The sequence below is a fragment of the Eleginops maclovinus genome, chromosome 11, assembly GCF_036324505.1.
Source record: "Eleginops maclovinus isolate JMC-PN-2008 ecotype Puerto Natales chromosome 11, JC_Emac_rtc_rv5, whole genome shotgun sequence".
Classification (NCBI taxonomy): Eukaryota; Metazoa; Chordata; class Actinopteri; order Perciformes; family Eleginopidae; genus Eleginops; species Eleginops maclovinus.
In genome coordinates, this window is record NC_086359.1 from 4,412,943 (window position 1) to 4,483,107 (window position 70,165).

Consider the following 70,165-nt stretch of genomic DNA (forward strand, 5'->3'; position numbering starts at 1 on the left):
ATACAATCTTAGTTATTTAGTTTTGGTCATTTGGAAACAATACAAGCCATGACAGACCCGTTGCTTCCCCCTACAAATTTAAGATTAAAACAGCCATTGCCATTCTGTAGATATTCCCCCCAATCCGCCACAAGGGGCATCACTTACTTTAAAGAGAAAGCGTCAAGGATGAGGACTCACTTGTTGATTTGACAAAAAAGCGTTTCCCGCCAACACACAGTCAACGTTTCAATGTTGAGCATCCTAGACTCTCTCCCAAAAACAGTGAGGAGAAATACACCAAAACCCTCGAGGTATTGAGTCAGGGATGAAATGTCTGTAGGTTTTGTTACAAAAAGCGACACCTATATTTATTTGTGCATCTTTTAAAATGTCTCATAAAAGTATAAACTGCTATTTATACAAATGACGGGCTACTTATTATCAAAAACTTGAACAAATAACAAGAAATTGTTACCATGATAAGTCCATGAGTGTTGGGTAACACCAGATGTGATTAGTAGCTTTTGTTATGTTTTGCAGTGTGCAGCCAAGCCACCTGTGCCTCCAAGTGAGAGGGGGTGGAGAGGTCTAGATGGAGGAGGAGGAGGAGGAGGAGGAGGAGGAGGAGGAGGAGGAGGAGGAGCAGGATGGTGGAGGCCTTGGCCTCTGGATGTCTCCATCTGAAGACAATGATCTCCCAGAAAGCTGTCACAGGTTTTGAAGTCTCAATAAAACTCTGCACTCTCCATAACTGTCTCTATGTCCATTGTTATTCTTTTGATCCTTTTCCATCTTTTCGTTGATGATTCAAGCCCCTTAAATCTGGAATTGTACCATCAACAAAGAGAAACAGTTCTTACTAAACATAGGAGGCAAAATAATTCAAGTACTGTACTTAAATGCCTTTTTAAGGTACGTGTTCTTTGCTTGAGTTTCCATTTTATGCTTTACTTCTCACTTCTGTTGTATTACGTTTATGCAGCACATATTGTACTTTTTACTCCATTACATTTTGTAGGTTTATATTTATAATACAAAATATAAACCAACTAAAGCATTAGGATGTAAATACTTTAAGTATACTTTGATGGTTATACTGTTTTAATTTTTCCTGAGTAACATTTTGAATGTCAGACTTGTAAGATAGTATTTGTCAGAGATGGAAGAAGCACTCAGATCTTGTACTTGAGTAAAAGTAGTAGTACCAGAGTACTTAAGTACAGTACTACAATACATGTACTTAGTTACTTCCCACCTCTGGTATTTTTACACTGTAGTTTTGCTACTTCTACTTAAGTAAAACATCTCATTACTTCTTCAACCACTGCCAGAATCAAACCAAACCAGCATTTATTATTATTCTTTAAATATTGAAGAAGAAGAACATCCTGCAGTTTACTTTCCTCTCCTCCTCACCTCTCAGCATGCAAACAATACACCACCTGCAAAATATGCAAAACATGACACCTCACCACATCATACAAACAAACAACATCAGCTGGAGGTAAACTCACAGAGACACATGCATGTTTCTCATTTAATCTAAACTCTGTATTTGTTTGGGTTAGGTGTAAAGACTAAACTGGTTGATTAAATGAAAGTTTAAGGGTCTTTTTGGGGAAATGAGATAATGTTATAAAACCAAATGTTCTGCTTCTACCTAAAATCCTCTCAAGTGCCCCTCAGCCTTTCTGTTGTTTAAAGTATCTTCAGTTACATTGAAGGTTTAGGTCTTTAACTTCTCCTTCCTGGGTGTTTTGTTCTGTGTGATTAAATACAGTCGGCCGCTGTGATGTTTTCTTTTAGATTTCAGATGTGAAACCTTTTTCCTGCACACAGATGAGACGAAGATCAGACGCCATAAAACCTTCAGCAACTTCATGGGATTGCTTTTTCTTTTGATCCTTTGAACATAAGCTATATAGTACAGGAAATGGAACAAGATACCAGAGAAAAGGAAAGTCCTAGACTGTACTGGGATTCCTCCTCATGAACTGCAGCAACAAGATATCTTACAAGTTACTGGATTATTTAAAATGAATTATCAGCTCTCAAACTGCCCAGCGGTAAAGGAAGTATTCAGGTACTTTTTACTAAGGGATCAAATAAAATAAATAAGGTTATTAAATCGACTCATCTTTTCAGCTATACTAAATAAAGTTGGGTTGTAATTCCCAGCAAAACAAAGTTCACTTCAGCTGTCAAAAAGATGCAATCAAAATTAAGTATGAAAAGTATTTGTATATTTTGTGCATCAGTACACCACTGAAGTTAGTGTAGTAGTTGTTTTGTATTGATAGATAAATCAACGACTGACGCTGTGGGTCACCAACTCCATAGCTGAGGGAGACAATTCAACAACATCACACTGACGCTTTTACCAGCTGTTGATCCATCGCGTCCTTTCTTTCTCCTTCTGAGTTTAAGCAAAGCAGAAAGAAAAGAACACCTGGATATTACATCTGCATTTATAATGCATATCATTACAGATTAGCCTACAGACAAAGAGAAATAAAAGGATCCATGACAGTTTAAGAGTCTCACAAACACCTGGCAACCAAAGCATTTTAACAGAGAATAAAAGACAATTTATTCAGGCCTGTCCTGCAGTGGATACAGTAAACTGATTATAATACGGACATGGCGATTTTAATGTAATTACAATAACGGTGGAGCCCATTCAGCCTGCAGGGGACCAAAACAAATTGACTTGTCTGGCTCTCAGAAGGTCCTGATGTCACCCAGCGCGCTCAAATACTGCACCGTACTGCACACTGTCATACGCACATTCCTGTTCTGACTTAAAGGATATTTGTATCAGTGTTGGAAAGTAATAAGGTACAAAAGTGAAACCTTCAAGTTTCCCTTTTGGGGGTTTTAATAGGTTTGTGTGCATGTCAATGATTTGCAAAGTTTCTCTGAGTTTTTTGTTCAACAAGTTTTTTTTCATTTTTGCCAACTTTCTAAAATAACTGTGAAAATAAGAACTCTAATTTAAAAAGTTTCTCATTTTTTGTTTTAAATAACTTCACACTTACTCCACAAAAACCGCTTTCACCTAATTTTTAGCACAATGTGTTTGTGGGGCTCAGTGCCTCCTTTCATTCAGGTAAAAAGAAAATCAGATTATAAAAGCCCTGATTCTGCTTTCCATCACAAGAATAAACTTAACACGGACAAAAAACTAATTTAACTTACACACATAAATGTTTTTGTAGTGCATAAACAGATTTATTTTAGGAAAGGAGCCTAGTTCGCTCGCTGTATGCCAGCACACACACACCTTTATTAACGGCTCACTGACCTCCACTTTAGAGATAAAGAGGGAACAGGCTCTCTTGGTGTCTCACAAATTACTTTCTGAATGTAACACACTCACAAAATAACATACTGTATTTATTGTTCACCCCTCAATCCTGTGAAAATGTACCCCCAACGCATTAATTCTGGGGGTTAACCTGAAAGATTTAAGGCTGTCTGGGGTCAAATGAGAAAAAAAACCCAGAAAGGAAATCCACGCCGACTGACTTGGACACTGTGTTGAGTTCAGCACAGTCTGCATGTGTTTTTATCTGCATTCATCTTTGTATAAGCTGCAGATAAACACTCACTGACACTAGTAGCTTTACCCTGCAGGGAACACTGTGTGAATGCTTCAGTATGTTTCAAAAGAAGTGCTTGTTCTCCACCTCCACAAGCTGAGGCTTTAAAAGCTGATCAATCAGAGCGGTGGGGTCTTAAATAAACAGACTGTCTGTTAAAGTTAGCACTGATTAAGTTAAGGCTTTTATTCTTTTTCCTGGACTGTGGAAAGGACTTTGAATTAGGCAGATTTCTTATAGGGGAACGTGAACATGCTACAGGGGAAGAGGCATTGTTTAACCTAGTCGACCCAAAGAGGCACCCACAGGCTGCCGGAAAGTCACATTGTGTACAGTAAGTACAATTATTCATGTACTTTTCTTGAGTTTCTGCTCTCCAGTCCTATTAGATCACCTACAACACAGTATCACAACATTTTATGATGTCTTCACCTTGTTATCCTGTTCCCTGAGCTCACTGGTGACAGCGCATAAAGGGTCGGGGCTTCTTCAGCCTGAAACCTTTTTTATCTCGAGCTGATCTGCCACTCAAAGAGTAAGTGCACCCCCATGTGGCCTGAGAATCACTTAGTGTTCATTATGAGGAATGTTCCTTCTCTTTTCAGAGTTAAAGCTTTGTTTGGTTTGACTATTTCAAGTTGAAAAGGCACACACTGTTTAGTTGGTGGACGAATGGGAAGAGATCAAATCATTGATCAGCGCAGTTACTCCACAGCTGCATATAATCAGCTCATCATGGGGTTCTCTCTTAACCAATCACATTTCACCACAATCTGCAGCAGCCAATCATCGTGCTGCAGCCAAGCTTCAAACTTGTTCTTCTCTCTTCTGCAGTCAGAGGTGATTTCAGGTGTGTATGCTGCAGCCCACCTCCACCCCATCTACCTCCAGTCATCATGTCCAGTGCCCAGGAGAGCTGATTCACAGACCTCATCACACCTCCTCGTCTTTCCTTCTCCTCATCAATCCAGATCTTCAACATCACCATCAGTGTCTAGACCGGTGCCTATTTCCTGTACGCTCACGGCTGCATTTCCCCGTTAAGAGATACACGACATCCGGATCAGGGTCTAATCACCAAAGTGGGTTACATTTATGCTTCTTATCCTTGAGGGAATGCAGATGCTGGCTTAGAAAAATATTGAGGTACAAGATGTTAGAGAAGATATTGTTCTGTTTTAATGGCAGCCACTCTGTTATCCTTTTCAAATTGTTTTATGTCACAAGAAATGTATAGAGAAAAGGGTTCATTTCATTTGCGGTATTAGAGCCTACTTTCATATATCCAATATAAAAAAAGGGTATTTCTTAAATGTTTTATTTTTAATGTATGAAGGATAATAAAAAGAACCAATCAAAGCAAGTCTCTTAAAACATTTCTTTGCTTTATGCACATCTTTGCTGCATGTGTCGCCTCAGTTATACACAACTTATATTGAACTCAAATGTTTGACCACAAAACATTTAAACAACACATAAACACGGGAAAACAGAAAAAGGCCATTTGTCTTTTACCATGTAGCTACTATACAGAATGTGTGACCCGCTCTGAAGAAAAATACGTCCAAAGAAAGATTCCCTTGAAGACATTCAATACTAAACTATTCAACCGATCATCTTGTATGAGAACAAAACAAATGTTATTCCTATGTTGACATCACTTTCTAAATTGACATCACTCTCGAAAATCTGAAGTATATCTCTGCTATTGACAGTAGTTACAGAGCTCTATCGGCCATCAGAAGGTATCTAAAAATCTGTCACCACACCAAAAGTCAACGGTACAAAATGTCATATTTTAGCTCACGGCTTTTAGAGATTCAGTTTAAATAACGAGGATAAATTCATGATCTTCAACAAAGTCCCTTTCATTTCTCTACTCCTTTAAACTCAAACTGTATAAAATGACATCAACCCCTATACAAAAGGCGTAAATTCTGGTAGGTTTGAAGCAGTAGAGGAACACATTTAGGAGAGAACAACGAGCCTTTTAGCAGCATTGATGATGAGCTTCCTGTACAGATTTACATTCTCACAATATCATTTAAAGTGTACGATAAAAAAAAAAATCCTTTCTTTAGCAAGGTATTCAACGCATGACAGGGAAATCAAAATATATCTTAATCAATTTGATAAGTTTGTCGGTTTTCTGTAAAAACTCAGCCAACACGAGGTAAACAAAAAGGGATTCTGGGCGGACATACCAACTTTGTCCAGAAAAATCAAAAACCACACTTCACAATCCGGTACTCGATGGTTTAAAACAGAACAGGCAGCAACATGTCAATGAAAGCTTATTTTGGCTTTGAACTTCAAAATAAACAGGATATAGATACCGAACTGTTATCATACAGTCCAACAAATATCAGTTTTTGACAAACTAGATCAAGTTTCTCAAGAGAAAGTTATTTAAAACTGGCTACAGTGACTCATCCTGCCGTGCAAACGTTTGAATAAACTTTCCCTTTTCCAATGTCTTCAAAACCTGCTTCAGAAATAATCAAACGTACAGAAAGCGGAGGAAAAAGGTGTTTGAATACATTCACTGGAGATGCAAACCAACTATATCCAGAAATAAATGAGATTTAGGAACCTGAAGCAGCTTGGCTTTAAATCATTGCTTACATGTGGCTCTGCTACTCGTTAGTACTGGTTAGATGTTAGTCAGGTTATTCCTTTGATGACACGTCTCCCACGTTGATCCTATAAATTGATTGTTATTTAAAACTAATGGATAATGGCGAGAAAAAAAGCCAATAACAATCTGATCATTTACATACCATGCTGCTGTTCATCACATCAATTTCAAGTCTCCTGTTATACTTTCATTTAAACAATACAAGTCAAAAAGCTAGCTCAAAATCAAATGTACCAGTCTACAGATGGTATTTTTAAGTGTCAGATTATAATTATATCATTCTATCAACATTTAGGTAAATATGAGTAATGAGAATATCCAATCTTTGATAACAAACATCCCTAATTTGTTCACTAAGGCTGGGTTTCACCCTTTTATTTAACCTCTATGTCACAGAGTATAACGCGCTGGCATTTCCTTACAATATTAAGTCATTTAAATTGGAATTTTCACGTTTTAAGAGTGTGTTTTGTTCTCTTGTCTTGTAATTTATTCATAATTACTCATTAAAAACATGTTTTTTGACGTGAATAAGGATAATTGTAGAAAGACATGTATTTTCTAAAGTTTCACAGGATACCAAGCCCTAGTGTACACTCACACAGAGGATGTTTTTCAGTCTGTTCTCGTCTGAAAGAGAAGAAGACAATCTTTATCGAGGTTCTGGGTACAAATGACGGCTGCTGGACCCACGATCACATGCTGAAGGGTTTAGCTGCTTACCATCCTTCCACCTTTCCACACATCGAAAGCTTTGATTAGAGAAGGAAACGCTTTTAGTCGGGAACCCAAAATGATAAAATACCATTTTCCAGGGCCGGGGTCACTCTGTTCCATGGAAATCAACTTAACGAGATGAGGATCTGGAAGAGAAACTCCATGGAGGTTGACGTTAATGTGTTAAAGGGGGCTGGTTGTTGTGTGTCATCAAGTCCTGACTGGATCCTCTCCAAAACTCAAGTAAACTGGCACTCCTCCGAGTACTCCGTGTCCTCGGGAGCGTACTGGGTGTCCTCCGCAGCATACTCTGTGTCTTCTGTGGGAGGGTACTGGTCGTCCGCCGCTGTGAACTGGGTTTCTCCGTCGGCGTACTGGACCTCGCCCTCAAATTGTTCTGCTGGCTCCTGGTTCTCTGCAGGGTTCAGGCCTGACTTCTTCACTCTGTTGATAGGAAAAATAACAGTAAATGGAGACACGTCAGGGATGTTTTGGTTGTCCTGAATTATTTTCAATATTCACAACTGCTTTCCAAAACAAGTCTCATTGTGAAGGAGTTTAGAGAAAAGCTCCCTCCTCCTTAATTGATTTACCAACTTGTTAAACATTTTCCTCATGAGTTGATTTTTACAAACATAAGCACAATGTCCAGCTGAGAAACAAAACAAACCCAATTCAATGCAATTATCAGGCAACAGTTATTTAACCTCCTTTAAATCAAACAACTATAAGGAGGGTGTACTTACTGGTTCTTATGTTTGGCGCCACTGATGTGAGACTGGTACTGCGCCACAGAGTTCAGCTCAATGCTGCACACTGTGCATGGGTAGCCCTTTAGCGTGGAAGCTGTTGACACACAGAAGATAGTTTTCAGAATGATTGAAAGTCACATTTTATTTCCCCCATTCACAATATCTTTCACAAAACTGCTCACCTTAAACAACTCCTGATGGCAGACAGGAGATCTCGCACATATTAGGGATTTACTAACAACTTAATTTGCAACCCAACACAGTTTACAAATAGCAGGAAGCTAAGTATGTGTAAAAAAAACACACACCATGATCATTTCAATATATGTTTCCCTGATAATGACAATAAAACGGCAGAAGTGGTCAATCCCTTCTATATGGTAATCGCAATATCAATCAAAATCAGTGCAGATATTCCAAATCGTGCAGCCTTAGACTTAATGATTTCTCCTCTTCGACACAACTCCATGAAGTCCTGATTCTTCTCACCTGGTGCCGTGGAGGGCCCGTACGTCTCCATCAGTTTCAGCTTGGTCATCTGTTTCCTGTGCTTCTTGCCAACGTAGTGCTGCTGGGCCATGAGCGGGTTGTTGAAGGAGGCCTGGCAGATGGAGCAGAAGCGGTCTGGGTTGTTGTTGTCATTGTTGTTGTTGTTATTGTTACCGACACCCGTCACCGGCACGCTGCTCGAATCTTCTGCAGGTTTCTTCTTCGGCTGGACTGTTGCTGGTGTTAGGGAGGGGACTGCGGAAAAAGGAGATACGATAAAAAAATGTACAGAGTTGTATTTATGCTTTCTATAGCATCTTTAAAGTAAATGTTTGTTGGTGAAAGGATAAAAGCCAGACTAGAAAAGGGAATGAAAGGTAAAGAGATGCACTCGCAGTCCTTTTCATCTCTGCAGTTATCAACACTGTCCAGTCTCTCCAAATGAAAGCAACCTCTACAGAATGCTGGATGTTATGAATAAAATAAAACAAATGAACGTAAATACCTGGGTTCTGGGGGCCGATGGTTTTCAGCCTCAGGTTCTTGGTGTGAACTTTGCCATTGTAGTGCGACTCGGCCTCCACTGGAGAGGAGAAGGTCATGTTACATACATGACACACCTTCGACCGGTCTGTGTCTCCATTGTTACAGTCCTGCTGAAGACACACACACACACACAAATCATTAACGGCTTCAAGATGTCCCGTTATATGAGCCTGACTCATCCCAACTTCTGTTGCGCGATAAATAATCTCAAGTCAAAACGACCAACAGGCTGCATCTGGGGTAAAATGCTTCTTCTAAAGTAAGACTCACAGGCTTAATCGTCATATGCACAATATGTACAGCGTAGTTTGGCAACAACGATATTCATATCAAGGCTCCTCTAAGAGTGCAACACAGACATAAAAACAAGTAAAGAAACGCAAGAAGAAAAAAAGAAACAAAAGAGCAAAAGAACGACAATGTTGAAACTTAATCCATGTGAAGAACAGAACGCAAAATGAAATACTGTTTATTGTAATTATAGTTCAATATATAGAGGCAGGTATGTGATGCAACATTTATCTTTACAGTAATGTTTAAATTAAAAACACCTTTAATGTACACCCGACAGCCTGTTAGATTCATTTACGTACATTTATTCTTTTCAGAACCAGAATGCCTTTAGTAAAGTGGCAAGCACACAATAATGAAGATTTAAATCCAGTAATTATTACACATTTCAAGAACCAAAAGGTAAGTACAAACATAAAATCAATTAAGTGTAACAACTACAAAGTAATGAAGTAGCAGCCAGATGCCGTTAGTAAATAAATGTATATGTCACCTTTAGAATTAATAAAGCCATTATTACAACCCCTTGCTGTCCCAGAATGCACTGCAAAGCAAGGTCTCTTTTGCTCTGCGGCAAATATAAACTCAATCTGATTGGACGAAGCGTAAAGCAAACAAGGCAGTAAATGCATCCCGGGCTCATTCCTCATAGAAATGAACGGGTAGTGAAATCTAGTGTGAAGACCGCCACAGTTTATTTAGGGATATGTGGCTATGTGGGTTGGTTTGAAATGAATGACATGTTACTCAACAAGATGAAAGCACTAACTGGTACACAGAGTCAACTGCAGGCAGACAGAAAGCTCAGAGGCAAATGTGATGCAAAAGCTCCAGGAACATTCAGGGTTGGACATAAAATATCCAGGGAAATCCAAATGCTCTGTTCGCTACGGATCTAAAAGACTTTATAAAGTACGGAGGGGTTTATTTAGCACGTTTTACTCACAGTGTCAGATGCTGACGACTTGAATATTTTCAGCGCTGGCTCCTTATCGTTTTGGATGGAAAGATAACGGCGCACTTTGTTGGCATGTTTCTTGCTCTGAAAAGACAACAAAAAAAACTTAGCACACTTACCTGATTGATTCAAATGAGTTCCCAAGTTGTTTTCTATTCAGGAAGTATGATTAGTGTGCTGCTTTTAAAGGACTTCGGGAAGAGGAGGACACATTTGTATTCTTTCATGAACACAGCTTCATTACGGCTGGAAAAATAAAACTAATTAAAAGGGACGTAAAGTGCATTTAATTAAAAGATACTGCCTTTTAATTATACAGCTTTCCCCATATCAGTGAGAAAAGTCACACCGTTTGAAAGTTAGTAGAGTCCCATAACTTTGAAAGAGCGGTTGCAGCAGACTGACCTGATAATGAGTCAACTTCTGGGACTCAGAATTGAGGACAGCACTGCAGATTTTACACTGAGTGTCAGAAAACAGGTCACCGTGCTCCTTTATCATCTTATTTACTGCAGTGAAGGAGAGAAGAGAGAAAGAGTTGGTTTTAAAATCAGGTCACTTCTTCTGGGAACATGTAATTATAACACACGTTTAAAAAATAATCAGTGGCAAAAATTTCAAACAACATTTTTATCAAGAAGGCTCATTAGTGTCACCCTCTAACAGCGAGGAAATCCTCTAAAGTAAGATTATTATTAATCCATTAGCTTCACATACTTTCCTTTCTAGTAGTAATTCCTGCTTGGTAAATGTTATACAGGTAAATACACTGGAAAGCCTATGCACCAAGGTTTCAAATTAGCTGAGGTCAAGTCATTGTTCTCGGCTCAAACTAAAGAGGAAAGCAATATACCTTGATGCATAAACAAAAATAACTAAGAGATATATAAGACGTATAATAATAAAACATTTCTTGCATGATGTGTTGCATGACGTTTCTTTGCCATTCAGACTAAAGGTGTGTGTTGCTGCATTATAAAGTATATAACTATTTATGTTCACTTATTATATATTAACTGATGTGCAGTTCTTATCCAAGTTAAACATCCAGCTTCACAAATGTCAAGATGTGCTGCTTTTCTTTTAAGTTAATAGTTAAAAATGTTTGCATTAACACATTAGTGATAGTAATGTAATATATAACAGTATACTCGTCACAGGGGATACTTTCCTATATTAAATACGACTTAAAGTACATTTCCCTTAACTTACTTACATACTAACACTCAAGAAACATTATACATGTATAAAGTGGGACATTTGGACAGAGTCTACTTCCATAGTGTGATAGAAGTACTAAAAGGAGAGGAAATGATCTGAATGCTTCAGGAGTGGATTAGGACTGAAATGGAAAATGCAAACAGAGGACTTGCAGAGAAAGCATTTAGCTACAGTGATCCAGCCAAATATAAAAGCAATTTGACACAGTTGCCTTATAATATTTAATCCAGACAATTCACTCAAAGATTGGCAACAATGTTGTCCAGTCAAACAACTACCATGTGTGTTGTGCTACTGTCACTGACGCTGTGTATACAAACAAGACCAGATTGTAAACTGACTTTTGTGAAGTGTATAGCTCACATCGGCTTAAATCATGCATGTGTGCTGCTGACTCAAGTCTAAAGATGCCCATCTCGGTCTCCACTGGTGCACAGGCAGAGACATTTATTTACAACTAGCACAAAGCTCCATGGGATGCAAACATGCTCTCATCGACCTTGGAGCTGCTACAGTTAGCTTAGCTTATCATGTTTTAGCAGAGCAGCACCGCTCACAGCATGCATGCTAAAGTTAGCTAGCAAGAAGCTAACAGCAACACTGGCATCTTGAGCTTGATTATCAGCAATTGTGACAACGTGCACTGACACTGTCTAAGTTGTGTTTGTTGTCAAGATAAACGTTAGATTAGTAAAGAAACAGGTCATACCCTCAGCCAGCCCCGAAGGTAAATAAGGAAAATCCTCCGTCTGCATCGCGACGGCCATAATTTCTGCTTAAAGCCAGCGGCGTCCTACTGCGCATGCGCACCTGACAGACGATGGTGGAGGTAAACATATAATTTATATTAATTTACTAGAGCAAATAAACACATGCTTATTATTTTTGTATGCGCCATATTCTAACAGGTCTCTAATATGTGTCATTTTATTTCATATAAGAGTATTTTAATGTTGTAGTTGGAAAGTGAAATGGTTGTTTTAGATAGCTTTGGGTAGATTAGTAGTTAACATATTTCCTTTTCATGATTGGCTACTTATTATTCAAAATTGTATCCGTGCCGTTGCGTCAAATAAAACGGCATGATGTTTCCTGCTTAGCAAAGTTACGCACGTTACTCCGACGTAGCGTGACGAGACGTGACGAGACGTCAAACGCACGTCATCATTACTTCGAAATAACCATGGAATGGAACTCGGTTACGTCATTTGAAAGGTCTCTGATATTTGGAACATGACGTCATCATTGCTATCTGTATTGTAAAGCTAGTATGAACAATGTGTTGTTTCACTTTAACATAACTTCAGATGGGATAAGTCCAGTTCTTAATCAGAATTAGAATCAGAAATACTTTATTCATCTCAAACTGGGAAATTGAAGCGTAACAAATAATTAGCAGAAATATACAGATGTACAAACAGTGCAATGAATTAAGCCTGCAATAATCATGGTGGTATCTGAATTAGGATTACAGATTTCTGAGTGTGGGGTCTGCCCTCAATTCAGAATCACGGACCTTCGGGCCCTGATTGAATTATGTCTAAAAAAATTGACTGCAGAGCAGAAAGACATGGTGGCAGACGGCCCAGCTGACTCAGTAATAAGGGCTTTCTTGTCAGAAATGTGTCTTGGTCTTGTTAAATTGGTAACTCTTGTTACAATGGAGGCAATTTGGCCTAGAGTTGCATTTTGGGCAACTAAATTCGATCTGATGGAAATTAAGGCACATTTAAAAAATGACTGGTCAATTTTCTTTGGTGTTACAGAGGAGGACATACTTTCCAACCTGCTATCCTCCTTTCAACAAAGTTTAGCTGAGGCAATCCAACTAGATGAAGAGAAATATTGTGAGAGCTCGGAGAAACTTCTCCAATTGGTTGTTAACGAGACAATGCAACAGATCAGCCTTTTTATGTCTATGGGCACAGATCTCGCCAGTTTGTTAGCACTGCCTTCAGATTTGGACTCAAAATGCCTCCCTTCTTCTACGGTTCTTAATGTTATGGTGGCTTATGCTGGCAGTATTCTGCAAAACAGGTTTTTATTAAAGCTCGAGGAGAACACAACACAAGGAACAATTGGAGAGACTGTCAGTGTTGTGTCTCTTGGCTTGTCCTATAGATCCAGTTCTAGTGTTGCACTTTTGGAGGATGCCATGCTAGAGCAAGGTTCCTCCCAGTGTGTTGATGCAAAACAACTTAATGAGATGCCTAGCTCTGATGAAGATGATGATGATGACAACGAAATCGAGGTCATTTCTTTGGAGACACCAACTCAATACGTTGACCTAGCATCCAAAGCTAGCAGTCCTGTGTCTCTTGGCTTGTCCCATAGATCCAGTTCTAGTGTTGCACTTTTGGAGGATGCCATGCTAGAACAAGGTTCCTCCCAGTGTGTTGATGCAAAACAACTTAATGAGATGCTTAGCTCTGATGAAGATGATGATGATGATGACAACGAAATCGAGGTCATTTCTTTGGAGACACCAACTCAATACATTGACCTAGCATCCAAAGCTAGCAGTGAACTTTTAGAGAGCACTGTTGAACCAGGCACCTGTCTGTCTGTCCCTGTGAGTCATTCCAACACAGATACACAGGGACAATTAAGTTTCCCCTCCACATCCCAATCTAAGTCAAACGACACACTAAGAAGTGTCACATACTACAAATGTTTTGTGTCTCTGCTGCTTGTCAGGTTGCTTACAAGTATCACCAAAGCAACCAAGACAACACTGACCCTTAGAGACTTCAGTGAAATTATTGAGAATTTGGCAGACAAGATGGTGGGAGAACATTTCGGTAGCTTTTTAAACCCTAATTGTATTTCCTTTGGAAAAACACACAAGTCTCTTTTCAGAGATCTGAAGCGGGAGTTTGGCACTGCAAAGCTCCTGCAGGCCGCAATGATATCCCGTGATCCAAAATTTGACGATGCGATTCACCGGTACCTGACTCCTTACCTTATTGCCCATGCATCAAAGCCACAAAAAAAGTGTGTTCTTTTGAGTATTTTCCCATCATTGTCCAAAGCCATCGCGAAGCCTTTTAAATCCTGCTGTAGAAATAAAGTGCATCCTAGTCATGAACCAGAAATGGATGACATCACACTTTTCAAAGAAATATATTTTGCACCTGAGCAGCATTTCAGAGAAGATTTTCAGTTCTCAGAAGATCAAAAAGTGTACAAAAACTTGATCTATCTTGTGCTCGCTGGGTTGATAGCTCGTACTGCTAAGGAGGCGAGTGCCTCACTGCTCAATATCGATTTAGATAAAATCCTAAGGTTTCTGACAGCAAGGGCACTGAAAGACAAAGTGTTCACTAACAGTCTTGTCAGCTGTGACAGTAACAGTTTTCATATAATTACCAAGGTTATGTTCAGAGACCTCAGACGGCAGTTCGGCTCTGCAAAGGCAGTGCTAACAGCCATGATATCACAGGATTTTTATGTTGCTGATTCCTTTGTGGAGTCCTTGAAAAGTAACATGACCTTGTTCACTCCAACCCAAAAGAAGAACATCATTGTCAGGGTTTTCTCATATATGGCCAGAGCTTTGGTGAAGCCCTTCACTTCCTGCTGTGGATGTAGATCTGATGCTAACTAACCTCTTCCTCCTTTAATCCCCTTCTATTTTCCTAAAATCACAGATTTGATTTCGCCTCATATTGATTATTTCGGTAACAATCCTTCTTTTTTATCCAGGAGCACAAAACCAAACATAACTTGCTGCCAGGAATAGTAAACTTAATCCACAGCGTCACAATACTATATTCAACATTTTTAGATGGTAAATTATACTGCAGCCCCACAAGCAGGAACCTGAGGATCGGACTCAAAGTCTTCCCTCTTCTAAGTGGATATATATATATACACACAAAAAATTCCCAGTCTGAGATCAATAAAGTAAGTCTTATATGACTTATTGCTTTGGGTTTTTCTCCCTGTGATAGAGTTTTCTCCTGCATTCCAAACACGCAGTTGATTTATTCACTGTATGTTCCCAAAAAAAACCAATAGCAATTTAGGATCTTGGTTCCCTTTGCCACACATCAAAATCTAATGTGGTCACCATAAAGTGTGTTTGACCCTGGCAGTGATGGACAGGTGCTTGTTATGTTTAGCGAATAATAATAATATGCTAATTGTTTATATGTAAAGCACTTATTAGACCCATCAAGTAAAGATTGTGTTTACTAAATGCAAAAAGACACATGAAATAACTCACGATTCAAGGCTTTGTTGTCATGTGCACAGCAGCTACAGTGTAGATATTGCGATGAAAAACTTAGGTCCCAGGCTCCTCCAACAATGCAACATGAATATATAAGACAGGGATGTCCAATGTTTTTTCACCGAGGGCCACATACAGAAAATATACGGAGAGCTGGGCCACTTATAGAGGTGAATATTGTCTCAAAAGTGAAGTTATAAGTTAGCAAAACAAATCAAATGTAGGTGAATGATGCCCGATACTTGAAAACGCGTTCAGAAAAAAAACAGCCTACATCCCGTCTCTCTTTAGGGTTTCATTTGTTTTGTTTGCAGCTCATTCCTTAAAACAGAAGCCTCAGATCGCTGATAATAAGAGTACATATGAAGGTTCAATTTCAAGCTTGTTATAGAAATAAGTTATTGGGTTTTTTTTATCAACTAAGATTAGTTAGAAAATGTTTTACATTTTAAATGACTGAATTTATTTGAAAATTGGGCTCATTGATATATTTGAACATATATATTTGAGAAGTACAATATAAGACGAGCAAAAGTTTAATTTGTGGGCCATGTTGCATTATACTTTTAGGGGGCCGATTCAAAATGGCCTGCGGGCTGCATTTGGCCCCTAGGGCGTAGTTTGGACAACCCTGATATAAGACATAAAACATAAAAGAAATAGTGAAAGAAATAACTGATTAGAAATAAAATAGAGCAAGAGAATGTGGCAAGATGTGTAAGTAAATACAAATAGAAGGTGAGGATGAAACCTGTCCCTGAGTCTGGTGGTTTTTGTCCTGATGCTGCGGTACCGCCTGCCAGATCAGAGCAGACAGAACAGTTTGTCACTGGGGCGATGGGGGTCTTTGATAATCCTGTAGGCTTTCTTCCTGAGCGGCTAGGAGTAGAGGTCCTCCATGGATAGCAGATCCATCCTGGTGATGAGCTGTGCAGTTTTCACCACCCTCTTCTGTCAGTTGTACCAAGTGAACTTAATCAAGCAGCAAGAACAAAATCAAGACAATGAAGTTAAATAAAACACCAATAACAATCTGTTATTGTGTGATACAATCAAACATATTCAGAGGCTGTGGCGCAGTGGAATAGTGTGCTGATCTTTGGATCAGGGCAGAACAGGTTCCAGTCCGACTGCAGTCAGCCTGCCATTGTGTCCCTGGGCAAGACACTTAACCCATAATTGCTCCTGTGGGGATTGCCCACAGTATTAAATGTATGTAAATCGCTTTGGATAAACACGTTACATGTAATATAATATAATCTAAACATGTGCTCACATATTAGTTAGTTAAAGTTAAAAGATAAGAAAGCTCCTTGTTAGAACTTGAAAACAATTTAATGAAATATTTTGATTATCCAAATCTGAGTTTGTCTTCGAATCAATTACAACAATGTGATGGAAGGTTTGTTTTACACCGGAATGTTAAAACACAGCTCTTCTTCAGAACAAATCAAGTCAAGATCAGCAGCAGCAGAAACTAAAAAGTTAGTTAGCATTGTGTTTTTGGTCAGCCACTAGGTGGAGACATATAACCATGGTACAGACTGCCACACTAAACACTGTTGAGGGCAGCTGCATAGAAATAAGTAGCCTACGATATCTAATTATTCCAGAATGTTCTCATTGTTTCTAAAAGCAAAGCTACTCATTTCTAAGCCTAAATAATATATATGTTCTGCAACAATAACTGTTTTTCCTTTCTGAAATATATTTTCTATTTGCTATTTTAACCTTTGAACTTATTTTGAATAACCATATGTATTTCGTTTATTTTTATGTGGCCTTTACCCCGAGGTTTTTAACCACTGTGGGTGTATAGCGTGGTATAGTCATGCATGTTCACCTCTCATAACCCTAAAAAACGAGGGATTTGGAAGTAGTAAATGTGAACTGACCACTTTTATCTGGTTCCAAACCTCGTGGACACACTTATTTTGTAGCGATATGTATGATACTGCAGTTGTTCTGTATTCAGCATTTGGCTTTCCCTTGAATGAACATTATCTATTTTATGTTTTTAACATACTTCAATCCAATGCACGTGAGGCTGGTTGCACAAAGCGTTGCCAGATTTGTCTTGTTTCCGGCTTTTTGGCTACTTTTGGGTGGACAGGGGAAAATAGCCTCGTTAAGGGTTATCTTATAACAAATAAAACACATGTACATATATGAGTTGCCTGTGCAATGGTTTACTTTTACAGTTTTGCGCTGGTTTTGGCCAACGTTATGATTTGGGCAGGTTTTAACTTGTGACTATCCGTAAATGTTATCTGGCAACACCTGGCCGTGACGATGGACGTTAGCTGGGCGCTAAAACTATTTTAGCTGCAGTTTCGTAAACCGTCATGTACCAAGAAAAAGCTTTTGCAGTCATGAGGCAATGACATCAACTTAATGGTGAGTATATTTCATGTCAGATTTTTGTGAATACACGCTCTGCCTCTATCTAACTAACGTCAGAGAAAGGAAGTTGTGCCAGGTGTCGTGTAGCGATCATGTTATTACGCTAACTTTAATTAGCACGTAGCTAATGGTGACATTAGCTTGTCTGTTAGCGGTTGGTTTCGAATCGAGAAGGTACATTATTGTATAAATCATATTCCTGTTAATAGCGACTTAAATCAATGTTATAAACGTTATAGGAGTATATATGGGGTTACAGCAACTTCTTGTGTTTGAGCTAAATGTGTTTTTCGCTGTATCTTTATAAGGCCTTGTCCACACGGACCCGGTAGTTTCTGACACCGGAGTTTTGTTAAAATTAATTCTCCGTACACACGAGTGGTTTAAAAAGAATACCGCGTACACAAGCAACTGTGAAATCCACCACCAAGTGATGTACTATACATGTAGTGCACATGCCAAAGCAATAGGTGGGAATGTAAGTTGAAATGGTAAGGCAATTTCATCCAATCACAGAGTAGTTAATAAGCGCGGAAATGCAGTAGCAACAATGGCAGGGTCAGGCTAAAAGGAAGTGGAGAAGAAAACCCTGCAAAAAAAAGACTATACAGGAATGCTGGGAATATTCAAAGTTCCAGGGGTTAAGGTTTGGGTGGACAAGGAAAGGAAAAGGGAAGACGTATGGAATGGAGGCCTTAGGGTTCACCAGGTCCACCCCATTGAGTAGCGTTCCACTTTGGCTATTCCCAGAAGTAAAGATCGATATGAGTATTCTGGAAAATAAAAGACAATGGCAAATGAATGAAGTGGGAGTTAAAACAAGTATTTACCTGAGGAGCAACTACTACAGTTATCTCCTAATATATACAGATGGTTCTAAGAACAAACAGGAGTGTGTGAGAATTGGTGTGTATGTCCCTGAGTTCCAAATATCTATTTCCAAAAGACTGTCTGATCAGTTATCAGTGTATACAGCAGAAATAGTGGCAGTCATTATTGGGTTACAGTGGGTCGAAGAGGTCAGACCAGATAGGGTGGTGGTATGCACAGATTCGATGGCCATGTTGGAAAGCATACAGTCAACAGCATCTGTCAGAGAAGATTTAATCATTGAACTGTAACATAGTTTGCTAAGACTTCACAGAGGTGGCATGGATGTACAGTTCTGTTGGGTACCAGCGCATGAGGGGCTGAAAGGGAATGAGTGTGCTGAGAAACTAGCAAAAGGGGCACTACAAAATGAAATAACAGTACCAGTTCCACTCGGAAAAGGAGAAAGAAAAGCAGTGATTAAGAAGAAAGGAATCGAGATATGGCAGAAAAGGTGGGAGGAAGACCATAAAGGAAAGGGGTACCATAAAGTACAAAAGTCGGTGATAACAAGGAACTACAAAGAAAGGAACAGAAGGGAGGAAATCATCACAACAAGACTCAGATTGGATCACACAGGTTTAAATGGCACCATGTTTGTACTGGGGAAAAGGAATAGTGACAAGTGTGGGAACTGTGGAGTGAAAGAAGACGTTGAACATATATTTCATTGTGCCATGTATGCAGTAGAAAGAGAAAGGTTACATGATAAAGTCCAAGAGGCGGGGAGGGAGTGGGATTTAATGGGGATACTGGGAACAGAGGGAGAGGGGGTAAGAGTCACCAGGAAGGCTCTTTACTTTTTTAAATGACACAAGGCTGGTGAGTAGAATTAAGAAAGGGTAAATGACATGATGTGACACACTCTTGTACAGTAGGTAGCAGTATGCACCTGAGTTGGTTGCGATCCGCCATTAAACCCAAAGAAGAAGAAGAAGCAACAATGGCAGCAACACCACACAATATCATGTGGACAGACAGTGAGGTGGAGCTGCTCCTCAACGTAAACACTGACTATAAAGTCACGTCTGAAAATGTTGACTGGGAAGCCGATAAAAAAAAAAACATGATGACATTTTAGCTCTATGACATCCTAATATAGCTTACAGCATGCCAATAAATAGCATCAACTTTCTCACCTCTACCATTTGTATCACTCTGTTGTGCTTGCGACAATTCTGCCGTAAACAATGGAAATAATCGCGCAATTGCTGAAACCCTGGTTAGCTAAAAACTCGCCTGTGGACCCCGGGTAAAAACAATCATGGTTGCAGTGTTCCCAAAACACGGCTGCATGTGGACGGACCAGTGCAACCGTGATTATTAGTTCACGGTTGCACAAACTACCGGGTCCTTGTGGACAAGGCCTAAGATATGTTAAGTTTTCCGTAGCTTTTCTTTTTTGAATTCCCTCAACATTTAATTAATATTTCCAGAGCCGTTCAGTTGTCAGGTATTTATTGATTGATGAGTTACAAATACATTAGATTTCCTTCATCCCAACATCCAGACATGTGATTGTCACAACCCCCTGCTCACATACAGACAAAGTGATTGACAAGACACCAACAAAGATGTGAGTTCACTGAATCCTCCAAAAACAACAGTAATATGTAATAATAACATTTTAAAACAGAAATGTAATCTCAAATGCTGGTTTAAAAATATACTGATAAAGTAAGTGTGTTTCAAAGCCTGTGTGAATGAGTGAGCATCTTAACTCAGTGGTGACATGATTCATAATCAACCTACTTGGACCGCTAAACTGCAGCCGCTTAGATTTGTTTTTTTTAAACAGGTTTAGAGGTGATCATTTTCTACCATTTATCCTGAGGCGAACATAAAGGTGTTAACCAGATTTCATTACAATCTATCAAGTAGTCAATGAGCTATTTCTTGTCTTCGAGAAAAGCCAACTGTACATTTGTCATTAACATGTTTTTACTGATGTTTCTTGAAGATGTTAAGAAAATTGATCGTTAAAAAAAAGCAACATGCCTATAGGGGTGGGTGGATAAAAACATTGTTCAACATCAAGTGACAAGACTGCAGTAGAAAAGGAGGAAATCACTAAGGAAATAACAAACACAGTTAACAGCTTAACTAACCCTAACCCTCTTTTCCGAAAGCAAGGGGATGAAGGCAAAGCAGACACATATTTGTAAGCTTAAATAAAAATGTTTTACACAAATTAAATGACCAGCAGTTAGTACAACACCAGAGCTGCATAGGGAGAACATGTCCTCCTAGTGTATTCTTGAATAAACAATAAAGTTAGGTAAAAACATCAAACTGAACTTATTAGAAAAACATAAGCGGAGCCGTTTAGTTTCTTGGAGTTTCTTGGCGACACCCGAACATTGGCGATATTGACCTGATAGAGTAGATTGTATATACAGTATATTCATGTCTGAGGATCACTGGGAGTCATGCTTTTGGGTCTGAATGGCAAAACTAGCGGCTGGAAAATGGTTTGTCTCAAAATCTGTGGTGTGCGATAGGCTACTCCTTTGATGGATATGCCACGTCCCAGGTTTGTGGTTATTTGTTTAAACACGTCCTCATTTTGGTAAGCAGACTATAGAGTCAAATATCATAGGTTTAAAAACATGCATATGAACACAAATTAATTAAACAGCTGAAGCAGTCGTAGTTCCGATTCCGTCCACCTGTTTTATCTGCCTTTTGAAATTGTCAGTGGAAAAATCTTGTGCTCGTCTAAAGTGAAAAAGTAGTATATCCACAAAAATTCAACTGAACAAAGTGCAATGAATAATTTCCCCCCTTTTCGGATCTCTATGGTACTGACTGGAGGATTTTCTCCACAAACCTTGGAACTGTATCTTAATGCACCCAACTCCTTTTACACATTACAGTAGTGGATGGAAACAAGAAATAAATAGCAAATTCTTAGATTTTCACAGCAATTCAGTTATAAATGACCGCATTTCTAGCTTCCTGCTATCTGCAGCTCAATATTTTTATTTCACTACTTGTTTTTGTTAAAAAACTGTAGAAGCACACAAAGCTGCCCTTATCTTTTTTGTCAACATGTTGTGTTTATGTTCAGTGTGTCCAAACAAGTTGTTTTAATGCTGAAAGGATAAATATAATGAAGGTTTAATTAACTCACACTACAACAGATCAATGATAACATTGTACAGTGTCTTCACAGCTTTACTGAACAGTGCAAGACACTTCAGTGGTGAACCTTTTTCAGAAAATCATCGGATGACCAAAACATGTTGACGTGTGATAAACTTAGGACTTGTCCAACTTTGAATATTTTAAAATGTTGGTGTTTGATTTCCTATTTGTCTGCTGTAAAATGATTCATTTTTTATGAAAAATCTAGTATTTTAGACACATAAAACATTTAAGAAGCATCACACTTACCCTGTGCAAACCAGGCTCATTATGTCTGTGTGCATGCTAATGAGCTGGTCCGCATGTAGAAATGCTAATATCAATACGCAGGTTTTACATGACGTTTAGTAAAGAAAAATAATGGGATAAAAAGCAGAATTCTTGCCATGCAGATAACTATCAGAGATGTAAAGAGTATTCCTTGTTGTTTCACTACTCTGGAGGATCTTTTATTTTAGGTACACATGCTGGACAAAAGTCAAAATACCTTTGTGGCCTTTTGTACTGCGATTAATACTGAAAATACAGCATTGATGCAGGTGTGTTAAAGAGTTTTAGTTCTGGAAACATCTACAGACAGAGTTGGGGGAAATGAACAGCAAAGAACAAATTATACTCCAAGCTGTGCCGCACATTAATTCCCTTTTCTAATAAATGTATAAACTGTGGCGCCCTTAGCCTTTGAAGGTCAACAGGCTAACTAACTAGCTTTAGCTGCAGGGTTATTCTGAAAAGCTCTTGCAAAATCAATTAAACAGATATTTAATATCTTACGGTCTGTAGCTTCATGATATTGGATTAATTATCCCCTAACTCAGGCCATTTACCAAACAAAAACGACCGTATATATATATATATTAACTGTCTAATGGTTTATTAATATGAATATTTGTAGAAATCAAACTCTGCTTTACGTGGCTGTGTAACAGCATCACATTAAAGACCTTCCTCCTGGATATTAATGCTATACTTTATACACTATATAAGAATTGTATGAAGACTACAGGGAACAGGTTGTTACAGGTTTGACAATGTGGGTACAAAACTTTAGTTTGACGTCATTTTTTGAAACTAGATTCTTGGATAAGTGGAGTTAGTCAAGCAGGCAGGATTTTCTTCAACAAATACATTTAGGGAGGTTTGTTTGTGTGCAGGTGTGTGTGTCATGTTGAGACATTCATCAGAGATTTTATTTGTGTTGATTCTTGTGTGTTATAGCAAACGAAAAAATACCAGCAGAAGAAAAATATATGTCAGGCCACTACATAAATGTCTTGATGCACATGTTGTATTCTTTTAGGAGATCATTTGAGCTAAAAAAAACATCAATGTGTGGGTTGATTCACTTGGGCAACAACCTCTATAAATGACTGTATATTTTATATACCTCTAAAATATTCTAAATGTTTCTTTTGTCTTAAGGCCTTTTGATGTGTTGTCCACAATAACCCATTTTTGACGGACATTTGTGTAAATATCTTTGCTCACACTGTACCACATTAAAGTAGAAACCTCATTTAGGTACCGTATTTCAGTTTCAAATGAATGACAAGCTGCCGTTGTAAATTTGATCCACTCACTCCCAACGGGCGAGAAGAAGCTGCATTTTCAAATTCGACTGGCTTAAAGCTGGTGTACTCCTACTGTGACTCAAACATTTCTTTGTGTGCCATGTTCACTACTTATTACAGCAATAAATCTGAGAAAGAATACAATCACACTTGGATAAAACCGCTGATTTCAAGCCAAGACATTTTGCTGTTTAAAAAAGGGATTTTAAGCCCTGAAAATAGAACCTTAAAAGAATTCCCAAAACTGAAATCTGAGCTACAGGAAATATGTCTAAAACCAAAGCAAAGTATTTTTTGTGGCATTCATAAGCATAGGTGCACTATGATTGTACGAAGACTAATTTCAAGCAGAACTGAATCAACTTTTTCCTCAGTATCAGCCGTTAGGGAAGCAGTGTCGGCAGTGAAAAACTGATAAGAAAACCGATCTAGACTCTACCACCAAACAATGAAAAAACGTAATTACTCCAAAGCTGCTTTCAGGAAAGTCGTGCTTAAAGTGAAACAACATTCGTAACGAAAGCAGCTTTTGTGATTCGGTTTAAAATATTTAAAAACAATATTTACATTGAAGGTTAAGGCCTGTTTGTTGTTTTGTTGTAATTGAGTATTGAGATCTGTTTGGACAACTCTTAACTTCTTCAGCAGGTCAGTTTAAGACTTTGGTTTGCTTAGGAGGACGATGAAATTTGATAGAGGTCCATAGCGCTGATTTTAACACGTTTCATTTCAATAAACCGCACATTTTTTAAACATCATCATAATGATTTTCTGTTTCCAAAGCATGCCGCGTTGCTTTTGGATGATTTGACCTTTCTGCGCATTTATTTAGATATATAGATACTATTTATATCATGTAGTCAGTAGTTGTCTGAAGTATAGCTTAGTCAGTATGTAGGTGTGGATTTTTTCTGGAAGACATCAAAAACCTGCTAGTACCGTTTGGAAAACACTCGGCTAATGTTTCTTTCCTTAAAATATAAATTCATACATGGTTAAAATAGCGATATGTTACTTTTGTAAGGGATGAACAGGGATTATCAATAAAACGTCCTCTATAGGACATGTGCGTATGTATGAACAGCAGGCACATCTATTAGTTAATTGGACTCTGTGTGTGTGTGTGTGTGTGTGTGTGTGTGTGTGTGTGTGTGTGTGTGTGTGTGTGGCACATGTTTGCAGCGTGAAGTTACATGTAATATTTATAGTGAGTGGCACAGCGTTCCTTCTGTTTCGGCAGTGGGGATGAAATGTTCATGCGTCTGTCCTCATGTTTACATGCAGGTTTCTGCTTTGCTTCATATGTTTGTGTGCTTTCCTTGTGTATTTTCAAGTCAGTGGTTGTTTACACCTCCGGCAGCATGGGTACAGTTCAGCTGTCTGAACCCAGGCAGTGTGACACGTCCATGGGTGTAGATGTCGTGGTCTGACCCCTGGTTCATCCGTTTGACCAAATTTTTCTCATACAGCAGAGGGTGGTATGCGCCCAGTGTGCAGGCGGCATCATAGAAACGCTGGTAGTAATGGCACAGCTCTGTCTTTCTGCGGGACGGCAGGAACTCGTAAACATGCACCACCTCACACAGCGACATCATCAGGATTGTGCCTGGGCAGGATTCAAAGAGAAAGAGAATATGTTTTGTAATATTATTATTATATTATAATAATATTTTGTTGACACCAAAACTGTTTTCATTTTGGGTCGCTAATCTTAATTCTGTACTCTACTGCTTTAGTCACCGAAATCTACTGCCTGTCTCATAGTTCTTTACTGCCTTTATTAAGCAAATTCCACTAGGTTTCTTATGGAACAGTTATTTGTTTCTTCACCAAACTGTCATATAATTATTTTCAGTTCTCTCTTGCTTTTGTTATTTCCTACTGTATTTCATTTATTACTGCTGCTTCCCCTGTTTTTCCCTGTTAATCTTCACAAAAACAATAAATGTTATCTCCCCGTCGGGGAATTGAACCCCGGTCTCCCGCGTGACAGGCGGGGATACTGACCACTATACTAACGAGGAAGAGATGTGAGAAGGTGATGCAGTACCGTTTTTGTCCATATACAGGAGTCAACAATCGCCGGAGTAGTAGGGCTTAACTCTCTTAACTTTTACCATTCATTCTCTATGGTAGTACTAAATCACTACGGATGTAATATATCTTTGGCTGCTAGTGGCGCTGTGGCACACTTTTGGCAGTGAGAGCTGTTTGCTCTTGCAGCTCTCCCTCAGTGAGAGACAGTGGAGTCACTGTACACATCTACTTCAGCTCTGGACATTACCATCATAGCCTTTTTGTCTGTATTGCAGTCCTGTTTATGCAATGTTTTTGGGATATTAATTCCTGCGACACTCCAAACTCAACAGCATTTTACTTAACTGTACTGAAATTTCATTCACGTGCACAAGTTTGTCTGATGAGTATTAAGGTTTTGCATACCAAGCAGGCCGGAGGAGGGCGGGTTTCTCTGGATGGGCTCAGCCATGTTGTCTTGAATACGTTGCCAGATCTGCCACTCAAAGCGAGGATGCAGGATGTAGAAGGGCTGCATAGGATGAAGCCTCCTGTATCTCTGGTACTGGGTGAAGATGGGGTAGTCTGTTCTGTTGTACCACTATAAGGGGGGAAATATAGTAATACTAGTGTACTTTATTTCAAAACAATGCTCTGTAGGTTTCCATTCTGGTGTCTGTACACAACTTGTTGTTACAAACATTGTGAGAGTAAGAGGATTAGGGAAAGTTGGGGAAAAATACTGCACGTGGTGAATTAAGAAATTCAAAGTCAAAACAGGACTTAGGTTAAGAGTTCAGGGAAGTTCTTTCAACATTTTGTGAATGCAGCATGATCTGTGGTCGGTCATAAAGGAACAACCCCCTAGCTTACATGGCAGAAAACACACCTGAGAGAGGTCAGCAGAGAAGGGGGCGGGATCCCAGGCAACCAGCGCACCTGAGCTGTACAGAGAGCTGGACAGGAAACGGTGGTCATCCGACGCCATCACCTTTAACACAGGTACAAAGTGGATGAAAAACCAATGCATTATATCCATTATGTCTGTACATGCAAACTTGATCAGAATGAGAAAAACACAAGCGTATCTCAGTAAGAAGGGATCAGTAAGTTACATTTTCCTTGTTTTAGTATTAGCGGTTGCTTGTTGAAAGTGTTGTAAGATAAAGCGGATTTGAAATGTCTTTGTTTCAGTAACTGTGAGTGTTGAGCCTGTCAGAGTGTTTACCTGTGAGTTGATGAGGCGGATTGTGGTTTTTGAACCGACATCCTTCTCGAAGTCGGTGGTCGGGGCGGCGTTGAATCGCAGCACCGCATCATGGGAGTCTGTAATTTAATAAGTAATCTTTTTAGAAGAAGTGGAACTTGATTAACACATGTTTTCTGTTTCTACGTCTGTAAATTACTTGGAGGGTTTGTTGAACACAAGAAAGATAAACAGAATAAACTGAATGATGGTAATAAATATCTCGCCTATCTCTTTGCCAAGGCCTGAGTAGCGGAGCGACCCTGCAGAGGACACCACAGCACAGCTCCTGTACGGGCCGAGGTCAGAAGTCAGCTGACTCATTGGCAGCTGGGAGGCCCAGGGCAGGGACGAGAAGGGCTGGAGGTCGGAGGTCAAAGTCTGCACCTCTACGTTTTCCTTGATCTGGCAGAGAAGTTTAGGACCGCTCAGCTTGGGCCTGCTGGACACACCGCCAGGACCGGAGAACTCCACTCCGTACTTATTCATCGCCTGACAGAAAAACAGAGACACAGACCAATTATGTGGGGCTAATTACAAAGAGGATCCCTACTTCTCTAGAGAACTCATTTACAGATTGAAGATGAAGTGCTATATAATGTCCCTGGAGGCAGTGTCTGAAGTGAACCTGAACAGAACAATCAGAGATGCTCTGATGCATAATAGACCAATACTAACTCAAAAGGAGAAAATGTTTGTTCTCAAAATGTTTTAGCCTTCAGACTTTTATCTCCAGTAAATAATAAAGTCTTACCTGATAGTTCTGCACCACCTTTCTCAGTCTGCTTCCAAGCATGTTACTGGACATCTCGTCGTCCCATACCTCTCCCAGAAGCCCATGAGGCCCGAAGAACTCGGCGTCCCCCCCTCTGCCACTCAGCTCCCCCCTACGCCGGCCTCCAAACAGGGTCTCCAGCGCACGCGTGAAGGGGCGCGGCAGCAGGCGAGAGAAAAACCCAGAGGTGTCCCGCTCTTTTGGCTTCCTCTTTGACGACGAGTCTACGGCTTCGTGCGTTTGGTTCGGAGAAGAGAGGACAGGGATTGGACGGTGAGGGTCACCTGGGACGACGCCTGGCAGCTTCTGGGGGTCAATGTACATTGGCTTAGCTCCGCCCCGCAGAACCTGAGAGAGTCCGAGGGAAAAAGGTTTAAGTGAAACATCCAGGAGCCATGTTCATAAAGTGGAAATCACACTAGCTTTAAGGCGTGAAATCATTTGAGGTATACAATACAACACTGGTTTCTTAAATTAGGAAACTCTGGGTTACACAATTCTGCTTTCAAAGCCCCACATGTCAGTGAAACTTTGCGACTGACCTTGATGACCGAGTGCGCACGAGGCTGAGCCCGGGTTCGCGCTCGCACCCCGAAGATGGCGTCGGTGACGGGCACGCTGTTCTCCGCACAGATGGCGTAAAGCAGAGCCATGGAGATGCAGAAGAAGGCCATGCAGAGAACTCCACGGCGAGCCCGACGCCTCATGCGCCACAGCAGGCTGACTCTGTCCATCGCAGCCCCGGGGATCTGCAGAGGATTTCACTGTGAGTATATCAAAACCTCTGAAATGTATTCAAATAAAGCAAGAGAGCAGCGTATTGGGTTTTAAGTGTTGAGTCATTTGATCAAATCAGAACGGACATTTACAGTTTTGACAGTTTAATAAATGTTTTTAAAATAGGTTAAGGACTACCTAAAGCAGGAGTGTCCAAACCTTTCACTGAGGGCCACAAACAGAAACATATACGAAGATCTGGGCCCCTCACGGCCCATAAGTTAGGTATCAAGTAGGTACGTTATTCTTGATAATTGAATATGCTTTAAGAAAATAAGCAGCGAACATCACAGCTCTCCAGGGGGTTTCATTTATTTAAAACAGAAGCCTCAGATTGATAATATAAGGGGAAATTTGAAGGGTATATTTTATAATATCGTTATTGGGCCTTTTTATTTTACATTTGTTTGAAAGTGTTTTCAACTTTAACTGACTGAATTTATTGAAAAGTGGGCTTATTCACACATGAATACTGTGCAATATATATTTACATATAATAAATAAGAAGAAGCCGTAGTTTGGACAACCCTGGCATAAATAGAAAACTATTTTGATTCATGATTCATTTGTCAAAATATGAAAAGATTAATAAGACACTTTGGTCCTCTACTGAACATGTCTCCTTGCATCATAAAAAAGCATAACCTGTTTATATTTCTGATCCCTTCTCAAGCCAACTGAGAACACATTTTATTTCTGACTTTAAAAAACAGCCCTTTAATGAAAGGTACCTCCATCAAAACACAGAAACAGGCCTGAATCCTTGCTTCTAATACTGAAGTAAGTGAGCGATACAACAAAAGAATTAGGACATGGGAGTATGCCATCACTGCCCCGGGTGTTGGGTGAAACCATGCAGAAAGAGCAGGCAGTGGGGGGAGAAAGGGGGGAGAGGGGGAAGGAAAAAGATGGCTTGATTCATCAGATGATAGAAAAGAGGAGGGAAAGCCTTGAGAGAACGAGTCAAATGAGAGCAGGAAAGTGCATTGCAGGAGTCAGGTTGCCCTTTTACCCCTCAATGCTTTGACAGCCCACACTCTGAACCAGAGCATCAGTCGCATATAATGCTACTAACTCATGTTAAGGAATTATTAATGACCATTTAATAATAATATAAAGTAACAGAGAGGGAGTCCGATATCGAACATAAGGAGGATAGTTATTGTTGTCCAATTTTAAACATCACACGCTTTCGCAGAGTCATATTTTACACAAGTGCAAACCCACAAATATGACACATCATTTTTAGACTGCATTTGATGTCATGTGTGATAATTATCTCTGCCATGTGATGTGACTAATGTTTGTAACTCAGTTAAATGCAGTTTCTTTTAGGTTTTCTTCCGTATCAAAGTGATTCAGTGACAGCTATGCAACAACCATGAATGCACTGAAAACTGCCAATAGCAATTTCAGCATTATCCAAATCCAGCCACAAATGACTAAATGTAAATATTCAAGGAAATAAAAATGCAGCTCAAGTTGAATCCCACAGTGAGCCTCACTATGCTTTACACGGCCTGCACGTCATAGTATCTGTAAATGTAGAGCATTATTATCCCCAATGTAAGACAGAGAATAAAAGGATGGACTAAATCTGAAATAGAAACTTGAATATTGAAAGACAATCTCATTGTGATCTGAGCCGTATTGCTCGGAAAAACCTGACATACTAACCATCAGCATTATCCTCGCAAACTCTCCAGGGAATTTTCGAGCGGTTGCTGTTGAGAGAGAGGCTTAGTCTCACAAAAAAACACATTGAAATATAATGACTGAGCCAGAATACATCTCTGCAGGAAGGGAGCGGGTCTAACATGACTCTGCATTAAGTGAAGCATGTCGAAGAATGCAGCCTAATTTGCTTTATTTAGTTTCACCAGTTTTTTTGCTGCTGGTTTTATTGACCTTTGCTTACATTTTAAACCCTTTTCCCATTGGACAAAGAAACACTAACACCCATTAATGACTGGCATTTGCATTCAGTGGTACAAGCTTAAAATGGGCATTTATTAGCTCCTTCACAGATTGGCAATGTTGGAAACATGACACCCAGGTGGAGACCTAAGATCGATATAAAAGCTGAGTAACCACAAATCCTAATTCTATTATTTTATTCAAAGAAATAAGAGGAGAATTAATGTTCTTGTTATTTGAACATGAACTTGTAGGAATGTATTTGTTCACCCTGTAAACTGGGTATATGTATATGGTACATATGTCTGTATAGGTATATAGAATTTAGTTAATTTGTATTTAATTATTGATTTAACTTTCCTTTTTTTTTATCCTGCAACTTTTTTTAGTGATTAAAAACGTATAAGTCTAATAGCCAATCCTGTGGGGGTCCGACCCCTAACCAGTGTTATAAAGATACTTGATACTCAGTTGGTGTGAACCCTCAAGTGCATCCAAATTTGCACGGCAGACCCCCTGACGAGCTCCTTCCTCTCAAAAGCTTTAACAACACAGCTCACCGACTCACAGGGACACAAAAACCTCCGTTAAGCCTCCGCAACTCTCGAAGAACAAACCTCCCAGTAGAGAAATGGTCCACAGGGAGGGGATCCAGCTTGGACTGGGATGACCTTGGAATGCCCCAGATGCATAGAGAGGAAGTAGATCAAGAGAAATCTGTTGCCTGTTTATAGCACCAGCTAGTAAATGATTATGGACCACAATTTAATGCAGTCTAAATACCCAACCCTGGATACAGTAATAAACATAATACCAGTTGTGCTCAGTTTTATCTTTTGCTACACAATGCGGAGAAATAAACCAGAGGAAGACAAGTCTATAATAACACACACCAGACCCTATGGAACAACCATGCACACATGATGGCCCATTTTGCTGCATTCGAGAGCAAAGAACTTACAGAATCAATATGTTGCTGCTGTGTTTTATCTGTACATACAGCAGCTGGTTAACACACAGCCAGAGGCACAACATACTCAGCTCTGTCGGACACATGACTGCACCATGAGGAGCAACACAACAGCAGTCTTATTTCAGTCAGCATCATTTTGTCCCACAGGATTGACGGTGATCTCCAATTATTGACTCTGGTGATTAATCTAGGGTTGCAATAAACGATCATTCTCAGTATCCATCGTTCGTACTATATGTCAGAACAAAGAACACAGATGCATATTTTAAGGTGGGGGACACAAAGCTAGTAGATTTACCAGGAATTCAGACGAAACAGGAATGAAATGAAAGGGAATCTTGTGATGGTTGCTCACCCTCCTGCCCACGCATATTAATGCAAATGAATCCCAATGAGAATGATTGTATGACGTATAAAAGCCGTGTCAAATAATGTCGTTGTTCAAACGACAACTCTGAATATCCAAAGACTTCCGGGGCTTTCTCTATCGAGCTCGTTGAATTCAAACCCTGTTCTAAATGAACCATCTCCAATTACAAAAAAGAGGAACCAAAGTGACTGAGCGATTTCAATGAGCGACCAAAAGGATTAATAAAAAGGTATATGGGGAAACGGCTGCTACCACTTCACTGGAAGAGCTGAGGTTTGATATTCAGTTTGCATATTCTGTTCCATCACAACTGACCTTTTGCCAAACGTCCAGCTCCATGGCACGATCACATGAACACTTTTCACATCACACAAAGTGGTATGTTAACCCTGGATTGATATAGCTTTTTTAAAAACTTTTTAGTGACACCTTGTTGGCAATAAGTTGCTTAGCTCACACCCAGCAGTCATGGAGCATCATTCATATGTAGACGTTTGTATCCACCTGATGAAAGTTAGTCTAATAATCGTTCTCTTTTAGCTCTGTTTTTTGTCTCTACAAACTCCTGAGAGAAATATGTCTGTTTCGCTGCTAATTGTCCCACTATGGTCCCCGGCTAGTCTCTAACTTTCTCTCTGCTGCTGAGCAGGAAGAGTAAAAGGGCTTTTGTGCTTTTGCTTTTTAATGTTGCGGGCTGGACTGATAAACAATAAGCTGAAAACTAACTGTAAGATCCCATAAACCTAAAGGGCTACACCCAACACATAATCATTTAAAACATATATCAAAATAAAGATTATATCTGCTTCATGTTCTGCAGTTTTGAATAAATATAAGCACATCCGATGTTTGGATCAGCAGCAAATTGTGGCTCACACAGCTGTGGAACTCCACAGCTTGAGGATGTGACGCCTGAATGAATGAATGGAGCGGCTGCAGAGCTTCATAGCCTCAGACAGATGGTGTTGTTACGGATATCTGCTTAAAGATTGCGCCCCAAATCCCCTGCTTTCACACACACAAACATTCAGTGTGTGTGTGTGTGTGTGTGTGTGTGTGTTATGCATGGATTTATGGAGCCATAAAGTACTCAAGATTAAAAGGTAGTTGCGGCAGTGTGTGTGAGTGTGTTTTAATCTGGCCTGGCAGAGTGAGAGGGAGTTAGATGGTTATGTATGTGTCAGCGGCAGCAAAGCTCTGAATCTAACGGAGAGGTTGGATTGGTAGGTTGCTGTCGGCTGCAGCGTGACATTTATGCTTTGGCCAATTAGAAATCCAGCATTTTAATGGCAAAAGATCATAAATTATGCCGACTCTTAAAATTTAAACATGCTTACACTTGCTAATGGGAATCGAATACTCAGTACTGCTGAGTCTGATGGGTGTCATAAGTCGCACATATTAAAGCTCTACTTCTTTTACAACACAGTAAGAATAAAAAACGGTTAATTGCTCAGTAAAAACATCGACACAGGCCAAGATATCCCAGCTTTTATTCCCAATATGGGTCAGGCTCCACGGCTCTTTTTGTTTTGACGTAGCGCTGTAAATGTGCCCTGCTGATTGTGTTTTGAGAAATGTCGTTTAACAGATGTTGCATCTTAATCTGCACAGTTCATACTACTGTAGGTGCATAAGTGCAGCGAATGAATCATGACACAGACAGTAGCTGTTACTACGGCTGAAACTGTGAGTCATCTTCAGATCTTCTCTCAAAAAGCACATTGCTCAGTCGAGAATCACCTGAGTTTTGAGTACCCACACCGGCCTGAAGTGACTGATGTGTGCAACCGATAAGCACGGTGATTTTTACTTCCCGTTTAACTACATTTTGAGTTTAAATAGTAACGTTTTGAATGCAGGACTTTTAGTGCTACAGTACTGACTGACTGAGTATTGTGATATTAGTAGTTTTACATTAGTAAAGCATCTGAATACTTGTTCCATCACTGGTTTCACCTTCTATTCCGCTTTTTGGGGTTTTCACTTTCCTGATATATAGGTTTGTGTGCATGTAAAGGGTCTTCAAAGGCTAAAATCCCTGTGTTCCCTCCAGAGGGAGTTTCTATCCAACACAGTCTCTCCCCCTTCCTGAAACACCTCCATTGGACTCCTTTGTTTACACATGTAACATAGGGACATCACTATGTAACACCTTCTATTAGCTAGCACTCATTGTACGCAGGGTTTTAGGTAGGTGGGCATCTGGGCGTCCTCTGGATTGCAATAAGAAATTGGATGCCCTACTTTCAGGCAAGACGACCTTAAGACGCCCACATTTTTTCCTCCGGTGTTTTCCCCGGTAACTTCGATGAATGTGATCAAAATTCGCCGATTCAAGCCGAAATCAAACAAAATCGCGCAGTTTACAGTTGATAATATCCTTTATAATATTTGATTGATTTGATTTGATATGAAGGCTAAATGAAAATTCTTTCTTCAGGTTACTGTGAAAGATGAGGAAAAGAGGAAGAGCACAGACAACGATCTCCAGCTTCTTCCAGCAGAGTAGTCATGTAAGAATTGTTCAAAGGTGTGAAAGGTCAGAAAACCATCACAAACACATCGCTAATACAGCTGTATGCAAAGTGTCTTGCAAAAACATATGATATAGATTAACAGAATTGAATAATACAGAAAATACAAGATGTATGTGACAATTAAGTTGTACCTATTAGTTTCAGTTACACTCACTGTTCTTTGTATTAACTTATGAAACATATTGTATTGTATAACAATCAGTGTAATTATAATATTACCAAAAAATGATCTGGTCTTCCCCACCCCCCCCCCCCCCCCCACACACACACACACACACCTCCTCCCAGCCTCAGCACAAAAATACTGTTGTAACAAAGACAAAAACGTGGCTGTATTCCACAAAATGTGCACCTCAACATTATGAATAGAATGAATAGAGTTATGAATTTCAAAAATGTTCGGGGGGGGGGGGTGCCCCTGGGCCCCCCTACAATACTCGCGCCTGCTAGGCCATTGAATTTTTTTTTTGACACCCTGTAAAAAAATCCTAGCTAAAAGCCTGATTGTACGTGATAGGCTAAGGGGCGAGATATATGTAAGCAGTCGACCAATCACAACACAGCCTACCAGCTAACCAATCGGAGCAGACTGGGCTCTGGTTTCAGACAGAGGGTGAAACGAGGCAGTAGGAGAAAAATAAAGAGCATTTGAACAGTAAGGCAGAGGCACAGAATACAAATATGATCCTGACAATGAACATAATAGGCCCCTTTAAATAAACGGTGATGTTATTAATAGTAAATTCTTGCAGGATTTTTGTGAACAGGGGAGATGTTACCTTGTAGCTCATGGTGTGTGCGCTGCAGCACGCTCGGTTGTTGTTGTTGCTTAGAAACGAGTTTCTGCCTTTACGCTTCCCCTCATTTCCTCTGTGGATAGAAACATATGAACAATGTCAGCTCTTTATATAAAATGATGACTTCATATATTTAACCTGCAAATCTATGGACACAGAAGCTCCTATCGTGTTTTCCATATCGTTTATGATTTACACTTTTCAACTGTTCATTTAAGGATAACATATCACTGGAGGACTGCAGACATTTTAATTCCAATTTTAAAATCTTCCTTTTCTAATATAGCAACTGTTTGATTCATTACTTTAACATGTTGCATTGTTCCTGTAGCTTTTTTTCAACTCAAAACCACTGAAACCTGGTTTTATGACTTTTGATTTTCACTTTCTGTTGTTCACAGAACTCAATCATGTGTTTATACCTTCCTGTAACACTTCCTTTGCTGTTGACATATTGTCCTCATTTCATCAATGCATTTAAGAAATATGTATTATTAACTGTAACACATTGTAAATCTTGATTCATCTTGTCTTTACTCTAGTGTTGCTACCTTTCCTTGTTTTACTGCACACATCTTCATCAGCCTTTTTGATAAATGGAATTTTCTTTTGTTTTGAGTTCAAATAAATTGTATTTTAATAAATCAAAAAGGGATAATTCACAAGATACAGTGTGTAGTAGAAATGACTATGAAATAACCACAAGTCTATATTTTTAAACCAAAATAACAAGAAGTATTGCACCAGTACACATATGATAAACTACATACAGCACTTCATAGGTGCAACATAAGGTATTAAACACAGGCCGTCATAGGAGACCATGCAATCACAGCATCATCCCGGCAGAATGCCTAGGTCGATGCATTGATTCATCCATTGATAAACATACAAAGTGTATATCCATCTCTATGTTACATATCTGTATTCGCTTATCTAATTTGTTGTGCTGTTATTCGTTGACCTGCGTTAAGTGATGCTCCTCCGTTACCGGCCCGCCAACCGCGTCGTTCCTCTGAGTTATCGTCGCTACGGTACCGTTCAGGTTGTTGTTCCCGCCGCCATGTTCCCTGTGAGTCCCGTGTCTCTCGGCCCCGCTGCCGCCGTGCGTCCGTCCGGTCCGAGGCCGATGTCGGTGTCCGGTGGCATTTGTGTAACCACGAACCGTATTCCTCTCCTCTCTCTCACTCTCGCTCTCTTCCACCGCGCAGGAGGCTGCAGCACCAAGCGTCAAGCTGGCGACAACGAGAAAAACGCGTGTCCGTTGAGACTTTCAAAATAAGAGCCGTGATCTGGTGTTGGTTTGCACTGATTCATTGTTTCTTCTTAACTCATTCAACGGTTTAAAATGTGCAAGTATCAAGGAAAAGGGAGTGATGCAGGAATTTGATCCTAAACATGGAAATAGAAGCTCAGAAGCACCTATGGTAAAAATTACAGGCATCTCTCATCTTTTTAAATGGGAGAACTTGCACAATTGGTGGCTGACTAAATACTTTTTTGCCCCACTGTATATACAGATTTGTTTGCTTTAGTACAATCTTGAAGTATTTTTACTCCATTTTATGCTGAATTATATTTGTAATTCTCTACATTTGGGAGTCGAATATTTGACCTTAACTCCAGTTAATTGTTTTGACAATTTTACACATGACCTGCATAGTGAGTATTTTATCTTTTACCAAGTAAGATTTTGAATGCAGGAGTTTTGAAGTGAATGAAAGTGCTTGTCACATTGAAGTATTGCTACTTTAACCTATTAAGATCTGAGTAATTCTTCCACCACTGGCTGTCGGTAACATTTCTAGATTTTGGACGTGACATATTACTTTGTATATTTTATTTTGAAGGGTAGAGATAATAACTTGATATCCGTGTCTGTTCTACTTAATTCTTAAAAACTTGACTGACTTTTCTGCAGCAGCCAAGACACGCAATCTCTCTGCAGAGGAAGATGCACAGCAGAAAAAGAGATCTCCAGTGTAACACCGATCCTGTATTTATGGTTGATTAATGATCAAATGACTAGATCCACATACTACAATAGTGTTACTGTGTAATGGTGATATTTTTATAATGCAATATGTTTCTTTATGTACAATATGCATTTTGACCTGGGGCTAATCTTAACTGTTTTACAATGTGTTTTGCTTGGTTTTTGAATTAAGAACATAAAATATTTCAACAAGGCTCTCTAAAGTTAATCATGGACGTTCAAACTTTATAAGACAAAAGAGTAGTTCCCTGACCGGGAATCGAACCCGGGCCGCGGCGGTGAGAGCGCCGAATCCTAACCACTAGACCACCAGGGAAATATGTTGTGCATTGCGACAGCATTGTTCATATACCGTATAAACACTGAACAACCATATGTAAATGGTTTACCATTAGCCAAAAGCCAAGACAACGTTTATCACTGAATGATTACAATAACTTGGAAGTTACATAGCCCTTGGTTAGTGCTGCCATGTTCATTGTCCTCATACTTCCTAATGTACTGGACAGGGAATAATTACGGCAACAGTTAGTGTTATTTTTTGGGGGGATCTTGATTTTAGTTTGCTAATCTAGTTTAGACCTCGCAAGTGTTAGCCTAGTTAGGGTTAGCTTGCAAGCTAGCTGCTGCTTTACTTTGCCTATCCCTATAATGTAGTTACGATGCGACTGCCGCTTATTGTTTTTACGTAGATACTGAAATAAAATAGAAATGAAAATGAAAGTAATTGCATTCATATTGAATAAAGTTATAAGATTGTCACTCTGGAATGCAGGACCTCGTGGCGCAACGGTAGCGCGTCTGACTCCAGATCAGAAGGTTGCGTGTTCAAATCACGTCGGGGTCAAACCATTTTGAATAAAACGACCAAAGATTCAAATATTGTTTTTGTCATTCCAAAAACACCATATTCCACAAGATGAAGATTAATATTATTATTATTATTATTATAATAATAATAATAATAATAATAATATATTGTATTTGTATAGCACACTAAAAACAACGTTTTCTCAAGGTGCTTCACAATGCTATGAAAAAGGTTAAGAGCATAAAAGGTTTAAATATAAAATGAAGCACAGTCAGGGAAGTGCGGTGAGGAACAGGAGGGTCTTCAGGCTTTTCTTGAAGACTGAGAGGGATGCAGATGTCCTTAAATCTTCTGGTAGCTGATTCCACAGGCGAGGGTCGAGGGAGGAGAAAGCACGGTCTCCCATGCTGGCCAGTTTTGTCCGGGGAACAGATAGGAGACTGATGCTGGATGACCTGAGGGTGCATGGTGTTTTTGTGTTTTGTACTAAGCAACTACTGTAGGTAGGTGGGGCCTGTGTGATTTGATCCGGTGGGTTACCGGGAGCCAGTGGAGTGAGTAAAGGATTGGGGTGATGTGTTCTGATTTGCGTGTTTTGGCGAGTATACGGGCGGCACTGTTTTGTACATATGGCAGTCTCTGAGTTGTTTTGTTGCTAGGCCAGCAAGCAGAGAATTGCAGTGGTCAATGCGGTAGGTGACAAAGGCATGGCCAATTTATTCTGAAAGGGGCCAATATCATTGACCTGCAGTAGCATGTGGGTGCTGATCTGAAGCCAGGTGCCTTAATGATTGTTATCTGTTCATTTGAATGCAGTTAAACCTTTCTGTGTCGGTCTGCCACTATGAAATGCCGCCTTGTGAAACCTCGACGTTTACTATCACGCAACCTATGACTTATATGTATTATATGTTATAATAGACAATCAAAAGCATAGGGATGGTAAAAACTCCACGGAACAACAATAAAAGGAAGGAAAGTGTGAAATAATTGTATTGTTATTTTACAGTTGCGTGATAATAAAGGTACATCAAGGTTTCACAAGGCTGCATTTCATAGTGGCAGACAGACACAGATAACAATCATTAAGGCACCTGCTGAGCAGCACCCGCATGCTACTGCAGAGAATGATATTGGCCCCTTTCAGAATAAATTGACCACAACTGCATTTTCTTGTGGAATATGGTGTTTTACAATGACAAAAACAATATTGTTTGTACAGTTATGACAGCAACCCACACCTCCGGCGGAGCTTTCCAGGCATCCCTGTGGAGGCTGGGGACATTGAACCTGAGTGGGTGGTGTTCAAAGCCTCTATTGCTGAAGCTGCGGCAGGGAGCTGTGGTCTCAAGGTGTTAGGTGCCTCAAGGGCGGTAACCCTCGCACCTCCTGGTGGACATCGGTGGTCAGGGAAGCTGTCCGACTGAAGAAGGAGGCCTTCCAGGATATGTTATCCCTGGGTACTCCCTCATGGCTGAGGCAAAGCAGCGGGTGTGGGTGAAGTTCGGAGAAGCCATGGAGAAGGACGTTTGGTCGGCACTAAAGTTGTTCTGGAAAACCATCCGACACCTCAGGAGGGGGAAGCAGGGCTGATGGTTCCCTTTATTAGAAAGGGGGATCAGAGGGTGTGTGCCAATTACAGAGGCATCACACTACTCAGCCTTCCTGGGAAGATGTACTCTAAGGTGCTGGAAAGGAGGGTCCGATCGATTGTCGAACCTCAGATTGAGGAGGAACAATGCGGATTTCGCTCAGCCGGTCTACATCTGCTTTGTGGATTTGGAGAAGGCGTATGACCGGGTTCCCCGGCAGATACTGTGGGAGGTGCTGCGGGAGTATGGGGTGAGGGGGTCTCTTCTCAGGGCCATCCAATCTCTGTACTCCCAAAGTGAGAGCTGTGTCCGGGTCCTCGGTAGCTCGTCCAAAATAAATAATAACAAAACTCTGCTTCTCCATGTTTATTTCTGACTCTGGGGAGAAAGGAGACCCGTCCCAGAAGACCTGAGGGTTCTGGATGCTCATCATTTTGTAGTAGATCAGAAATATATTTTGGGCCTTATGTGATTCTCTTTCTGAGGCACATGCTGTGTGTCGTTGTGGTCGCTGGTGGCGCTGTGGTTGAGAGTTGGATCAATCTACCTCTCAACACAAAGAAGAGACAGGGAGCAGAAGCAATAACAAACAAACCTAGCTGCTCGCTAACGCAATTTAGGGAAACTGAGCACACAAGACAGAGTGTCTCATTAACGGTGGACACACATTGTGTTTTTCTTAAGTAATAATTACCGTGTACTCTAGGATGCATACAGACTACTAAGAACACCTATCGTGTCTTTCACGGAACTAGTATCTAACATCTGCTAATACTAGCCAAACGAGAGCTAACGTTAATCCTTCCTGTTTTTGTCGTTTTCTGTCAAATTATAGGATTGACCAGAAAGGATATCATTTATTAGAGGGTTTTTTTGTTGTACACGGTGACATGAGAGAATAGTGAGACGACGGGGATTAGATCATAACATTTACGGTCCGACTTTAGCAGGAGACTAAGGTATGTGGCTAACCAAACTACGCACAATAACATGATCTGTTACCCGGATGACTGATATTTTCCTGTGTTTTACGAATGGTACAATGATATTGAAGACAGCAACAGGTTTACAACAATCCAGCAGGTCAGTCTACTTTAACCTAACTAATTATAGCTAATCGCCTCCAGGCAGGAGCAGTAGTTAAGTCAGGTGTCAGGACATGGTGGGGATACAATAGCTAGCCATAATACTAACATGTGTATCATTCCGACCAAAGGTTCACAACATCAGCACATTCATCCAGTGGTTACATTCTTCTGCCTCAAACATACGTTGATTAAACACACGGGAAGATGTGGTTTTTGCTAACTAATGTCTTGAGGTAGCAGTATACAGAATAGGCCCCAGCACACGTGAACACGTCCATGACGCTTTTTGTCTCGGCTGCAAGCAGTAATAACACGAGCATTCACTTCACCCTTATCCGAATGCAGTTTGCCTCTTGACTCAGATTTTCTCCTAACAATTAAGTTGCTGTTAAATCTATATATAGCCGGCAGGTCTGACGTCACGTTTAAGTTGACTTATTTCCTTATGCATCACCACACAAAGGCCTCCCTTTGTGAATGTTGTTTTGTCCATACATTGAAGATCCTAAGACGAGGAGACAGCCAGTTTAACTTGAGTGCATTCAGCTTTGTGTGACAGTCTCTAGATCTTTTCCACCACAGGCCCTGGTTCTTCTGAAATCTATTTGCATTACTGTAGAGGATTGCTGAATTTCTCATCTGGAATACAGTTTTTTAAGTGGTATAGATTTGAAATACACCTTACATGATCGTAGTCATAAACTCAACATAATAAACATGAGAATATGATGATTTAAAGATGTGATGATACTTTAGAAATATTGGTTGAGTCCAAGCGATGGCTTAAATACTTTATTTTTAAAGAATAAACCTTACAAATATAATGATTTTTAGTTCTATAGCACTATTAAAAGGCACCTAAACACACCATACAGCTACAGATGAAATAGGAAAACACACTTGAAACAGCAGTTCTCTAAAGGTGAGTTGTGATCTGAACACAGAAAGATTTAATGACAACATGATAAACAAAAAGCGTTTGTATTTTTCAACTACACATCAAAACCACTTCAGTTGTATTTTAGATGACTACATTAGAGGAATTGCTTTGCAGCGAATTGATAAAGTGTCTGCAGGTAAACTGAATACAATACGCTGAGTGTTTTTTGCATGATATGTTGTTTGGTAAAAACCTAGTATTCAGACGGTACTTCTCAGTCTGACAAAGAAACAGATCCACGTTTAAAAAGTGCCTTGCTTGGTTTGTCTCAAAAGAGCCGGTGAGCCAGCTGCACTGTTCCTTTTGTGCATAACTTTGGGATTTGTTTACGCTGTTTGATCCCCTGAATTGGCTTTATTCCAGCCGCTAGTTCAGCTTCAACCTGACCCAAAGCATTCCCACCTGTTGTGGCTCAGTTTTGCACTTGACTAAAATGTGTTTCTCTCTCCTTTTCTTCAGTTCAGCTCAACTGTGGGGGACCAGGGATGGCTCACCTGGGTGTGTTGTCCGCGGGCGCTCCTCTGAGGGTTCTTGTGATGTTCTTTTGCTGCCTAATGGTACCAGTACCAACACATGCCTATATCTATGCTGTAAGTCATCTTTGAACTTTAGCTATAAATAAGATTCCTCACATTCTTCTGGAGGTCATTTCAGATCTTATTCTTTGTTTCTGCAGTATTATAGGAATGTCACCTCCATGTTGTTTGAGGACCTCCCTGCCTTGTTTGGCTCCCCACTTCCTAAGGATGGAATAATGGTGAGAGCAGAGTATTCGAGAAAAGTCGTGCATGCATTAAAGTGCTTCGTTAACGACTTCTTTTTCTTTCTTTGTGTGACAGGGAGTTTTGACGGTGACCCGTCCTCTTAATGGCTGCACAACAATAGACCCTCCGCCTCCATTGCCACCTTTCTATGATGCCAACACTACCAAATTCATCGCCCTTATCCGGCGCTATGACTGCACTTTTGACACCAAGGTTAGTAGATTGACTGACATGGAGTGTGTGTTAGTGTCTGTGAAGCAAACGGGTCTGATGTGAGGAACTGTTTTTCCAGGTCTTGCTCGCTCAGCAAGCAGGATACAGCGCAGTGATCGTCCACAACCTGTACTCTGACACTCTGCTCAACATGAACTACAGCAACGGTAGTTCTCTCTTCTGAAATGTACACACTTTACACCGTCTTTAGTAAAAAGGCCAAAGAGTGATTCTTGTTTTGTCCTTATTCTCCAGAGACTATTGCAGAGGCGATCGACATCCCCTCTGTGTTCACCAGCTACTATGCCTCCCAATTTCTCAGGAGTTATATAATTTCAGAACAAGGGTAAACGGAAACAGAAATACACTAAAGAAAAATACAGCCTCTAGTAGCCATTAGATGTGCACAGTCCAACAGGTACTGACCTTCTCAGTGCGAGGGCTCATGGTAACGCTTGTTTCTGCAGGGCCTATGTGATCCTCAAGCCGGAGTTTGCTTTCCCACTCTCGTACTACCTGATCCCCTTCACTGGAGTTGTTGGCATGATCATTCTTGTGATGTGTGTCGTCTTGGTGAGTATGCGTATGCTGCAATTCCTTTTATGGAGTATTGAAATGTATTCTTCAAATACTCTTATTGATGTCTGTCTTTTCTACTGTGGATATGTCAGTCAGGGTTTGCTCTAAACCGGGTAACAGGTGCTTTTGGAGTGTGCCTTCATACCAAAATGCGGATTTTCTACGTACAATTTTAAAGTGATGTCAGAAAACAATATTTCTGTTCAAAAATATGAAAACCGTGTCAAATAGAGCATCAGGCGGCAGAGACAGCTTTGTTTTAACGCAGAATAAGTAGGGGCTGGATGGCCGGACGGTCTGCCGGTGTGCTTGATCGGTGTCAGTTTGATTCTAAAGCAATCAGTCACCTTGTCTTCTTTTGCTGTTCAGATTATACGATGTGTTCAGTATCGGAAAAAGGTGAGGAAAAATCGTTTGTCCAAGGAACAACTGAAGAGGATCCCAATCCACAAGTTCACTAAAGGTAACATTGAGTCATTTTCACTGTGAGTGTGGTGTGTGGTTTTTAACTGACATGACTGCAATGATCAAAGACTAGCATGAGGATATAAAGTGTTTCTTTGAATCATTTACTGCAGCTTTTAACTTTCGGAACAGCTCATTGAAATATCTCACAATTTAAACTTTTTATATGTGAAACTTTTCTCTTGTTGTTCAGGGGACGACTATGATCTGTGTGCCATCTGCCTGGATGAGTATGAAGAAGGGGACAAACTGCGAGTTTTACCTTGTTCACATGGTACATATTTCCTTATTCTGTATTACTGTATGTCTTTAATGCAGCCTTTAAACCAATACAAGACAACCCCTCCTGTATGCTATATAGTGATATCTTAAATCTAAGACAAGGATGTTTTAATGATCAATATATATCAGGCTTTTATCACTTTGATCATAATTAAACAGTGTGTTGTGCAGCAGTCCTTGTTTCTCACTCCGCTCTTTCTGCCCGGCAGCGTATCACTGCAAGTGCGTGGACCCGTGGCTCACACTGACCAAGAAGACGTGTCCTGTGTGCAAGCAGCGCGTCACTCGCAGCAGCACGGAGCACTCCGAGTCCGAGTCCGAGGAGGAGACTGGAGGTCGCAGGGAGGAGGAAGGAGCAGACGGCGAAGCAGACTCGGAGCGTACTCCTCTGCTGCGACCCTCCAACCCGGGGTCCCCCTCAGGGAGCCCAGGGGCCTATTCAGCAACCACCACCACTGCCCAGTGCCTCGCCTCCCCTGCACACTGCGACTCCCCCATCCTGGTGTACGAGGGCTACCACTCCCCACTGGAGGACACGGATTCGGACAGTGACGAGGCTGTGGAGGACAGCCACCACTCTGATGATGACACCGCCCGGCTCATCGACAGGGATACAGTGGAGGTCTGAGGGTCTGTCCGTTGCCAGGTGTGCTATCACATCGTACTTTAAAATAGTTTGTGGTTAGCTTGATATTTATTCTAACATAATATCCAGTAACCACCGGAGGTCTACCTGTTAGTGTCAAAGCACAGGAAGCGCTTGATGAGTTTTACCAAAACTTGCCAGTGAGCGTCAACCCCCACAAACCTTCACTCCAGGACTCCTGAATTTGTCTGTGGGCCTCCTTTTTTTTTTTAAATGCATGTTTTAATCATAACTTGCGTGACCCTGACCACTAGTGTTGCACATAAATACTGGGCCACTTACATCGACTGCGCTGGCAGAGCCTCTGTTGCTAACAGAACAAATGGTGGATCTCTGAGTGCGTAACGTTAGTGCAGTTTGAGACACTCAATCTAAATCCTAATCGCTTTACATCCGACAGCCCTTTTCTCCTGCTTTTTATCTTTTTCCTAACCAGAATGTGCATGCGGAGGGAAATTGTCCGTCTCCATTTTATCTCTTAATACGCTCGACTCTCTTTTCACATTTTTAAAGCTATATTTCAGTTCTTTGAAATTTCCGCCTAGTTTTTGTGGTGTGCTAAGTTTCCACAAGTCACGCTTTAATAGAATCTTGCAAAGATGTTATACATTTCTGCTGCTTTTACATTGTTATTCTTAAATACTCTGTGGTCAGTTTAAGGAGAATATGTTTAGCTGTGTCTAGTTTGTCAAGTGGAACAAACTCAGGTTTTAGCAACAGATAGGTCAGTCAGTAGAGGAATAACAACAGTAGGTCTTATAATGTTTTAGCTTTCGAATCAACGTAAAATAAGATTCAATGGATGTTTTTCCATTTTTATATACGACTAAATGATACCCTGTTTGATTGTGGGACCCTGGAGGTGTTTTAGGAATAAGAGCATTGCCTTACATTGGCCTTGATGTACATGTGTCCGTTAAATGTTTGGGAAATGAAGGGACTGGATTAAGATTACTCTTTCCCCTCTCGACTCAAAACTGCAATACTTATTTAATACTGCTGGTGAGAAAACCATGATTTTATCCCAACAAGAAAGAGGCCGCCATGCTTTGTGCTAGTAGAACCCCAACTGCTTGATTTGCACCCGAACATTTGGACAATCTCAGATACTTGTCAAACAACGGACGGCTTGTTTCTCTGTTTTTATAAAAGGACCTGGATTAGTTGTGTGCTGTCCAACGATATACAGAACAGTACAAAAAAATGATTAACTGGAATTAAAAATTGTAATGTATGTGTGTGGGCATTTTTAAGCTCTGTATACATTTACCCACACTCCCTTGTTGTCTGGATCTAAAAATGTCCTTGAGGGTTACCATCATCTTTGCTAAAAATCTGTTTAATCTGTTAAAAAAAAAATGTGTTTAATCTCAACTACCGAACAGATCCCCTCGAACACCACAACTATTTCACAACGGGAAACACTACCTGATTCTGAAAGGTGTCAAAGGATTAGTTTTGTTTATTAAATGGGAATCAGAAATCATAACATTCCTTCTTTATATTCTACTGATTAATAGACACTTTGATTGGGACTTTTGGGCAATAGTCTGTATTGTGAAATGATCCGTTTCCTCTCCTATTTGCTTCACGTGAATTTGTACTGTTTTTATGTTTGCGTTATGTCTCGGTGTAAGAGACTGGTAACCCAAACGTCTTTATTTTTTCTTCTAAAATGTTCCTAGTTTATCACACTAGAAAGAAAATAGATGTGCAGTGTCAATTTATATCCTTTTCATGTATAAAGCTGCCAGGTTTGAAAATATGTAGGATGTCTAAACACAGTCTGTGGAAATCTGCATTTAATGTGTGATTTGTGGAAGAATAAATGGTATTGAAACGGGACTGTTGGCGTTGCCTCTTGTGTAAAGAGACTCAGAATTGGTTTAATTACCAAGTAGGGTTACACATGCTTTGGTATATACATATAAGTTGTAAAGAAATAAACAACAAAGCCCTTATAAGGCAAAAAGCTTCCAGATGTGTCCGCTATTAGCATGTGTCTGGCAAACAATAATATAGTTTAATAGAAATGCAGACTGCTAGGTTTGAAGAAAGGGGTGTTCATGTGTCACCATGGTGGTGTCATTATTAAAAAGTGAAGCATGGCTCACAAAGAAATGTTCTGGCAATGTATTTCAGGTCTTTGAACTGATTGGCACGTCACTAATGAGCCCAGAGCGTGGACCCCCTGCTGAAGGGACTCTTTCAGGTTCTTTTACTCTCATAAATATACCCTATGGAACAATGACGGCTCACTAAGGGATCCTGATCACCCTGTTGGTGTTCATTTTCATTAACGTCCGCCTCGGTGCACATTATCCCGCTAATTACACGGCTACATGAATTGGATGAATTTATTGATATGTTATTGACTTAAAGGTCCCCTATTATACTATGTTTAAACAATATATTACAGGTCTGAGATACAAAACATGTCTCTGGAGTGTTTGGCTCGATATACCAAACTGATTATGCGTTGCAGCATCCCATAAACCCCTCTGTTTAAGCCCTGTTCCAAAAGTGCTGATTCTCTGTCTGTAGCTTGAAATGCTAACGAGCTGCTGCTGGCCACGCCCCTCTGAGAGATGATTGGTTTGAAAACACAATGGTGCTCTAGGAGGAGATCCAGCTGATAAAGTGGACGGGTGTCAACTTGGTTGGTTATTGGCCGGTTGCACAACCCAGACTTGATTTTGAATAGATGGATCAGGACAAAAAGAGAGGGAATCTTTTCTCCTGAAACTTTCTGAGGGGACACATAAGTATGTATAAAAGACTGGATTTTGCACAAGTGACCTTTAAACAAGACCAGTCTGTTCCCCTGAGTACAAAGAGCTGGATCTGTGGCGACAGGACTGTTACTTGACATGGCGGCAGCACTGATCGAGGTTTTTCTGTCACGGTCCAAGTCTGTTTGTAATTTCCACAACCATCCTTTTTAAAAGATCTTCAATACGGGTTTTGATATTTCCTAATTAACAACTATATTGATACCATTAGTGGCCAAGATACCGACGTTATTCAAATACTTTTAAATGTGATTGGTTAAAAGGCAGCATTTATTTCTTGTGTTGAAGTAGAGGCGCTGCTGGGCTTCCTTTGCAGATTGACGTGTTGTTATTTCTCCAGGAGAAGTTCCTCAGTGATGTTCCCCCTCAGGAATGTGGTGCTGCTCTCCTGCTCCAAAGCAGTGGGGGTGTTGGGTGCAGGTTCTCCTGAAGTCACCAACAATCTCCTTGGTTTTTCTCTACATTAAGGAAGAGATTGTTATCTTTGCAACACATGGCTAACTGGTTCACGTCCTTCCTGTCATAGGTCTCCTGGTTGTTGCTGATGAGACCCACTACGGTTGTTATCTGCTAACTTGATGAAGTGGTCGGAGCTGTAGGTGTGTCGGAGCTGTAAGGGGCTTAGCACACAACAAATACAAGTCTTGTGGAGCAACTATTCTTGATAGTTATTATAAAATAACCACATTTAGTCCGTTTCCTCTTTTTTCACTTTAAAAGCCCGACAGTTGGCTCCGGCCGTGGCGCGACTGGCTGGGGCACCTGCACCGTACGCCAGGGACCTGGGTTCGATTCCCGGCCCGTGGTCCTTTCAGGATCCCACCCCGACTCTCTCTCCCACTTTCCTGTCACTCTCCACTGTCCTAATCGGTTAAAAGGGAAAAAGCCCCCAAAAAGTATCTTTAAAAAAGGCCAAAAGTGAATGAATTGGGACAGAAACTGCTCATATTACGTAAATGATTTTGTCTTTTCCAGAGCTGATTAGCAGACATGGCCTGAAAGGAGTTTCCTGCCTCTGGGTGTCGATTCATTAAGTCCTACAGTTGATGATGAATTCAACACCATTAATCCTTCCCATAATCTTCATATCTTTTCATTTTTGTATTATTTGATGTGCTCTTAGTCACGTCACCTGCTGCTTTAAATGAAAGACAATTCATGTGTGAGCTAAATTAACCCTTCTGCGCTGTATAGGTTAGCCATTGGCTGGATTATGGCATGTGCGACTATAAATAAGATGGTGTGGTCCATGCAGGCTCAGAAATAAATACACAAGGCATATGTAGATTGTGCTGCGTTAAAAAAGCATTAAAGAAACTGGACTTTTTCCTGAGAAAAGATGCCTGGATCACTGCTGTCGTGCTCATCGGTCCTCACCGTGTCTTTGCTGCTGTTCGTCACTGTATCTTCATTTGTGCTGCTTGATTCCAGAAAGGCTCCAGAAGACAACAGGAAGGTAGCATACACATTTATCTTCCTGATGTACGAAATGTAAATATATTTTCCTTGCATGTCAACAATTTGAAGGAGTATAATTGTCATTTTTTGGAACAAACATTTGAAATTGATCTAATATATCTTAACTTTAATGTGCAAAAATCAAAAGACAGTAAATATTGTTTACATGTTCATAGGGTTTTTTGAAAACTTCTTACCAACCCCACCTTATCTCCAGTCCTTTGAACGCCAATGGTGGACCCGGAGGAGACTTTGCATTCGGATCCAGGGACGGCCTCCCCTTCCCACAACAAGTGGAATCTGCATTTATCATGGAGGACGAAGAACTGAACACTCATGTGTGGCCACAAGCAATACAGGACTACATGAGGCACCAGTTACGGTTCAGAGGGAGGACAAAGAAATGCACCAAAAAAGGATGTACTTAGCAGTTTATTGGATTGGGAAAGTCAATAAGATTGTATAAAAGATCAATCCAATAAAATGTTGTTTGAATACGAACCCTGACTGTGTCTTTTCTTCTATGATGTCCTTCTTTTAAATACAAAATGATCTTTCTGTTACTATCCAACCTCATTGTCTGGTCTGGGATAAAATAAAGAGGGTTCTTTATGCTTAATAAAAAGACTGTAACCGTGCAAACGAATATTAATGTTGGTCTTAATTACTGTTAGTGCTTTAATTGTTATCAACCTAATAATCATGATCATATTTTAGCTAGAGATTTCTTGTTTTACATAAATAATCATTTAAAGTCTAATATAAAGTACATTTACTACTGCAAGTACTGCACTTAAGTACAATTTTGCGGTACTTGACATTTTATGCAACTTTGTTCTTCTACTCTTCTAGAATTAGGAGGTAAATGGTGTACTTTTACTCCACTACATTTATTTAACACCTTTAGTTGCTAGGCAGATTAGGATTAATGATGGTAAATATAATCAGCCCTTGAATCAGACTTTAGTTCACCTGGAGTAAATCCAGCAGCTACCCTGCAGTATACAAAGCCATTCAAACTAGCTGCACCTTTACCAGCTCTGAGAACACTTTAATGATCAATCATTATAAAACATATCAGAGATATTATTCTGAAATGGACCAATCAGACAATGACTACTTTTACTGTCGCTACTTTAAGTACATTTAGATGAGAGTACTTTCTACTTTCACTGGAGGAACATTTAGAATACTTTCACTGTGACAGAGTATTTCTACACTCTGGTACTTCTACTTTACTCAAGAACAAGATCTGAGTACTTCTACTTTACTCAAGTACAAGACCTGAGTACTTCTACTTTTACTCAAGAACAGGATCTGGGTACTTCTACTTTTACTCAAGAACAAGATCTGAGTACTTCTACTTTTACTCAAGAACAAGATCTGAGTACTTCTACTTTTACTCAAGTACAAGATCTGAGTACTTCTACTTTACTCAAGAACAAGATCTGAGTACTTCTACTTTTACTCAAGAACAGGATCTGAGTACTTCTACTTTTACTCAAGTACAAGATCTGAGTACTTCTACTTTACTCAAGAACAAGATCTGAGTACTTCTACTTTTACTCAAGTTCAAGATCTGAGTACTTCTACTTTTACTCAAGAACAAGAACTGAGTACTTCTACTTTTACTCAAGAACAATAATTGAGTACTTCTACTTTTACTCAAGTACAAGATCTGAGTACTTGTACTTTTACTCAAGAACAAGAACTGAGTACTTCTACTTTTACTCAAGAACAATAATTGAGTACTTCTACTTTTACTCAAGTACAAGATCTGAGTACTTCTACTTTACTCAAGAACAAGAACTGAGTACTTCTACTTTTACTCAAGAACAATAATTGAGTACTTCTACTTTTACTCAAGTACAAGATCTGAGTACTTCTACTTTACTCAAGCACAAGATCTGAGTACTTCTACTTTTACTCAAGTACAAGACCTGAATACTTCTACTTTTACTCAAGAACAAGACCTGAGTACTTCTACCTGTGATGAGGAACCACCGGAGGATCTGCATTGTTTGTATTTTATGAATTGGTGTATCCATAGAAACCTCCTTGGGTTTGAACGTGCACGCAGTAAACATATGATTTACTCAGGATAAAAACTCGGGGCAACAGAGGTCTAAATGTAAGACAACGAGCTTGTGACAGGACTTGAAGGATGGGGAATTTAAAGAGCAACATGATATCGATAATAACACGCACGCTTCCCTCCAGTTGGCGGCGGTAGCATCCCCATTTATTGGTTCCCTTCCTCCGGCAGAAGAAGAAGAAAAAAGTGGTGGCTCCGAAGAGGAACACGAACAGCGTCGGTGCAAATCATTAAGGTATTCATGTGCTCGCTTTTAGTGTATTAACAGTGGTTAAACTAACAAAACAGCAACAGTTCTCCGAGTAAGAAAGCTGATGAATGAAAGGCGTGCTGCGGACAATGGTTGAGAACGATGACTTTCAAACTAGCTAATGTAGCATGTTAGCTAACGTTAGCTTACCCACGCTACCACAACAACTTTCCTCTTTGTTTCACCTGAAGCCACGCCTTTATTCCCACACGTGTAACACACTTTTATCTAGTTCTTTCATACTTGGGATATCCAAAGTCTACGTTATCAGTTCTCAGTGAAACACTATTACATAAATGGACGCCAGCTAGTGTTGCAGGCCGGCTCAGTATCCTTGTGGCCTCATCGTATTTCCCATACTTTTCCCCACATTTGAGTTTATTATTTGATTGGGGATAATAAAATGCAGCATAGTTCAAATACAGTTCATGAAACTGGTTTGCTGCACGTAGAGTTTATATCTACTACACACTTTCGACTTGCTAGCTGAATATACATATTTCAATACACTATGCAATTACATATAATACACTTTGGTAATTTACAGTACAATAAGTAAAAATAAGTACAGCTCTGACTTGCTCTTAGACATGCCTCAATTTTGGTTGGGAACATTTTCCATCTGGAATTAATTAGATTTGAGTTGTGTGGCCAGAGTTGAACTTTATGGGGAAATGTATATCTAAGATGTGGTATTTTGATTCACCAGGCTTTTAGTTTTCTTTGGATATGTCTTGATTAATTCTCAAGCGTTTGAATTATTTGAATCACAAAACAGTGGCCAAGTTACAAACAGGTTCCTAGTAAAATACAGCTACTTAACTCACATCGAGGTCAACTGTTATCCTAACGTGTTCCTTTTTCTCTTTTCCTGGAGATGGGAGACAGTGATGATGAGTACGATCGCAGGAGAAGGGACAAATTCAGACGGGAGAGAAGTGACTATGACCGTTCGAGAGAGAGGGATGACAGGCGCAGGGACGACTGGAACGACAGGTAAGAAAGTGATGCGGAAAGTCTCTGACGGAACAACAAAATGCATCTTATTGGTCTTATTGTGGACGAATAATGTCTCCCAAAATCAATAATCCAGAGAGTGGGACCGGGGCAGGGAACGACGAAGCCGCGGAGAGTACCGGGATTATGACAGAGGACGACGAGAGAGATTCACCCCGCCCAGACACGACATGAGTCCTCAGCAGAAACGCATGAGAAGAGACTGGTGAGATTAGCTGCCATCATGAACCAGCTGCTTTTGCAACTGGAAGCTGCTGGTGCTTATGCTCTTTCATCTGTCTATGGCAGGGACGACCATGGTGGAGATCCTTACCGTGGGGGGTACGACCTGGGTTATGGTGGTGGTGGTGGAGGAGGTGGCGGCGGCGGCGGTGGAGGCGGCGGAGGAGGAGGAGGAGGCGGCGGAGGAGGAGGAGGGCCTAGCTATGGGCCACCACAGCATTGGGGCCACCCGGACCTGCACCTCATGCAGCCTCATCACGGCATCCCTATTCAGGCGAGGTGTGAAGGTGTTATGTTATTTTAAATGTGCCCTATTATGCTTTTTGGGTGTGCCTTTTCCTGTAGTGTGTTAAATAGGTTTCTGTGCATGTTAATGGTCTGCAGAGGTTAAAATCCCAAAGATCCCTCCAGAGTTTCTCAAAACTCCATCTCACTGGTCTCTCTCCCTTCAGACTCGGTAACCTCCATGACATGGATCTGGGTCCCCCTCCTCCCATAATGAAGACCTTTAAGGAGTTCCTGTTGTCCCTGGATGACTCGGTGGACGAGACCGAGGCGGTCAAACGCTACAACGAGTACAAGATCGACTTCCGCCGGCAGCAGATGCAGGACTTCTTTTTGGCTCATAAAGATGAAGAGTGGTACGAAATCCGTTGCCTTTACTAATAATGAATATTAATGTAGTCGGCATACTTTCATTGAGCTGGATTGTATAGTCCGTTTAACAGCTCCTTTGTTTGTCGATTTAGGTATAATTGCTTCTCGGTCCTATAGTGGGTGGATCATGGGAAATTACCCTTACAATAGACCACTTTTTAAGACGTCTACGGGGGCCGACAGGTGCAAACGCGCTTCAGCGGCCCATAACATTCCCTTTTCAGGAGAAACACACTGTAGCTTCAGAAACAATAGGAAATATAATAACACCAATGTGCCAAAACGAATGCAAACGACCATAACGCATTATTAAGAACACATTCAGCAAAACGACGAAACATGCGCAGCGTTTACCCGGTTTTCGTTTTTGTTTGGAGCTTCTTGCAGCGGTTTTGCATTTGCGTTGCATTTTGTTCGTTCACGCAGCGCTTTTACTAAACGCTGGGCGTGTTTCTCCGAGTTCCTGTAGAGGTTTCTTCACCTGCATGTGTTTTTTGCACATTAGTGTCTTTCTTCTTATGGAAATGTTTCGGGTGCTTGTAGCGTGTTTGCACCTGTCGGCTCCCGTATGATTCACAAGGACAGTTCCCCCATGCACTAGGACCAGGCTCACTATAGTTTTAATAACGACTCACCCATGAAGTTTATTAAAGAAGAAAATCAACCCAAATGAATCCTTTTGTTAGCACATATTATAATTTAGTGAAGATGGACAGATGAATCCTCAGATATTGATTAAACCTTTGTGTTCAAATGAAATATCACAGAGCTGAGTGAGGTACATTTCTGACTTCATACTCGTTATTTGGTTTGATTTTATTCATTTATTTAGCATTAATTTACCTTTTGCAAGATGTGCACTTGTGTAATGTCTGCTAACGCTTATTGAACTTGTTCCACAGGTATAATGCAAAATGGTTGTGTTTTGCCATAACCCATTTTTCTTCCCCTCCAAGTTGACGACGTTTTTTTTGAAGATGAGAAAAAGTGGAACTCATCAGCGAGCATCGGTTGTTAGTCAGTAAGGGTCCGCACTGCGCACAATGCAGTTGCTCTTAGACACACAGTACCAGGGATCTTAGACAGACAGTCTTGTCCTTCGCGCACCGAGATTTTTTTTTTTTTCCTTTATGCTTTTTCTGCGCTTCTTTCTTTTTATATTCGGATCAAATCCCAAAACCGAATTTGTGTGTATACAGACGCACCATTGGGGTGAAGTGGAGCACATTTTCACAGAAGAGACCCCCCCCCACTCTCTGTATTTATTAGTAAATAAACTGGCAGAAAAAAAAGGTAACTGTAGTCCACTCAATGATCAACATTTTAAATGTGAAATTCTGAATGTCAATGCTTCCTTTTATAACCTCTCTGTTGTGTTTTCTCCTTAGTTTTGGTGGGTTTGTCTCAAACTTTCAAATGATGTTTAGCTTTTGTAATCACAAAGTCTTGCATACACTGAATGACAGCTGTAGACAAAACTGGAACCACATCTTAAATATGGTGGTCTGTTTAGAGTTACAACAAACCATCTGGATTTAAAAATAGAATTGTGTTTAAAATGTGCGTAACATTAGCAAACAAAGTTTTCTAACTTTTACATCCCGTTCATCCCAACCCCCATCATTCCCTCCCAACTCTTTTTGTGGACCCCGACTCTGGACACAGGTTCAGGTCCAAGTATCACCCGGATGAGGCCAGCCAGCTAAAGGCGGAGGCCCAGAGCGCGCTGCACAACCGAGTGAACGTCTTCATGTTCCTGATGGAGAACAGCTGGTTTGATAACGTCTCGCTGGACATTGAACAGACGCCCGCCATCATCAAGGTCCTGGATGCAGGTAAGACTGTAGTGACTGGAGCACCGAAAAAAGACTGTCATTAGTTTTCAGCAGGCTTGGGAAGAAACTGGACCAGGATTACATCATCAGGAGTAACTGTATTCCCTACAGATGCATAAAAAAAGACGTGATAAGATTGCTATTACATTTCTGAAACCTGGGGATTACCAGCAGGATTATAAAACCCTTTAAAAACAGTAAGCTGTTCTCTTCTGTAGGCTACTACTTTAAGTGTGAATCTGTACACCTGCTGCTGAATCTGCTTTATGGTTTTTCTTTTTCTTTGGTTCATTTGTTCTTTTTTTAATTCAGCAGGTGAACCTATGTGTTCATTCATTAGTGTGTGTGAGCTTAACTGTGTCTATTCTAAAACGGAGCACCGTCTTTCTTCTATCAGCTGTGATAAAGATGGAGGGCGGGACGGATCATGACCTGCGTATCTTGGACCTGCCGGCTGAAGAGGAGGAGGAGAGGGAGAAGTCCTCTTCTGCGTCAGGTGGCGGCGAACCTACCAAGAAAGAAGACCTCAAAACATCGGCGGGAGACCGCAAACCTTCCGTAGACAAAGACAAAAATGAGAAGGTAATCTTCTACCTGTTCTGTGACAGCCACCACACAGCAGAGGTTACGAGGGATGGGTATTTTTAACATGTTAACGGTACTGCTGCTCTTAGTGATGGCTCTTGTCAATCCCGTACCTTACGGGTATTTTTAGTGGTTATTTTCGTTATTCTTGGGGAAACGACCAAGCTACTAGATATGCCGTCTAAAAGCTCTGCATTGCTTTGTCTGAATGTGGTGCACTTCTGCCCCATGTTTGGACACATTGGTTGTTTCTGCCCTTACACTAAAACACTTACTGCACTGGTGGCAATGGGTGTATCGTCACGAGCAGAAAACTCAGTTGGTGTACTGAAGTGTGAAAATGCACTTTCAGATAAACCAATGTTGTAAACCTATTGCACATTTAGCAACGGATTAAGTGAGACAAAGGTGCAAGGTAACGTTTATGCAGCTTTAATAAATACGAAATCTATCTTCTCCAGTAGCAAAACTAATAACTTTGGAGCTCATCGATGCCCTGATCTTTAATAATGTAGCCCCAGAGTCTTGGGCTCTCTGTTGATGACCGTAAACTGTGTGCGCTGCAGGAGGAGAACGACTCGGCCAGCACAGAGCGAGCTGCTGCAGCAGAAGGGCCGGATGTGAAAGAGGAGGCAGAGAAAGAAGCAGCCAAAGAAGAAACACACGAACCCAAGAAGGTGAGTGTTGCTTCCTCGACTGAGTTTCATTCACAAGGGACAGAAATGAAACTGACTCTGTTGTCGTTCATCAGCCGAGGAGAAAGAGGAAGCACAGCGGAGACAGCGACGATGAAGGCACCGCCTCTGAAAGCGACTCTGACTCTGATTCAGACTCAAACTCCAACTGCTCCGAGAAACCTGTGAAGAAAGAAGAGGCAGAGGACAAGGATGAGGAAGAGGAGGAGGAGGAGGAGGGTGAAGGTGAGAATTATTTAATTAGTCTGTCTATTAATGCTCCACTTCCGTCCGTGCCTCCGTTTAGTCTTAGTTCTCGGTATTCATTCACACTTATTCTCTCTCCCGGCTGATGATGAAGAGGAGAAACCTGAGAAAAAGGAGAAGGCCGAAGAGGACAACAAGGAGGAAAAGAAACCCAAAGATGACTCTCCGAGGCCGCGGCCGCTCCACAGGACCTGCTCTCTGTTCATGAGAAGCATCGCTCCCTCCATCTCCAAGGCTGAGATCATTGCTGTGAGTTCCTCGGGCAGATGTGGAATCTCTTAACTTATTTTGTACTTTTACTCAATTTTCCTGTTTTTCCTCTTAGCTTTGCCGGCGTTACCCTGGCTTTCTGCGCGTTTGCTTGTCTGACCCCCATCCAGAGCGCAGGTTGGTAAAAGAAAATGAGACTGAATTGAATGTAAATGCACAAATACTTTAGTTAGTTTTATTGTTATTTCTTACTTTAGATGATGTGTGTTGGACTCTTTTTCACTCTTTGTCTGAGGCTACAGGTTATTACCTACAATGGGCTGAATGAACTCTGTGCCGTTGCAGGTTTTTCAGACGTTGCTGGGTGACATTTGACCGCAGCGTCAACATCAAAGAGGTTTGCTGGAACCTGCAGAATATCCGAGTAAGTGTGCCACGCTTCTTATGTATAATATGCAGCATAGTATGCGTTACAGAACTCTCCATAGAGGCACACAAGGGTTTCATTATGCATGTGTTCCCTGTTTTCTGGTTTTTGTTAGTGAATCGGGGCTGCAGCTTTTATATTTTAAGAAATCCTCGTTTAAACGCATCTTTAAGAGGCTGTTTTATTGTTTTTTCTGTAGTGTTTTATCTCCTCAATAAAAGGAGACGTTTAAACTCTGCTTTACCCTCTTACCTTCCTCAGCTGCGGGACTGTGAGCTGGCCCCGGGGGTGAACAGGGACCTGGCCCGTCGGGTGCGTAATGTAAACGGCATCACTCAGCACAAGCAGGTGCTGCGCAACGACATCAAGCTGGCCGCCAAGCTCATCCACTCCCTGGACGAGAAAGGAGACCTGTGGAGCATCAAGTCTCAGGAGGAGAGGCACAGGGAGAGCGCCGAGGTGCAGCACTCTTCCTCTTTTAGAGTTAAACACATCCCTCTCAAATGGTCTCTCGTGGATTATTAATGTCTGTGTGATTCCCATAGTTGGCCGCCCAGAACCCCATCCTGAAGAACATCACAGACTACCTGATCGAGGAGGTGAGCGCGGAGGAGGAGGAGCTCCTGGGCTCCGGCAGTGGGATGGACTCAGAGGAGAGCGCCAAGGAGGGAAACCCCGCAGAGACCACGGTGGAGAGGGACGACAAACTAGCCAAGGTTGGACTATCGCAGTTATTAAATGACATTCAGTCCCTTTCACTGAACTGTATTTGATTCTCTATTTTACTTATGTGCAGTTCAGCAGGGTAACACCTCCTTCTGATTGTTAAGCTTCAATCAAACTGCAGAAGTAAAAAGCTAATGTAAAGCTACAAACTGCATCAGCGCCGCTAAGCTAAAGGTGGCTAATGTTCAGAATATGGACATTAACAGGTTTATGCTCACTCAATTCCAGGTTTAAGACTTATTCCAGCACCACTCTGGATGTCTATCATTCAGAGGGCTGGCTAACTCTGGAAATACAATCCCTGCATTCAGTTTTTGTGCCGTAACTTTGACCTCTACCGTGTCCCAGGTGTTGGATCGCCTGGTCCTGTATCTGCGCGTTGTGCATTCAATCGATTACTACAACACCTGTGAGTACCCCAGTGAGGACGAAATGCCCAATCGCTGCGGCATGATCCACGTACGAGGACCCATCCCTCCCAACCGCATCACACAGGGAGAAGGTCAGTGTGTTTCACCTCTTATGCACACACTTATGTTCCTGTTGGCCTTGAAACAATAATGAGTTTACCTTTTACTGAAGCTCATTATTAGCTGTCTTTCCCGCAGTTTATTAACTACTTACACATTCCACAGTTCAACAGTGGCAGAAGATGATGGAGGAGAAGCTGAGTCCTTTGGTCGCTTCCAAAGAAGTCCTGTCTGAGGAGGAGGCTGGGAAGATGGGACGCAAGGATCCCGAGGAGGAGGTGGAGAAGTTTGTGAACGCCAACACTCAGGAGCTGGGGAAGGACAAGTGGCTCTGCCCACTGAGTGGCAAGAAATTTAAGGTGAGCGTGAAAGACCAAAGCAACCAGGACAACATGTGATGCTGATGGTTTGTTTTTATGCTGCATGTGAAGCTAAGACCTTTTGCATAATTCCTTTTTAAAGGGCCCTGAGTTTGTACGAAAGCACATCCTGAACAAACATGGGGACAAAATTGAAGAAGTGAAAAAGGAAGTGGTGTTCTTCAACAACTTCCTGATGGATGCCAAGAGGCCGTCGCTGCCAGAGATGAAGCTTCCCCCTCTTCCAGGCCCAGGTGGACAAAACCATTTCAACCGCAGCGACTCGGATGCTCTCGATAAAGGATTTTAAATCCTATTTTGTCCACAACTATATTGACTTTTTATCCTCTTGTTGGTTTTGTCCTACAGGCTTGCTTTCTCCCACCATGCCATTTCCTCCTCAAGGTCCTCAGGGTCCGATGGGCTTCGGACAGCCTCGTCCACCACTGATGGGCTATGGTGGTATGTGCTCTTTTTCAAAAGATGATTTTTAAACCTTATTTTCAGTGGTGGAAAGTAACTAACAAAATGTACTACACTTAAATACACATCTCTAGTATTGTTGTCCTGTTAATGCAGTACTTTACTTACACTGTAGTATTATTTCTACCTCTAAATACTTCCATCGCTGCTTACCTTCAACAGGTGGCCCTCCCTACCCCCCCAACCAGTATGGAGGCGGTGGCGGCGGCGGTAGAGGAAACTATGACAACTTCCGAGGACAAGGTGGCTACCTGGGCAAGCCACGCAACCTCAGGTGAGACTTCTGTACGTCTGATCTTTATTTTGCGTTGAGGTGTCTCTCTTTTTTGTCCCCTGCTGTTGGAGTATTTTGAACCTCTCTCCTTTCCATTCTTCTTCTCTCCTGGGAATGTCAGGATGTCCCGCGGTGATCCACGCAACATCATCGAGTACCGCGACCTGGATGCTCCGGATGATATGGACTTCTTTTAGGATGTTCCCGCGCTCCTCTACCAGTCTTCACTCTCGACCAGTGTTCTGTTCTTGTTGCTTTTGTGGTTGATTTAGATTCTCTGTTTTCCCTTTTTTAATATTTTGTTTTGTAATTATTTAGCAACAAGAACAAACTCCTGCTGTAACTGACTTCTAAATAAAGTTGTGATCAAGTATTAATCAAAGGAAACCCTCAATTTGTCACGCTAACGAACATGTTTACTGCAAACTAACCTCTGCATGTAACCCATCCAAGTTCTATTAGGACTACCATCCTAGTATAACAGCTATCATACAGCGCCAGGGTAGCAGTGTGACCACCACAGGTGAACAGGGACCTCTTTAAGCGCCCCTCCAAACTCTTTACGTTGGTCTGTTTGAGAATTGAACCAGCAACCCTCGGGTTCCAAGTCCCTACAGACCGAGCTACTGCTGTCTAATTAATATGTATTAATTATTTATCAAATAAGAGAAAAATGCCGTAATAAAAGGCAACCAAACGATACAGAAGACCGTCCCCAGGACATATGAGATCTACTTCTCAAAACTATAGGTAAGCATGAATAAAAACGGTCTTCATTTCAACCAGATGTGAATGATTTGTGCTAAATGATTTTCTCTGGAGGTCTCCAGACCCCCAAATCCTCCTGGTACTGAAAGTGAAGCAGCTGTGAGGAAGTGTCGCCCTCTGCTGGGAGAACCTTTGACTGACATGCATGCTGGCCTTTTTTCTCCTCACAGCTGCTAAGTAGAAAACTGCAGAGGCCTTGCAGTGGTGCGAGAAATATTCAGTATTCAACACCGCCATTTACAAAGTGCTCACTCTGCAGTCGCTCCTGGTTGTACTTTATGCAAGTCACAGGTACGAACTGCAGCAGTGTCATTTGTGGGGGTTTCATTTAAAAAATACATGACATACTCCGGAATATCTACTTTTAGTGAGCATGTAAACACATTTTGATTCAATTTATTGTTTCACACTGGCACATATGCACATATTCACATGAGATATTATCATAAACTACAGTAGAACCTGGAGGGTCAATGTTCAGGACTATCGGATCCACACTCAAATAAAAACAGCTATTACATTTGGAAGAGAGTTGTCTAGATGATCTGGAGCTGGTGGCTTTCAGAGAGTCCACAGCTGACCTTGTGTTCGTGGAATAACTTGGTCAGGGCCTCCATGTAAAGTCTATGATAGTGGTCCACCTCCTCCTCAGTGGGGCTGAAGGGCTTCGGCACTGAGATTGGACTTCCCACTGTAAGAAGCCAGAGTGTTAGAATAAAAATAAATAAAAGTACCACCGTGTTTAGGAAAAGGAAACACTCACCAACAGTTGTGACGGGTTTCCTGTAGGGCAGGATGGCCATGTGCTCTCCAACGAACAGACACGGGGCGAAACCCACAATCTTTTTGAACAGGACCTGTAACTTCAGCCCGATGCTGCCTTCTGACAAAATCACCTGCTTAAAGAGCTCATTTTCCCCAAACGAGTAAACTGGCACCAGATCGGCCCTGTGGAAGATCATCAGAGGTCAAATACTGTCAAACTGAGAGAAGAATGAGACTGATAACTGGTATTCATGGGTGGTTGTGGAGGGGGCCAATACACACTGAGCTGTTACACAGAGCTGTAATGTGTGTTTTATCTCACCCAAACTCCAGGGCCACCCTGACAAATCCCTTCCTCTGCCTCATCACCACAGTGTTGACTCCAGGAGCTGAGGCCAGCGACTCCGCAGCGCCTCCTATCACAATCACCACTGCGTTTCCCTTCCCTCTTTTGGTGAGGAGGTGCACGAGGCTCGGCTTGCTGACTGGAAGAAGACCTGATCACACAAAGTAAGACAGCAGTGACTGTGGATGTTCTTCCTTCCATGTGCAGTCTCAAACAGCACCTCCTCCTCCTTCTATCTAGGCATGAGTAAAAACTTTTTTTTTTAAAGTCCAGCAGTGGTTCAGTCAGTAGGGGCTTGGACTGGGAATCGTAGGGTCGCCGGTTCAAGTCCCCGAACAGACTTGAAAAAATATTGAAAGTGGACTGCTACTTGGAGAGGTCCCAGTTCCCCTCCTAGGGCCCTGCTGTGGTGCCCTTGATCAAGGCACCGGACACCTCCAATCCCCCCTCCCCATTGCTCCCCGGGCGCTGCACAATAGCTGCCCACTGCTCCTAGTACTAGGATGGGTTAAATGCAGAGGACCAATTTCACTGTGTGTGCTCTGCTGTGTGCATGTGTGTGACAAATAAAGAGGGTTTCATCCTCCGACTCTTCTTCCTTCAGTTGAACATACATACCTGCAAACATTAAGTACTCCCTAAAGAGCGGAGCCTAAAAAGCCCGGCCAGTATCACCAGGGTGGATCGCAGCCCAGGGAACAACTCGGTGAAGCCGCAGCACTCGGTGCTGAAGCAGGTGAAGGCCCCGGCACTCATGATGCCGTGCGGATGAATACCAACAACGTAGTTCTTGTTTGGATTCAGCTCGGCTGTCTTCACCAACTGAGCAAGAGAAGTTATGATGAGCAGAGACTTTAAACCCAACCCAATCCAACTTCAATATCCTGACATTGAATTAGAGATTTAAAAAGCACATGCTCCATACAAAGGATCTATCTCGTACTTGAGTAAAAGTACAAGTACCAGAGTGTGGGAACCATTGTGCCATTGTTTGATTGGTCCATTTCAGAATAATATCTCTGATATGTTTTATAATGATTGATCATTAAAGTGTTCTCAGAGCTGGTAAAGGTGCAGCTAGTTTTAATGGCTTTGTATACTGCAGGGTAGCTGCTGGATTTACTGCAGGTGAACTAAAGTCTGATTTAAGGGCTGATTATATTTACCATCATTAATCCAAATCTGCCTAGCAACTAAATGGATGAGATGTAGTGGAGTAAAAGTACACCAGCTACCTCTGAGTAGAAGTACAAAGTAGTATAACATGGAAATAATCAAGTAATCCACAAGTATCTCAAAATTGTACTTAAGTAAGTGTACTTCCCATCTCTGTGTGAAACTTACTTTGACTGGGAAAAAGTCCCTGAGGTGCTCCCATACCCTCCAGTTCCTCACAAATGTTGTGTGTTGTTGTTTCCTGCCCCCTGGTGGACACATTAGAAGTCTCAGAGGCAGAGTGTGTCATCTCAACACTACACACTCACTGTAAGCTAAATATTTGTGTTGCCAACTGCTTTTGATAACCGGAAAATATACAACTTCATTATTATTATTATTACATTACTGCTTTATTATATTAGGTACTTTGATTTTAGTGGGTGTTGAATGATGTCCCTTCCTTTACCTCTCTCAGGGGTTTGCCAGTCTATCACCTGCCAGATGAAGTAGAGAGTGGGGAGCGGCCACAGTGAGGTGAACATGAGGTACACCATCAAGAGAGTGCAGGCCACTCCTGGAGGTACAAGATTCACAGATGAGCAGTGTGAACACAGAGGTGCTCTACAAATGAACTGAGACCCTCGTGAACTAACATGATCTAAAAACGTTTCTCATACTTCCCAGTGTCATTTGATACAAAGTGTTTGTGTGGTGGGATCTTACCTAAGAGGAGAAAGGTTAAAGCCCATTGCAGAGTACTTACTACCTCCAAAAACTCCTTCCACTTAGTTTTTCCTTTAGTCATTCCTGCAACCAGGAGAACATACCATCAATTTAAACATTTAAAACTGTGCTTTCATTCAGTAAAGGTCATGGGTCTATAAATCATGGACTCAACACCTGTAGACTTTATGTGAGACATTAATGACATTTATGCCTTTTTTATGATAGAGATCAGATTGCTGCAATAATGAGCACTTCAGCTTTCATTCTTTGTTAAGGTAGGTCATAGGCTGAAAAACTCACAATGCAGGCACAAATAACTCTCTCAGGAGGAAGCTGACAGGCTCAACTAGTTTCAATTTGCTCACATATAAAACTTATCAGAACAAACGTGTCGACGGCAGCAAACACCTAGACTCTTAACGACATTAGGACAACATGAATGACCACACTGCTACGGGTAAAATGTAAAACGTTACCTTACTATAGTCGATTCCTGAGTTAATTTGAATGGATGCAGATTCACCGTTTGTGCAAATGCACAACATGCAGGATGCACTTTGCCCAGATCATGTAAAACAGCTGATAACAAATCCACTCCCCCGATACTTTGACACACAAGCAAGCAAGGTAAGAGATAAAAAGTCTGATAGTTGGGTGGTAATATTAGATCTGTGAAGGACATTGCTTAGTTTGATTTTTGGCTCTTTTGTTGGTCATTTTAAAGTGGTAACATGTAAACCGCTCATAAGTGCATTTAACTTCATAAGAGAAACGGAGAAAACCAAAAGTAGAATTCTCTATTCCTCTCTCATAAAGTGACAGTTATGAATGTTTTAAATATTGTTCTTTCTCACTTTTCTTTCATTTCCACGTGCCTTCCCTTTGTCAACCTATACGGTCAGTGAGACCTGAAGATATTTCCCAATACAAGTGAAGGCATTCTGCACTTTGAACCAGTGAGAGGCTTTTAGAAAACACAATTTTATTTAGTTTATATTTGTACCGGAAGACGAACAAAACACAGATAAAGGAAAAGATATGTTCTTTTAACATTTGTACAAAAACATAGGACCAAATGTCACCAAGTACAGCACAAGAAAGCTTAGAGGAATGGCAATCTTGGTTTTGTGTATGCTCAGCTGGAACAATTGAAGAGGACGCCTCCATTGGACTCCTTTGTTTACTTCAGCAACATAATGACATCACTATGTAACACTCGTGCTTCTATTGGCAAGCGCTCAAACACATATAGTGATAGGTTAAGTGGCGGGACATCTCTACTCGGTTGACCAATCACAACAGAGCCGGCCAGCTAACCAATCAGAGCAGACTGGGCTCTGGTTTCAGACAGAGGGTGAAAAGAGGAGCTGCAACACAGGCAGTATGAGAAACATAAAGAACTTTATGAACATTAGAGCATGGAGACATGTCCCAGGAGAGACACTACATAAAAATAAGAAGCTGAAATTGAGCAGAACATGTCCTCTTTAAATGAATGCTCTGAATGTTTCTCCCCCACTGCCTGTAATTCAATTCAAATTGACTTTCTGAATACAGTTGAGTCACTCACTGATAGGTGTGTGGACTTTCCCGAGGTGTCTAAGGCGATGACCCCTCGCAGACATACTTTGACCCCTACACATTGATGTATTTATCAGAGCCACAAGTCCAAAGATTTTACTGATAAACCTCTCATGATAAAGGCATGCATTCTTCTTGATGAAGCACCTTTAATCTCTTGCCTAAACTCAACCTTAACTGTCCTCAACCTCCCACGGACTTTAGGGGGCGTGTCCCTCACACAGGCCATGTGTCGGCTAGTTGGTCATGTGACCCCCCCCCCCCCCCCAAAAAAAAGAGAGACTACATTTCTATATGAATATTTCCCATAACCCTATTAGAAAAAAAAAACGGCATTATAGCCAATACTATAAGTGAAGACTGTCAGTCAGGTCTCAGTGCATTTATTGAATGGGTCTTTAAGAAACAGTCCAATCAAAATGTTACACCGATATTCATATGACAGTTTAGCCTACTTTTCTGTGGGATTAGGGGTTTTATGGTGAGCTGGTTTTATATTTTATAGTATTTGATCTCCCATGACATCCCTACAAAGACTCCCTAATATTCTCATAAATTACACTATGTTGTGTTTTTGTGCATACTGGTGAAATAGTCGATGTTTTTAGTTGAACAACAATCGTAAACTACACTTTGCCGATAATCTATCCGGACATTTTATGAGTCTGCTGCTTAATATGAAGGGGAATTTCATTTGGGTCTGCTGAAAACAGCCTCTCGCCGCAGTTGGACTCAGAGACCCCTCGGATGCTTTTTTCCCCCCTTCTTCTATAAACAACCACTGGTGTGCTCTCAGGAAGTACTGTATGAATATTAATATGGATGCAAACACACAGTGAGGATGCCCAGCGCTTGATCCAACACCGCGCGCTCATATCTGCGCATTTTTTTGTTTTGACGTCTTTCTTTCTTCTGTTTATGCCTGAGTGTTTATTTCGCGGAGGTCACGCTGGAGCATGTGTTTTTTCCAAGCACACAAGGATGGCGTTTCACCTGAGTGTTTGCAAGGGAAGCTTTTGTAGCGTCGCATTGAACTGCATCATGGTTTTCAAACAGGGCTGACAGCGACCAGGGTACACCGAGCCTCGGTAGTACAGTGCGCTGTTTATCAGAAACATGGAAGACCTTTCGCGTCAAGAAAAGGCGTCAGTCCGGTAAAATGCGTCTGAATAACTGATTTTTCATTTACTCGTCAATTGACACATCTGGGAAAGGATTTTTTCCCCCCTCCCGTCTACCAAGACAGCTGTGTCATCAACAACCGGCGTGGTGTTGTTGTTGTCTGATTTTACGAGCCTGGGCAACTGGATATCGGCATAGTCTGCCTCTGCGCCAGCCATAGGCTACACACATACCAAGGTAGGCATCACACCTTCCATAACGTTATGTTTTGCTCCTTAAATCAGTCGCCTGCATCATCTAGCCTATATATCCAGCTGTCATGGTCGAAACGCTGCTTAATTAGCAGCAGGGAATATGGTGCTGTATTTCGGAGGAGACGTGCGGGCCTGACGGTGTTTTTACGCATAAAATGTGAAGAAATACAGGGTTGACAGCGAGCCGCTTCGTGTCCACAAGCCAAATTATTCAACCTTGAAGCCTCACAGCCCATGACGGTGAATATAAGGCCTGTATTTCTAAACCCAAACACAAAAGAGACGGGGAGGTGCACAACGTCAGGACCGCCGCGCAGTGCAACCCACCAAACAGCCCGCGTTTTAACTTCAGTCGTGACAAGACCTTATAAATATTTCACCTAAAAACAAGCCTCCACCAGCTGACTGCTGATGCTGGGCAAATACCTCGGTGTCAGTGATGGGAGCCTCACTCTGCGAGGCCATGATGGAAAACATCTGCATGTTTACGAATCATAACAAGAGAAATGCTTTGGTAGTGGGATGCTTTTTGTGTTTGTGTGACTGGATGGTGTAGTTTTTGTGAAACACGTTGGCAATGTGTGTGTGTGTGTGTGTGTGTGTGTGTGTGTGTGTGTGTGTGTGTGTCTGTGTGTGTGTGTTGTGCTTGTGCGCAGCCAGGTGAGGAAGATGTGTTGGCGCGTCTTTGGGGTGTGGGAAAGGGGAGGCGTCTGGATGAGGGGAGCCGAGATCACCACATGTGTGTTTTTATTATAAAGATGATACCCGATAAACTGCCGCAGTATATACATCCTGAGTGATGCGAGCCCAAGGGGTCGAGGGTTTGTGAATGAAAATTAAGGTTAGTCAATACTGCCCCCCCCCCCCTCTCTTTTTTTTCCGGGCGTGACAGCCACTCAAAACCACTCACACTGGGAGGTTTGTACACCTCCCCAGTTCGAGTTTAAATTGAAAACACAGCAGAATAATGGTGATAAAAGGAAGCTAAAATGGTATTTCTCTTCCTGGCTCTTATAACGGGGAGACGGGGGAAAGGCTGCTTCACTTCAGCTGGAAATGTTATTTTGGACTGACATTTTATTTTCTAAATTATTATGGATGTCTTTCAAACATGACACAGTGAAAGTTTAAAAGGGTTGTGTGTGTATATACAAAACAACAAATCCTTACAGACATATATGAATTTAGGAAAAGCATTTTTTGGCCGAAACTGAAATAAAAAATGAAACTAAAAAGCAGTCAGCCTTGCTTGACCTTGCAGCTGACATAAACTAGCGTTGGTTCTTGGCTAACAGATAGACAGGATCTGATTTGTGGTGCTGTTCAGTTTAAAGCACTCGTGGTACAGACAGAGGAGAGCAGGGATGGTTCAGAGCAGCTGTGTATTCGGGGTCATTGAGTCCAGGCTGTGAGTATCACACACTGTGCAGTGTGCCTTGAATGCAGAAGCAAAACCAGAGCTCGCACAGCCTGTCGTTGCTTCCTGGTCATCCCAAAGTACAGACATATGGGTTACTTATTTAAAGGTATTGCATTACTATTACCAGTTACCTTTTTAAGAACAACCAGACTTTTGTTAAGGACATTAGGCAGCAGAGCTCATGATGTAGAAAGAATTGAAAGTGTTTCCAATTAAGGAGAAAGGACTCTGACTACATTTGAGCTTTCTCCAGAAGGAGGATGAATCAGTCGCTCTGACCGGCAAGTCCTTATTCCTCATGTCTGATTCCAAAGAGGATGAGCAATTCAGTTTGGGATATTGAACACACACACACATGTCCTGGACCCAGAGAGGGCGAGGGGAGGCCCTCATATGCAGGGACTGATGGGGAAGGAGAGACAGGAAGCAGGGGACTGATGGATGCACGATAGCAGTGGCAGACGCTGACATGTTAAGCCCTCTCCTCGTGTCGGGTGGATAGCCCCTGTCTAACATTTTCTGTCAGGAAGTTATTTTGGCTTTTTAAACTGTAGTGTTTCATTGATGGTGTAAAGGCCAGACATTTTTTACATTAAATATCTCCCGTTATTATTTTGTCTTACATAACACACTTTTTGTGGACCAAATGTTGTTGATAACACCTTTGACAGGTCACAAGTAATTGTAAAGGAAAACCCTTTCGAAGACAGCCCTGGTTATATATACGGTTACTACTGACCGGTCGTGGAGGTATTTGTAATCAATACCCCTGTAGACGTGTTTAGCTGGCTGCGGTGTGTGTGTGTGTGTGTGTGTGTTGTTGCTTCTGCATGAGGAGAGCAGGTGTTTCCTCCATCTGTGGATTCACCATCTTGGTTTTCTCTGCTCTGTCTGAGGGAGTCAGAAATGCAGCTCACAAGCATTATGAGTGAGTGCTTTCATTTAAAAAACGAAGGATTTATAGAGTTAAAGTTTAGTTTTGATCGTCAGAGTCTTTCTGCGCCACTTCCCCCTGTGCAATAATGCTGAGTTAATAACACTCGAGTAAAAGTGATTGAACGGCATTAGAGCGGGGAGGCTGAGGGGATGAATTCATTTGTTAATTGACCGGGACATTATCGGTCACTATTTTGATCATTGAATATTCTTTTCAAAAACAGTGAACCGACGCTCCCCATCCTCATGTTCCACCTTCTCCTATGGCTTCTCTTTGTCTCATTTAATGTCTCTTTGGAAGAATCATTTGAGGATTTAAGATGTCATGTCATAGTCCGACCAATCAATCCAAAAAATCTAACTATAACGGCCAGATAAAAAAACCAACCATTATCATTAGCTGCTTCCAACAGTCTGTGCTGCCTCTTTAAAGGTCTCAATTGTGTTCATTTTCAGGTATTTATTTGTATTTTCTGTCTTAATTGTGACATACTGCCTGTGCTGCTGCAAAAAGAAATAGCATGTGGCGAGAAAGTCAAAGAGAAGGAATTCAAAGCGGCATATTCTGCTCATTTTTAGGTTCATATTTGTATTTTGTGACATGTCTCCATGCTTCAATGTTCAAAAAGCTCTTTATTTTTCTCATACTGCCTGTGCTGCAGCACCTCTTTTCACCCTCTGTCTGAAACCAGAGCTGCTCTGATTGGTTAACTGGCTCTGTTGTGATTTGTCAACCGCTTTGAGTTGCTCCGCCCCTTAGCCTATCACGTATAATGTGTTGGAGCCAATAGGAGCGTGAGTGTTACTTGGTGATCTCATCATGTTCTGGAAGTAAACACTTTGGGATTTCAGCCTTTGCAGACCATTGACATGCAGTCAAACTTATATAAGACACGACAGGAAAGAGAAACCCCCATAAAGCATAATGGGGTATCTTAATTGTGTCTCACTCTCTTTCTGGTAAACTCCAGGTTATCACAAAGGCCTTAATGTTGTGACTTTTCCAGGATAGAGCTTAGATAATGCAGCTGACGTCGGTGTGACATCATCCGGGTTTATTTTTCTCAGACTAGACGAAGCTCCTCATAAAACACATCAGACGCCTTATTCACAGACTGAGAAACCATGAAAACTGTCGGAGGGCCCCTTTCATCTCGCGTCACTAATGTAGGTCAAATTGATTCAAGAACTCCCTTCTTTGTATTGGATTTGCGATGTGTATCGTGAGTTTTCTCCTTGAGCCACGTAATGTTGAATAAGTTCCCATTCACATAAGAAATGATGGGTTTTCACTTGAGATAGACACAGTATTGAGTACAGACACATGGTTATGTGGTCCACATACAAAGAAAGGTAGCAGTGTCCCTTACAGTGACATTAGAAAATACGTAAACAGATAACCGTTAAAAATACTAGCAGGAAAACAATGTTTCAATGCTTTTTAAAATAAAGATCAATATATTATGAGCTAGACCATCTGCCTGCTTTTTGGTTTTCATTTGCATTGCATTTGAAACCCTAACCCTATTGATGTAACCCAAAAGTAACGGAGAGTAATCAGATTACCGTACTTTTATATTTTGGTACTTAGAAAAGGTGTTTTTAAAGGTAACTTGTAATCATTACTGATAGCATTTCCTCCCAACCCTGGTTAGATGTTATCCCCGGTTGCCCTCTGTCCCTCTGGGCTCTTCGCTCAGGGGCTGCCCGGTAACAGGGGGGGGATAAACAGTATTGAATCCCAGTAGACCTTTTCTTCAGCTGTGTCTCCCAATCTGACCTCCTCTCTGAATGGATATCATAAAGGCAAACAGATTGCCCGCTCTATTTTGCGCTTAAATGGAAAGACATCTGCTGCACCCATAGCTCTCTTCTTGGTGATTTTTTTGGGGAAACTCACTCACTACACACTTTCAAAGGTCATGTGTGTCTTTCATCTGATCCGAGGATGTCCGAATTAATTTCTCCATTTCAAAGGAGCCCTATTATGCTTTTTTTTGGGTTGACTCGTTCCTGTAGTGTGTAATATAGGTTTTTGTGCACGTAAATGGTCTGCAAACGGTAAAATAAAGACCTTTTT

At 41.1% G+C, this 70,165-nt stretch overlaps 6 protein-coding genes and 3 non-coding genes across 13 annotated transcripts in view; 4 read left to right on the plus strand and 5 right to left on the minus strand.

Moving 5' to 3' along the window:
* Positions 1–4,886: 4,886 nt before the first annotated feature.
* znf346 (zinc finger protein 346) lies at positions 4,887–12,047 on the minus strand. Of its 2 annotated transcripts, none has more exons than XM_063895961.1 (7): positions 11,906–12,047; positions 10,381–10,484; positions 9,964–10,059; positions 8,686–8,833; positions 8,181–8,435; positions 7,686–7,785; positions 4,887–7,383 (listed from the first exon to the last, which is right to left on the minus strand). In XM_063895961.1, exons 1-7 carry the CDS (start codon positions 11,961–11,963, stop codon positions 7,179–7,181), a joined length of 966 nt encoding a protein of 321 aa, XP_063752031.1. In that variant the 5' UTR covers positions 11,964–12,047; the 3' UTR covers positions 4,887–7,178. The 2 variants fall into 2 exon arrangements, with proteins under 2 accessions (XP_063752031.1, XP_063752030.1); XM_063895960.1 differs by having other exon boundaries at positions 8,686–8,836.
* An 8,097-nt stretch (positions 12,048–20,144) lies between these two features.
* On the minus strand, positions 20,145–36,043 carry st6gal1 (ST6 beta-galactosamide alpha-2,6-sialyltranferase 1). The gene is made up of 9 exons (XM_063894222.1): positions 35,797–36,043; positions 34,815–34,905; positions 28,001–28,207; positions 27,438–27,806; positions 26,911–27,175; positions 26,666–26,763; positions 26,327–26,428; positions 25,864–26,038; positions 20,145–25,027 (listed from the first exon to the last, which is right to left on the minus strand). The coding sequence occupies exons 2-9, from the start codon at positions 34,824–34,826 to the stop codon at positions 24,756–24,758; spliced, it is 1,500 nt and encodes a 499-aa protein (XP_063750292.1). The 5' UTR covers positions 34,827–34,905; positions 35,797–36,043; the 3' UTR covers positions 20,145–24,755.
* Positions 25,374–25,445, minus strand: trnad-guc (transfer RNA aspartic acid (anticodon GUC)). Its single transcript has one exon. It is a non-coding gene; the product is annotated as a tRNA-Asp (tRNA).
* A 1,029-nt stretch (positions 36,044–37,072) lies between the features above and the next one.
* Positions 37,073–37,144, minus strand: trnae-cuc (transfer RNA glutamic acid (anticodon CUC)). Its single transcript has one exon. It is a non-coding gene; the product is annotated as a tRNA-Glu (tRNA).
* Positions 37,145–37,603: 459 nt separating this feature from the next.
* trnaw-cca (transfer RNA tryptophan (anticodon CCA)) lies at positions 37,604–37,675 on the plus strand. Its single transcript has one exon. It is a non-coding gene; the product is annotated as a tRNA-Trp (tRNA).
* Positions 37,676–39,761: 2,086 nt separating this feature from the next.
* rnf167 (ring finger protein 167) lies at positions 39,762–46,053 on the plus strand. 2 transcript variants are annotated; one of them, XM_063895383.1, is made up of 10 exons: positions 39,762–40,190; positions 41,719–41,849; positions 41,936–42,016; positions 42,099–42,236; positions 42,316–42,403; positions 42,492–42,582; positions 42,704–42,809; positions 43,185–43,278; positions 43,474–43,554; positions 43,772–46,053. In XM_063895383.1, exons 2-10 carry the CDS (start codon positions 41,745–41,747, stop codon positions 44,188–44,190), a joined length of 1,203 nt encoding a protein of 400 aa, XP_063751453.1. In that variant the 5' UTR covers positions 39,762–40,190; positions 41,719–41,744; the 3' UTR covers positions 44,191–46,053. The 2 variants fall into 2 exon arrangements, with proteins under 2 accessions (XP_063751453.1, XP_063751454.1); XM_063895384.1 differs by lacking the exon at positions 39,762–40,190 and adding an exon at positions 40,295–40,314.
* Positions 46,054–50,689: 4,636 nt separating this feature from the next.
* srrt (serrate RNA effector molecule homolog (Arabidopsis)) lies at positions 50,690–59,407 on the plus strand. Of its 3 annotated transcripts, none has more exons than XM_063895418.1 (20): positions 50,690–50,788; positions 51,681–51,799; positions 51,897–52,025; positions 52,109–52,321; positions 52,495–52,683; positions 54,365–54,534; positions 54,932–55,116; positions 55,686–55,796; positions 55,871–56,039; positions 56,155–56,309; positions 56,386–56,447; positions 56,616–56,694; positions 56,959–57,156; positions 57,243–57,413; positions 57,772–57,925; positions 58,059–58,252; positions 58,356–58,506; positions 58,622–58,714; positions 58,898–59,020; positions 59,131–59,407. In XM_063895418.1, the coding sequence occupies exons 2-19, from the start codon at positions 51,681–51,683 to the stop codon at positions 59,011–59,013; spliced, it is 2,658 nt and encodes an 885-aa protein (XP_063751488.1). In that variant the 5' UTR covers positions 50,690–50,788; the 3' UTR covers positions 59,014–59,020; positions 59,131–59,407. The 3 variants fall into 3 exon arrangements, with proteins under 3 accessions (XP_063751488.1, XP_063751486.1, XP_063751487.1); XM_063895416.1 differs by having other exon boundaries at positions 58,898–59,009; XM_063895417.1 differs by having other exon boundaries at positions 55,689–55,796; positions 58,898–59,009.
* A 752-nt stretch (positions 59,408–60,159) lies between these two features.
* On the minus strand, positions 60,160–63,308 carry mogat3b (monoacylglycerol O-acyltransferase 3b). Its single transcript, XM_063895419.1, is given in 9 exon segments — positions 60,160–60,468; positions 60,541–60,725; positions 60,865–61,039; positions 61,507–61,539; positions 61,542–61,710; positions 62,233–62,312; positions 62,513–62,620; positions 62,770–62,853; positions 63,254–63,308. Coding segments are annotated over 8 exon segments (987 nt in total). The 5' UTR covers positions 62,852–62,853; positions 63,254–63,308; the 3' UTR covers positions 60,160–60,313.
* Positions 63,309–65,608: 2,300 nt separating this feature from the next.
* The window catches only part of LOC134871752 (neuronal tyrosine-phosphorylated phosphoinositide-3-kinase adapter 1), a 31,094-nt gene continuing 26,537 nt past the window's right edge, over positions 65,609–70,165 (plus strand). The window contains exon 1 of the mRNA XM_063894613.1: positions 65,609–65,712. The gene's annotated coding sequence lies outside the window, so the exon portion shown is untranslated. The remainder of the gene's footprint in view (positions 65,713–70,165) is intronic.

Excerpts from the sequence above, each read along its gene's own strand:
- srrt (XM_063895416.1), top strand. The coding sequence starts at position 51,681 with ATGGGAGACAGTGATGATGAGTACGATCGCAGGAGAAGGGACAAATTC. Across the intron at positions 55,797-55,870 it reads AAACACACGAACCCAAGAAG|CCGAGGAGAAAGAGGAAGCA; the intron begins GTGAGTGTTGCT and ends GTCGTTCATCAG. Across the intron at positions 56,040-56,154 it reads GGAGGAGGAGGAGGGTGAAG|AGGAGAAACCTGAGAAAAAG; the intron begins GTGAGAATTATT and ends CTGATGATGAAG.
- st6gal1 (XM_063894222.1), bottom strand. Across the intron at positions 26,429-26,665 it reads TCCGCCTCATCAACTCACAG|GTGATGGCGTCGGATGACCA; the intron begins GTAAACACTCTG and ends CCTGTGTTAAAG. Across the intron at positions 26,039-26,326 it reads TCTCTGCTGACCTCTCTCAG|TGGTACAACAGAACAGACTA; the intron begins GTGTGTTTTCTG and ends CCCCCCTTATAG.
- rnf167 (XM_063895383.1), top strand. The coding sequence starts at position 41,745 with ATGGCTCACCTGGGTGTGTTGTCCGCGGGCGCTCCTCTGAGGGTTCTT. Across the intron at positions 42,404-42,491 it reads CAACATGAACTACAGCAACG|AGACTATTGCAGAGGCGATC; the intron begins GTAGTTCTCTCT and ends CTTATTCTCCAG. Across the intron at positions 42,583-42,703 it reads TATATAATTTCAGAACAAGG|GGCCTATGTGATCCTCAAGC; the intron begins GTAAACGGAAAC and ends TTGTTTCTGCAG.
- znf346 (XM_063895960.1), bottom strand. The coding sequence starts at position 11,963 with ATGGCCGTCGCGATGCAGACGGAGGATTTTCCTTATTTACCTTCGGGG. Across the intron at positions 10,060-10,380 it reads AGAAGTTGACTCATTATCAG|AGCAAGAAACATGCCAACAA; the intron begins GTCAGTCTGCTG and ends TTGTCTTTTCAG. Across the intron at positions 8,436-8,685 it reads CATCGGCCCCCAGAACCCAG|TCCCCTCCCTAACACCAGCA; the intron begins GTATTTACGTTC and ends CTTTTTCCGCAG.